The sequence below is a fragment of the Vipera ursinii genome, assembly GCF_947247035.1.
Source record: "Vipera ursinii genome assembly, chromosome: 8".
In the NCBI taxonomy this organism is placed as follows: Eukaryota; Metazoa; Chordata; class Lepidosauria; order Squamata; family Viperidae; genus Vipera; species Vipera ursinii.
In genome coordinates, this window is record NC_139519.1 from 12,674,467 (window position 1) to 12,746,555 (window position 72,089).

The window sequence follows — 72,089 nt, forward strand, 5'->3', positions numbered from 1 at the left end:
GAACATCGGCAAGACGAAAGAGATGGTGCTAGACTTCCGGAGAAAAAAGGAGGAACCTGCCCCACTTTACATCGGGGAGGACTGTGTGGAGAGAGTTTTCTCCTTTAAATTTCTGGGAGTCTACCTCTGCGAAGATCTGACCTGGAAAGTTAACACAACCCAGGTGGCCAGAAAGGCCCAACAGAGGCTTCATTTTCTCAGGGTCTTGCGGAAGAACAGGGTAGAACAATGGCTTATGAAAGTAGGGAAAAGCGCTTAGGCCAGTCAGGTATGAATTAAATCATATCCCTGTTCAATATACAGTAGAGGTGACAAATAGATTTAAGGAATTAGATCTGATAGACAGAGTGCCTGAAGAACTATGGACAGAGGTTCGCAACATTGTACAACAGGTAGCCATAAAGAATGGTGGCAGTCAATATGTGTAAGGCCATCTGGAAATAAACATGGCATTAGGAAGATTACATTTCCTTGTCTTTCCCTCTATCCCCTCCCCCCTTGCGCTCTCTCCCTCTTTTTCTCCTTCCTTCCTTCCTTCCTTCCTTCCTTCCTTCCTTCCTCCCTCCCTCCCTCCCTCCCTCCCTCCCTCCCTCCTATTCCTTTTCCATGCTTCGCATAATATTGCTCACTCCGTAAAGGAACAAAATGAGGGTTAAGTATGTATGTAGGTTCTCAATTTATTCTATTAATATATTTAATAAGCTATTAAAATTAAACATGAAGATTACAACTTTCAGAAATTAAAAGTCTGGGTTTATGAAGTGTTTTCAAGACCTTTTAAAATGCCAGCCAAAAGGTTAGTGCTATCAATTCAAGAGGGATTCTCTTTTGGGGACAAGAGGTTGTGCTTGAGAAGACCTGACAGTTGTTGCATGGTTAGTCTGGATGCTACTGCAACTGAATGTCCTCAGATGACCCCCCCCATTGTCTTCACTTTTGAGGGGGGAAACGTATAACATCTATAGTGTACATTTTAAAAAAGCAAAACCAGAGTTATTCCCAGATGGTATCTGTGTCAATTACAAAGAAAACAAGTTTAGCGATTCAGTAGGAACAAAGCCATTGTGTTTTGGTCTTCTGTCATGCATCAGATTCCCTCTTAGCATTTCCACAGAGATTTAGCTCTCTAAAGCCACATCTTTAGGATAGAAATTAAATTAAATATTCCATCCCTTTCTCACTGCCTGCAGATTTATGTTTTGTTGATAAGGAAAACTCTGGAGGAACCCTGAGTGCCAGACAGCAACTGTTGCCCTCATTATATTTCTGTTGGTTCAAAGCCTAATTTGGCAAAAAAAAAAATTGCCAGTCTAAATATTCAGGTCCAAAAACAGGAGTGGAAAGAACAAGGAGAATCAAGCAGAATGTTAATAAAGCAGGAAAGGACTTTAGAAGTAAGGCGACAGTTTCTGTTTGGTTAACTGTAAATATAATGTTGGAGATGCTACGCAACCTTGTTTTATGAAGGTACAAAAGAATGAAGTAGCAGCAAAGAGGAAAAAAAACAAGATGTTTTTAAAAGCATGAATATCTGGGAAATGTCTAACCAGCTTATTGTTAGGAAACACTAAAATGAAAACATAAAAATAAAATAGATTTAGATTTAGATTTAGATTTAGATTTAGATTTATATACCGCCCTGTTCCCGAGGGACTCAGGGCGGTTTACAGGGCAAATTAAAACAATACAATATATACAGGTTAGGCGAGTTAGTGAGAATAGTAAGACCACTGCATTTCTGATGTAAACTTTTCTAAGATTTACAAAGTGTTTTACTTCTGTTAGAAAATTTGATTTGGTTTTATAGATATTTCTTTACCGTTAAAGGAGAATATTTGTAGTTCAAGGTTGAAATGAAGGTTCCTTGGTGCTCTCTGAGCTTGGTTGTTTTCTTGCAGACATGTCATTACCGAAACTGGGTAACTTTATCAGTGCTATATATTTCTTTTATTTAGACACCAAGGAGATATACCAGTTCAGTACAGATGTGAAAATCTCATGTGCGGATCTGATCTGAATGAGTGATTCAGCTAAGAACATTGATTTGAATAGGTACATTGAGTCAACTTCAGAAAAAAAAAAACTGTTAAGGTATGTACATGGCCCAAAGTTCAACAAATTTTCATATGAATTGGAGGCATGCAATAAAATTGGCATGCCAAGGTGATTCAGGACCTGGATTGAGTTTGAAGGGATAATTTTATGAAATTACCTTCTGACTAACAGAAGCCCTGAGCCAAAGCTTTCTATAGTCCTCTGTATAGACTAGTTCTACTTTTGAGACACTGGATGTATTTCAAAGTTTATTGGCTTATGTTGATACAGCAACTCCATATTTGATAAGATTAATATATCTCACTATGAATTTCTTGTGTGAAATTTTAAAAAAGGAGGGGTAGGACCTCTATCCTCTGTTCTTTGATAGGAAGACAACCTAGAACCGTAATACAAATGTGTTGCACAACGTGTCTCTGTTGCTTTCTGATTTTTAATGTTGCACGTTGATTCCAGAATGAAGCAAATCACATTACAATGATCAGCAAGATATGTAAATGGCAGTAATGAACATAACTGGCTTTTATAACTATTATTATTATTATACTTTTGATCTCTGTTTCTTCAGATTCACACCCATTTCTCCTTCTCTCACTGTCTTGTTTTTCCAGAATGCTTTTTCTGTTATAAATAGTACAGGAAGAATTGCCCTCAATCTAAATTTGACCTGATTTATGACAGTATCTAGTTTGATAGCTTCCATAATTTTTTATTATAGCATCATAGCCAGGATGTAATCCCTGACCGGTATTCCAGAAAGATTAAAGCAAGGCGAATAGTGAAATAGAAACAGCAGAGAAAGAGATTGCAAATAAATGCTAATAGCTAGGGGGGAAAAACAAGGACTAGTTTAGCTTTACTAAAGGGGATTTCAAGCATCCCAATTCATGAATTAATATTAAACTTGATGACCAACATACAGTCTTTATATTTTATTTCTTTGGATATCCCTAAGAAATAAATCACAACAAAACCTAAATCAGTGTAAACTCTGTTACTCAAGTACTTTTCCCAAGCAATGACACCAGCTAGATGATCCTGCAGTTTATTTTCACTTGGCTTTGTCCCATTTGTCAAACATTAAAATGCAGAAGAATCATTGCATTCCAACATATATTATAAATTTTATGTATATTTCTCCCAGATATTATGACCTATTTATTAGGCTGAGCTGTTTTATTTACTCACTTTTGTCAGCACTCATTCCAAACTGCCTGAAGCAAAAGGGGGAAATGAGTAGATAATCCAAACACAGAATACTAAAAAGGTCATGGTTGTACCTGTGTGCTTAGAATTTGCAAGTTGTTTAAAAATTCATCTTTGGCATTTCTCAGAGAGAGAGAGAGAGAGAGAGAGAGAGAGAGAGAGAGAATAAGAGTGAGAGACAGATAAATGAACATCAGGAATTAGAAGAAGAAGCATGAAAATGACTCCTCTTTAATTGGAATAGTTACAATTGCAATTTCCCATCATTAATTGGGAGGGGAAGACAGACTATCTGCAATGAATGTTCACCCTCATAATTATATATTCAAGGTCATAGTTAATGAGAAACATTATTTTCTGTATTTTTGAATTCTATTCCCTTTTTCATGTTGTTTTATTAGAAAAGTTTGGTTTGTTAGCATGTTGACACAACATGAAGTTTGTTAAGACCCTCATTATGGCCCAATGTTCTGAGTACATGATCCCCTGTAAAGCAGCTTTGATATCTTTCCAACCTTAAAGCTAGAAAGAATTTTCAAGTAGTAAGAATATGAACTAAGGTAAATGGATAGTGAGAATGTATTAACTTTCCCTGCTTATTCCCATGGCAAGCTTTTATACCTGGATCACCCTTCTTGAATGATCAATTTAGAGTGCTGTCAACATCCAACTTGAGAATCCAAATAAAACTCCAGCGATAATTCTGTTTCTGAAAATCTTACGTTTTATTGAATATACTGTGTGGTTAAGTCAAAGTAAAACTAACTCTGACTTCCCACACCAATTAATAGACTTAAACAATAATTTTCCCAGCCAAACCCTCAACATCTTACATAATCCATATCAAAAAATCCATTTTGTTATGGGAACCGTCTGCTTCAAATTCACACCGGTTCTGGTGTCCTTGACATGGATCCCATGGTCTGCAGCTGAACTGAAGAAGTTTCATTTCTCCACATATCCACTTGAGAGTAATACCTCCCCTTGTCAAGTTTCATCCTTGACAAGTACATTGTTGGAAGGTTTCTTTCACATGAGTCATGATGCGTTACTCTTGTTGTAAGACATAAAAATTCAAACAAATATGATTTACTGTCTTGTACAAGCCAATTTCTCTGCTCAAATTTGTTTGAATGATTCAAGGCAATCCTGAGATCCTACATTTGGTCTTTACATTAACATTTTACTCACAAAGGATTATATGATTTTCATTTTCAATGAAAATGAAAATGGCCTAGCCCTAGCCAATAGCAAGTGATTGTAAGATACTGGGCTATAATATCTATAGGGTGCCAAGTTGCCTACCTGATAGAATTTTAAGTCAATGCAATATAGTGCATATGCACACAACACTTAGCAAAGAAGGTATGAATTCAGCTTGGATTACAAAACTAAGAAAATAAATAGCATCAGTTGCTGCATAGGAATTTTTGCTCATGTTCTTAAACCACCACCTTGTCCATTCCTGTTTTAAGAATAGGCTGCAAAATAGTGAAATTCTTATTTTTATTCTCTGTCTTTCCTTTTCCCTCCAAGGAATCATAGTAAATTTATCAAAAGGATATAGTGTACTCAGCTTTTATCTTTCAATTTATGGGAGATATTACATCAGCAGAACTGAACTGGGAAACACAGCAAGAATACTTATGAATTAAAAAAATGACGTTGCAGGCATGTTCACCCTTCCAATTTTGAAATGGATCATTAGAAAATACCTCCCTTCCTTCCTTCCTTCCTTCCTTCCTTCCTTCCTTCCTTCCTTCCTGCCTGCCTGCCTGCCTGCCTGCCTGCCAGCCAGCCATTTAAGTATCATACATCTCTTCCATTAAGTTCTGAACAGGAATGTTATTTTCATCCAATACCATAAATACTATACAGATGGTTTCAGAGATCTGTATGCAATAACTCTAAGGCACAATTATTATAGTATCAGTCTTGTTCAGGTGGGATGAAGGTGATGTCCTTTAATAGTCAACAACCTAAAAATTCATTTATTTATTGTATGCCAATCCTATTTACACTGGATCTAGGTGAGTGATTACTTGACTAGCACTCAAGGGCTGTCCTGCAGAGTAAGAACTAAAGAATAATTCTAGAGGTAATTCTTGAGCAGGTGTCGGGAACTTATACTCCTCCCAATATCATTGAACCACATCTTCTTGTAAGCATCTTTCACAGTGTCATGTTTAAAATGCTGCTGGGATACAAATTCAGCAAAGTTTCCCGTCTCATATTTAAGCTGCAGAAAAATGGTCCCTGGGAATGGGGAATGAGCATCTACAGTAAGCAAAGAGCTGTTATAACAGCACCAGAGCAAAATCATTCACTCACCCAATGAGATAGGAAAATGCCAGTAGAATTTAATAACTGTATTTATCAGCATAAGCACTGCATATTCACTTTGTGAATCACTCATATTCTTCCATAACTGCCCCATCCCTCAAAACCCAACACAATCTTTTGTGCTGACCAGGCAATGAAAGGGTGTGGGATGTCCCTTTGAACTTTCTTTGAGGTGAACCTTGATGGAGTGGAAGATGGAATTTAAGGCTTCTTTTCACTCTAGCTGTCTTTTATAGGTAATATTGGGCTACCTCAGTGTTACAGATCTTGTCACAATCATTCATCAAAAATGATATTTGATTTGACCAAGATGCTCTTTTCTATGACTCTCCCATGACGTTTCTTCTTCAACTCCACTTTTTAACTCTTTGTCTGGCTATTAACGCATCCTATAACAAAACCTCAACTTTTTTTTTAACCTTCCTTGTGTTTTCTTCAGGAGAAAGGCAGCAAACATAGGCCCTCTGCTCCATGATCCTCACCTTCAAAACTGACTTCTGATGTTCCTCCATGTATTTGTTTTTTCAGCTCAGCAAGTTAGTGTATGGGCAAAGAAAAATGACTGTTTATATAAGCTACTATCTTCCAAATTCGAGACATGAAAACATCTGCTAAACCACTTCATCCAGATGTCTATAGGAATTCTCAGTCATCCAGTTCATGGTTGTCCCAATGGTGCTTTTTCAGAAGGCAACTGGACTTTGTTTTTTTTTCCCTTTAAGACATTTTGCTTCTCATCTGAGATACTTCTTCTGACTGAATGGTGGAGAATGGAAGGATTTATATTCCGTTCCGTCATCTGGCTGTTAGAACTCTTTCTGAGAATTGTTGAGGCCACTTGGAGGTTTATCTGGACCCTAAGGGTCACCTGAATAGTGCAAATGGGTGTGGAACCTTCTTGGGAGTGAAAGGACTGTACTGTAAACAGGAGATAGTGTTGTATCCCTCCCCTTCTCTTCAGAGCAGGCTGCTCAATTTTAATTTAGATGGCTTCTTTGAACTGAATTGAATTGAATTTATTAAATTTATGTGCCGCCCTTCTCCCTAAGGACTCAGGGCGGCTCACAACAATAAAAAGTTAAAAAACATGAAATACAAAATTTAAAAAAGAATTAAACCATAAATGTAATAAATACATAACAATTAGTTTTAAACCAAATTTAAAACTATAGTCAGTCCAGGCCCGATTGTTGGAACATCTATGTCTTCAGGTCACAGCGGAAGGACCGAAGGTCAGGGGCCGTCCGCAGCTCCAGAGGCAACTCGTTCCAGAGGGTCGGTGCGCCCACAGAGAAGGCTCTCCCCCTGGGGGTCGCCAGCCGGCATTGCTTAGCCGATGGAACCCTGAGGAGGCCGACTCTGTGGGAGTGAACCGGGTGATGGGAGGTTGACATTGGCAGCAGGTGGTCTCGCAAGTACCCCAGGCCTAAGCCATGTAGGGCTTTAAAGGTAATTACCAGCACCTTGAATATAAATACCTCCATTCCCCATCTTTCAGTTAGAACTGAAGAAGGTTCTTGGAGGAGAAGCGAAATGTCTTCAAAGAGAAAAAAGGAAGTCCAGTTGCTTCTTGAAAAAGTACCTTTGGGACACTTCTTCCAGAGGTCAGAAACGGTGAAGAAATCACAATCGTCTATTAAATAGGCTATGAAGAGCAGGAAATCTTATATGTCCGTATGTATTCCTCCAAAAGGTTTTGCATTACTTCCCTTAAAATAAGAAATTTCATAGGCAGATGTAGTTTTTGCAGCAATGCTATATATTTATTATTTTGGCCACTGTAAAATCAGTTATACGTAGAATCAGCATATGATGACTAAATGATTGTTAATAGTTGTCCAGTTCCTCAGAAATGAGTCACAATAAAAATTGCTTTCAATCAATAGCTGATGGATCAATTAATAGATAGAAGGAGGAGCTACAGTAACTACAGGAGTTGATAAGGAACATTCTTATCCCCTATAATGAACTGATTTTTGTGACTGCTCATGGCAATGAGGAAAGTCGTTTGACTAATGTGGGAACTCCACAACCCTCCAAGTAGAGCTTTTTTTCTTTTAGAAGAACCTAAACTCAGATATATACTACATCTTCCAAAAGGTTAATTAGACCTGAAGATTACTAGTCCCTTTTTTCTAATTTCTTTTTCTTTTTTCTTTTGTCTATCTTGCACTTTTCTTATTTTCTCTTAACTCTGTTTTTTTAATGTTTCTTCTGCTCATATAAAAAATAGGACTGAAAAATAAAAAGAACCTTGTTTATTACAGTTTATTACTGCAAAGATGATGCCAGGTTTTTTTTCAAATATCTTGTTTTTCTTTTCTTTTCTTTTCTTTGTTGTTTCCTGCACTTTTTCTTTCATCCTTTCATTCTTTCTTAATTCTCTCTTAAGAAAGCTACTTTGACATCTTTAGTAAATAACTTTTTTTTCATGTTTCTTATTTGCACATGTATATGCCCAAAAATTAAGGAGCCCTTTAGCAAGAAGTCGAGAAACCTTTTTAATGATAAAGTCACTGACAGTTGAACAAAGTATTTGGCCTGTAATGGACTCTTCATCACTAAAAATATTTAAGAAAAGGCTAGACTGACATTTTTCAGGAAATTACAAATTACAGGAAAGAAATGAGCATGTTGTTCAACTAGCCTTTCGCCCAAAGGAGCCTTTTCAAATTTTAAGTTTCGCCGAAGGAGATTCATTCTCTGAACCTGAACAGACAACTTCTAGAGAGATTAAACTAGCACATCTTTTTCCCCCACCGGAATTTTATAAAATTCACGTTAAAATGTCTTTCAGTCACAAATATCATTGATTGGTTCTAAGCTGATGGCAAGTTAGGAAAGAATGACTCCTGAGACTCAGAAGTCTCTCCAAAGCCCAGCTTATATCATTTGTGGTTTGAAACTTTGAACCACCTGTCATCTTTCAGTAGAAGATTTAGATGACTTCTCCGCAATTTATTGCCACCTTTTCCTCCCTCTTGCTCTTGAAAATACAATTATTTCAGAAGCATTTCAGAGTTTTGGACAGATCCATTTCTTTTCTGAAGAAGGAAAGGAAAGGAGAGGAGAGGAGAGGAGAGGAGAGGAGAGGAGAGGAGAGGAGAGGAGAGGAGAGGAGAGGAGAGGAGAGGAGAGGAGAGGAGAGGAGAGAAAAGGAAAGGAAAGGAAAAGAAAGGAAAGGAAAGGAAAGGAGAGGAGAGGAGAGGAGAGGAGAGGAGAGGAGAGGAGAGGAAAGGAAAGGAAAGGAAAGGAAAGGAAAGGAAAGGAAAGGAAAGGAAAGGAAAGGAAAGGAAAGGAAAGGAAAGGAAAGGAAAGGAAAGGAAAGGAAAGGAAAGGGCGGAGAGGAGAGGAGAGGAGAGGAGAGGAGAGGAGAGGAGAGGAGAGGAGAGGAGAGGAGAGGAGAGGAGAGGAGAGGAGAGGAGAGGAGAGGAAAGGGAAGGAAAGGAACGGAAAGGAAAGGAAAGGAAAGGGAAGGGAAGGGAAGGGAAGGGAAGGGAAGGGAAGGGAAGGGAAGGGAAGGGAAGGGAAGGGAAGGGAAGGGAAGGGGGAAGGGAAGAGAAAAGGGAAGGGAATGAGAAAGGGAAGGGAAGGGAGGGAGAAAGGAAAGGAGAGGAGAGTAGGAGAGGAGAGGAGAGGAAAGGTAGTAGGAAGGGAAGGTAATAGGGAAAGGAAAAGAAGGGAAGAGAAAGGAAAGAGAAGAAAGAAAGAAAATAAAGGTCTACAATTATTTTATGTGAAGAGTGGGGGAATGCTTTCTATATTTTCAATATGAAAAAACTAATATCAGATAATATTGTACAGTTATGTGGTAAGGAAAATATTATTTATTTATAATACAATAAAGATAAAACCATAAATATTAGGCGGGATTCATCCTAAGAAAATTATGAATTGACAGAGACAATTGAAAGAAAGACCTTTTGTCTTGCTTTTATTTTGCAGGCAGCAGCATTTGTGTGCTTTAAACTGTACAAACAGATGCTCAGTACAAATATGCATTTCCGTCTTGGGCAAATGGATCAGGTCTGTGGAAATGTTTGCACAGTGTTCTTTCAAGTGACATTAACTAAGGCATTTTGGTACCAATAACAATGCTTTTTATAGCAGCCTTTTCTGTTTGGGTCTCCTAGATGTTACAAAACTATAACTTTCAGAATAAGCAGTCTGTTCAGAAACAGGGCACCCAACATCATTAACTTTACGGAACAGTAATTTTATAAAGGATAATTCCATTATTCAAATTAATTTAGTTTGCTTGCTTGTTTAGGTATTTAAGTTATTTTAGACAGAGATATCTAAGTAGCTTAGGACAGGGAAAGGGAAGTATTATCATCATTATGACATTACAATAAAGATTTATGACTGGATGGATCTGTGAGTGGAATGAAACAGCAGTATGATTTACTGATTCCTTGACACTATAAATATTTATTTGTATGTAGCTCCCACTGCAATCTCTAGAATTTACTCACACATACCTGCGGTTTTTCAAGTTGGTTTACTTAATATAGTGCTGAACAGGTTTTTAAAAATTAATAAGGGAAGATATGGATGTAGGATAATTGTTTAGGATTAAAATGCGAGCATGCATTTTGAAAGTGGGCAAAGCTAATGAATTTTGCGATAAGAATCTGGGGAGATTGCACAGTTACATCTACATTGAAATGGAGCCCTTGATAGTGTATTAGGGTGAAGGACTGATAAAGTAACAGATAATGAAAATTAAATGCAAGGGAACAACCTTGCAACAAATCTGATGCCATGCAGTTTTCTGAGAAACACCAAGGATTACAATCCAAAACTGTAACAGTGCATTTGGCACTGGCAATTTCCAATTCTGGGTGAAGATGTTTGCACTCAGATGTTTGGAAAACAGAACAATTGTTCTTCCCACTATTTTATATTCTTGGTAAGGATGATAAATACATCTATATCTAGGGGGAGGCATGGGTAAATATGAAGAAAGCAAGAAAGGGTATAGAAATGGAGTACGTTGTAAAAGCATTAATTCATTTTCTGCAAAAGAGGATCTTGGTAATAAAGGAGGATTAGTAGCTAACTAATCAAAATTATTTACACTGGCCAATTCAAACGGTGTGATATACCTCTGTCTCTGTTTGCAACAAGCTGCCATTCCCCCCCCCTGTATTCTCTTATTCATGGAAACTCACCAAACAAAATTATTATTTTTTTCTCTTCCAAGTGTTCCTTCTCATTTCTCTCAATCTGTTCTTACAACTGTCAGAGGGTGGTTTAGAAAGATTATGAATCTATAAAATTAATGAGGAGTCATAAATAAGTTAAAATGGTACATATTCACTCGGCCTCCCCTTCGCATAAAGCATCCCAAGACAACAAAGTTTGTTTATGATTTATTTATTTTTATTTATTTCTTAAATTTGTTTGCTGCCCATCTCGCCATCATGTAACTCTGCAGGAGAAACAGGGAAAGGAAAATGGGATCTGCCAAGCCAAAAGCTTTGCAAGTGCATTTTTAAAAACTAGTTTCAGATACTTAACAAAGTAATTCTGAGCACCATAAAAGCGTTTTTTCCCCTTAAAATCCTTTTACTGTTTGTCTCAGCTCTATTTCTGTGCCAGTAAGTTATTATAATTAATTATCACTCTATTTTATTGTTACTGTCTTAATTTTAGACTTTAAATACTCTAAAACATAAACAATCAATTTAATTATGTAGCTAAAGCTGGTAGAATTTGCATAGGAAGTAGACACCATTAATATAGTTTACAGAAAGAGAACCCTGTAAACTTATATTAGCAATTAACTTGGATTTTTCTATTGTATTTCTGATATACTGAAATTTCTCTGAATTATTCAGACTGGGAAACTATCCAAGGAAATTACAAAAAAATAATAATATTGGATTGTGGAAGTACCATTGCCATGGTTTGTTGCTTATCTAACATAGAGACATGAATCGGAGATTTCTGATTGTGACAAAAATTTTATTTCTGTCTATAGATAATCGTTCAAGTGAATTTGTGTTTCTTCCTTCCATCCCCATCCTTTAAGGACAAAGGAAGACTAGTGAAATTCATGAGTGTGGTGCTTTTGTACCCATCAGTCAATGGGCATGTATAATTATCCTATTTTTCATTGTTCCTTATTCCATGTTTTAATTAAATCCCCCAGGGAAGCATAAGAATAGAGGCTTGTTGTTGTTTTTCTTAGATTGGGAACAATTGGGAACTGCAGGGAGCCTTTAGTGCAAAGACATGCCATAGAAAATAATATCAGTTGGAACTACATCCCCACCATCAGCAACACATAAGCCCAAAACTTCCAACAAAAAGAATTAGAAAGAAATTCTCAAGCATCCTGAGATTATGTTAGAAAGAAAGGAAGGAAGGAAGCGTATTTCACAGGAATGAAATTCTATGCCAAGTGGAAATGAAAATTATATATATATAACTCTAAGTTAGATTCAGAGCTCTCTGCTTTCTGGGAGTGTGAATTTCACAAGGAAATCTTCCTCTGGCCTTAGAACTTCTCTTAGATACAGAATTTACTCAGATCCAATAGTTGCATTCCTATGAGTGAGCAAAAACTATAAGGTGTATGTTTGACTGGAGTGTCTTGTAGTCAGGTTCTAGCATCTCGCCTTTTGAAGGCTGATTTTCAATTACTCCATAAGAATAATTGTTTTATCATTACTCCATAAGACAGAAGTAAGTCAGCAGACATCAAGAACCCAAGAGCTCAAAGTCAGCTCCTACGAAAGAAAGGAGTGGGAGATGTAACCATTTGCAAAGGTAAAGGTAAAGGTTCCCCCGCACATGCGTGCTAGTCATATCTGACTCTAGGGGCCAGTGCTCATCTCCGTTTCAAAGCCAAAGAGCCAGCGTTTGTCCGAGGACGTCTCCGTGGTCATGTGGCCGGTATGACTAAACACCAAAGGTGCACGGAGCGCTGTTACCTTCCCACTGTAGTGGTCCCTATTTTTCTACTTGCATTTTTACGTGCTTTCGAACTACTAGGTTGGCAGGAGCTGGGACGAGTAACAGGTGCTCACTCTGTTACGCAGCACTCGGGATTCGACCCGCCAAACTGCCGACCTTCCGATCGACAAGCTCAGCGTCCTAACCCACTAAGCCACCACATCCCTATAACCATTTGCAAAACATGGAACCAATTCTTCAACATTACTTGGTCTAAATTTCCGATGGCTGTAGGCGTTAGACTATAAGAAAGGCTGAGTGCCGAAGAATTGATGCTTTTGAATTGTATTGTTGGAGACGACTATTGAGATTCCCTTGGACTGCATGGAGAGCAAATCAGCTGCTAGGATCAGCTGCTTCTTTAATTCATAAATCCCTTTATAAATTGTATCCAAGATAATAAAATGCTTTCAAAGGAAAGGAAATGGAGAAAGCAGTGGCTGAGAGGCAGCCAAGTGGATATTGTGTGTCTAAGAATTGTAATTACGTATTTCTTCCTAAAAACTATATATACCCTTAGGCTACAAGGACAGCTTTAGAAACTTGCAGGGGCAAAAAAATAGTGATGTGTAGATTATCCAATCAGAAATTGTCAGTGCATCCACTTCCTTAAATTCTGTTCTTTTTTTCTCTCTCTAGCAATGAATCTATTCTGATTGTCTGTAATATCACAACTGTAAAAATGGTTGGTCACTAACATTGTTTGCTAGATTTATTTTTCCCTATAGTAACTCTGGTAAATTACAAGAAAGATCTTTCTCTCTCTATCATGCTCATATCAGCAATGTAAGATAAATTCCCCCAAAGACTCAGTTAGTGTCATAACATAATGAGGGTAAAAGTCATCCTCCCCCTTCAAGGCTTAATCCACTTTAACCATTACAATATACTGGTTCCTTTATCTCTTTTTACAGGCACTGTCTGTTTCTCTTGTCCCTGTTCTTTGCTGTTAGGGTTTTTGGATGAAAAATATGGATGTTTTCCCTCTGAGGAAAAAGAATAATACAGATATGAAGAAGTTCCTAGCTCCAAAACATCCTACAGTGAAGAGAGAGTGCTGTGTAAAATCAAAGATCCTTCAAATACTTTACAAAAGCACACAGGGGGAGACAATTTTAATGTTAAAACATTTTGGTGATCACAATTTCATGGCAATTCTCCACATCATTATAAATCTCTCCTTGGGCTTCAGTGTTTTGCTTCTCTCTGCCAAGAAACAGGGGGAAATAATCAAAGCACATTCCCTGTTTCTCAAAATGCAGAGGTGATTTTAGCTGACAGTTTGTACAATGGTTCTGCAGAAAGTTTGTTGATTCTTTCATCCACTGAAAGACATGATTAAGAGAACAGAGCTGTGCAATTTATACTCACTTCTCAGAGTCTACTGATTGGACTGGCCTTCATGCCGTGAGTGAATGTCATCTTCAACTTAGCTGAGAAAAAAAATATATTTTCATAAGGCATCCAGTGTCCAATTTTGAAAAATCAGCAGTTCTTGATTTAATTAGCTTATGTTCTTGTGTTCCTTAGTACGCTAAGCCAGGAGTCTCCAAACCTGGCAACTTTAAGACTTGTGGACTTCAACTCCCAGAACTCCTCACCCAGCTTGGCTGGCTGAGGAATTCTGAGAGTCGAAGTACACAAGTGTTAAAGTTGCCAAGTTTGGGGACCTCTGCACTAAGCAACACATTATAATGCTTAATGGAAACAGCAATAAAACCGAAGCAGTTTCAGACCTGGGTGGAACTAGGATGGGAGCCTGCCACTAAAACCCAGGGGGGTTGATTAGATTGGAACATTAGAAAAAAAATTCTGAGAAGGGATCAGTGGCAAACCATTATTATTGCCTAGAAAACTGCATAGCATAATCTAAATAATCAGGGTCTTTTGTTGTTTTTCTTGGTCTAAGAATGCTATTCATGGATGTTGTGCCTTTTTGTCATCTAAAACCCTGTGCAATAATCTGCAGACTTCTGATATCCAAAGGTTAGTGAAATCCTAAAACAGAAAGGAACTTTTTCTATAAAGCTTTTTTCTCTTTCTTTCTTTCTTTCTTTCTTTCTTTCTTTCTTTCTTTCTTTTTCTTTCTTTCTTTCTTTCTTTCTTTCTTTCTTTCTTTCTTTCTTTCTTTCTTTCTTCTTTCTCTCTCTCTCTTTCTTTGCAACAGGAAGGTTGAGCAGTAAGAGAGGTTGCTGATGGATGGATGGAAGGAAGGAAGGAAGGATTAGAATCTTATTTGAAATGTTTCTGATATTTATTTCATTGTTAGGTCTTCCTTCCTTCCTCCCTACCTCCCCAAACCTTGAAAGTATTTTGACACACTGTTACTAGCATTAAAAATGAAAATCTTCTATGTATTTAATTCCAAAGAATATGAACAATCTGTCTCACTTCACGTGTGATTGATCCTTTGCAATAATACAAGACAGTATGCAAATCACATTGATTTACAACCCAACTCTTGGAATAAATGTTGCTTCTTTCATCTAGCAGTAAGTGGGCCTTTTTCTGATGCCTGACTTCCTTTGGAACCCTTGTTTCACAGACACAGTTTAGCTTTCTGTGTCTCTCACACTCATGCAGCTGTAAACAGAGCAGCGGGCCCATAAAGATTATTTTTAATTTAATTTAATTTTAATTTTAATTTTAATCCCATTTATATCCCGCCCTTCTCCGAAGACTCAGGGCGGCTTACAATTTAAAGCACAAATCAATGTGCTTAGCAATAGCCTTCATTTTATGTATATGCCTGCTTATTAGGGCTTTCGGCCCTATCTCAGGCGGCATTATTACAACAATCTGGGTCCTCATTTTACCTATCTCGGAAGGATGGAAGGCTGAGTCAACCTTGAGCCTGGTGGGATGCGAACCTGCACTAATTGCAGGCAGCTGGTGTTACTTAAGGAGGCATTAGCCCACTGCACCAGGGACTTCCAATGAAGTTTATATCATAATACTCCTGCCTCTTATCTTGTGCATTTCCTATTACTGAGAATTGAAAACTGGATAGGTCAATAGTTTCTGATAATGAAGACTGAAGGATGATGGCTACATAGATGAATTACTTTTATCTGGTCCTTGTTTCCATCATTTACAGATATCTTAAACTCTTAAAGATTTATTAGTCTTAACATGCATATTTTAACATAATTCAAAATGTGCACTCGTAAACATATTTTAATCTCAAAACTGCTAAGCTTGTAAGCCGCCCTGAGTCTTCGGAGAAGGGCGGGATATAAATGGAATTAAAATAAAATAAATAAATAAATAAATAAATAAATAAAATAGCAATGTATTTTTAAAGTGGAATAAGAACTTGTATCCTAATATTCCTAATGAGGGAGGGAGGGAGGGAGGGAGGGAGGGAGGGAGGAAGGAAGGAAGGAAGGAAGGAAGGAAGGAAGGAAGGAAGGAAGGAAGGAAGGAAGGAGTAAATAAGTTATCAAACATATGTGTCTGGATGTGGTAGAGTCATATTTTGGAGATTAGTTATTGGTCAAGGGCTAAAGAAAGGCACCCAGAGATTGGACAAGAATAGAGTTGCCCTCGGAAATATGAAATGATTCATGTATGCCTTCAAGCCTCTATGCAAACAAGGTTATAATGGAAAACTCTGGCTAGTAATTGCTGTGGAAGTCATATTTTCCATGGCTTAGAATATGCATTTGTGATGCTCATAAGCTTTCCCTCTCTGTATTTCATTCAAAGCTTTTCTACATGCTCAAACAGAAACTCAGTTTCCTGCTGCACATGAATGTATTTATTTTACTGGGCTTTATAACCAGCTCTAATCAGACTTGACACTAAGTTGTTTACATACTTCTCCAAACAGTAATAAGATTAAAACTAAATCACAATAGTATAAACATCACAGCCTAATAAAATAAATATCGCAATAAGTAGGTATTTCATGCACCAAGGAAGAACATTAACATCACCCTCACCAGGCAAATCTGGAAAGGTCTGTTGAAATAGCCAGATCTTAGTTCCTTCATGAAAAGGGCTGAGGAGGTCAAGAACATTCAGATAGAGAGGAATGTTTGTATATTCTCTGGGTTGAAATGAAGGGTGCTCTCTGAGCTTGGCTTTGTTTTCTTGTGGGCATTTGATTATCCAAACTAGGTAACATCATTGTGTACTGTTGATGTTACCCATTCATTGGGTAATGAAACGTCTGCAAGAAAACAACCAAACTCAGAAAGTCCCAAGGTTACATCCCATAAATAGTGGACCCGGTGGGAAGTTTTGCTTCCAGATCTCAGCAAGTGGGCAGAGACTATAAGAAGAAAATGGTCCTGCAGAAATCCAGATCTTTTGCCATTAGGGCAGGGGTCTTCAAACTTGGCCCTTTGTTGACTTGTGGACTTTTGAAGACCCCTGAATTAGGGCTTTAAACCAGCAGCTTGATTTGCACCAAGGAACAAACTAGCAAACAGCCCAGCCCTCTGATAACTTCTCAAGGTATGGCATTGTGAACCAGCTGCAGTTTATAGGTGATCTTCAAAGGCAACCTCACTGAGAGTTCACCATAATAATCAAAATTGCAAATAACCAAGCCCTGAGTGACAGAGGGCAAAATCTCTCCATTAAAGAAAGACTTATATTAGTGCACAAGGTCCTACCTTAGCCATGAAAACCAGCTGGGTGACCTTGGATTAGTCACTCTCCTTGAGCTACACTCACCTCACAGTGTTGTTGTTGTTGTTGTGGGGAAAAGAGGAGGAGGAAAGTGTGTTGGATATGTTGCCGCCTTGAATTATTTGTAAAAATAATAAAGATGGGATACAAATAAAGAAATAAATCAGGATGGAACTGCTGAAAGAGACAACGTTAAAGTTCACTGCCACTTTAGTTCTGCACAGAATTCTTTTACAACAACAACAACAACAACAACAACAACAATAATAATAATAATAATAATGATGATAATAATAATAATAATAATGTTGGAAGGGACCTTGGAGGTCATCTAGTCCAACCCCCTGCTCAGGTAGGAAACCCTATACCATTTCAGACAAATGGCTGTCCAGTCTCTTGTTAAAAATGCTTCTGGAGGCAGGTTATTCCACTGATTAATTGTTCTACTTGTCAGAAAATTTCTCCTTAGTTCTAGGTTGCTTCTCTCTTTGGTTAGTTTCCATCCGTTGCTTCTTGTTCTGCCTTCACGTGCTTTGGAGAATAGCTTGACTCCCTCTTCTTTGTGGTGGCCCCTGAGATATTGGAACACTGCTATCATGTCACCCCTCATCCTTCTCTTCAGTAGACTAGACATTCCCAATTCTGGCAGCCGTTACTCATATGTTTTAGCCTCCTGTCCCCTAATCATCTTTGTTGCTCTTCTCTGTATTCTTTCTAGAGTCTCAACATCTTTTTTACATCGTGGTGGTGACCAAAACTGGATGTAGTACTCCAAGTGTGGCCTTACCAAGGCATTGTACAATGGTATTAACACTTCATGTGATCTTGATTTTGATATCATAATATGCAGCATGAGCATTTCAGCCCTGTACCTATGTAAATACACCTTTTGAAGCAGTTAAACAATGATAACTTTAGATAGATGGCTGATTTACAACCATGGAGACTATCCTAAAACCCTACGATTCATACATTTGTTGTAAAGATTAACAAAGTTCTACATATTTTCTATTGTTCAATCAGTGCTGGCTACCTATACTTTTTTTCTACTCTGTTTCTTGGCACAGAATTCCTTGCAGCTTTCCAAAGCCAGTTATGGATTTCAGTAAATAATATAAATAGGCTGGAGATCCAGTTTTCTTTCCGAGTTTTATTGGTTAGAATGATGAGCCCCATATTCAAGCACAGTTGTTCTAGGGGAAAAATAAATAAAAACTGTTCCATAATTCTTTCATGTTGTTTTCTAATGAGGATTTTAAAAGATTTACTTCTGTCTGCAGCAAATGCCATTCCCCTGTCAATGCAAATAGAGAGAGAAGCAAATGAATACTAAAATCAAACCCCAAAGTTCAGGCTATCTGTAGAAAATTCAGAATTGCTCTAAAATTTCTATCTGCAATTTTTCATTGACAGAATCCAATGTTAAAGTGTGTCTGAAATTTACAATTGCTGCCAGATAAAGAGCTAATTAATTGATTTCTTACATCCTGCTATTCCAAGTCTTTTCTCTTTTCCTGCCCCGTTTTCTGAAGGCTATTTTTTAACAACAACAACAAAACCCTTTAAAACTGCTTTTTTTATAAGGTGTTTTTGTAAGAAATCAAAGGAAATTATTTCTAACTATACGCTGGAAGAAAAACATTACATTGTCTTAGGAGCATACCAAAGAAAGACACTTAAGCAGAAAAAGATTTTTTTTTCTTAAGAGAAGAGGTGCAAGTTTACATATTACTTTATTCCATTAAATATATCGTGAAAATATTTAAATATGTCTGGAAATCTTACATTTAACAGCATGCAAAATTAAATGCTCATCAAGTTTAAAAAGCATCCTTTTAATATGCAGGATTTATATGCAACATTTCCTAATGTAGGATAGTTTTTTTTAAAAAAAAGCTATATATTTTGAAGAATGAAGAATACAAATACTTAATAGGGTGTGCTTTTTTTCCCCAATCAGTGAATTGATAAGAATTTTTGAAGAAAGAATTAGAGACATAGATGGGTGCCAGATTATGCCTCAGTATACCCCCACTCCTTTGAAACCTATAGCAAACCTCTATAGCAGACCAAGCATTTTTGAACTCATATATAGAGCCTCATATCCCTCATATTAATTTTGGGATCAAACAATGAAAGCCCCAAACTGCCGGCCTGCAGGCCAGATGCATCAAAGAAAAACTGTGCCCACTCCATTGCCAGCAATGGCAAAAAAAAGTCATGATATGTCGTGACACATCACATGACGTTGCGAGTTTGACACCCCTGCTAATGTGACCACCAAATCATGAATAAGGGTGCTGGATGGTAGAAGAAGAAGAGATTTCTTACTATTACTTTCTCATTTTTTTTTAATCAATGGCTTGCCGCAAGACAATAGAAGTTAGCTGGCTATCTTAAATTTGCTTGTGTATCCAGCTCTTATATGCAATCTTCTATAACTCAGACCTCCCAGTCTCTGCTTTATTTATAAAAACAATTCTTTTCCATACTTTTTCTATCCAAAACAGCCCAATATCTACATGAAATGAAAGATGTTTCACAGCTACTTTACATCTGTGTAAATATCTAAATGGGGAGGTGGAACCAAGATATTTACCTGCAGCAAAATCTCACTTAATTAACAGAACATGAAGTTGTTGTTTTTCACTGAATGCCTAAGGAGAAGGTCTTATTTCCCATTAAGACCTAAGACACCTAAAGTATGGTAAGAGAATAATATCTCAAAAATGTTTTCTTTATCTTGCATTTTGTAGAATTGCATACGTATATAAATTCTATCCCAGAGGAATAAAACATTTATTGGTAGCATCAGGACTAGCAAAATTCAGATATCATTCCAATTGTTGGTTTTTGTTGGCTCTCGTTGATGACTAAGATCAGAAAAAGTTGGATTTATTTATTTATATTCAGAAACAACTGCTGTGACTGAAGTTCAGATCTTGGAATTGTGTAAATATGAGCACACTAAGATTCACTAGAAGTACGGTCCTGTATGCAACTCTAATTGTGATCTACAATCATTAGCTCAAAAGCCACTCAAATGTGTTAGTTTGAAAAATGTAGCATTTGATACCATTTTCTATCCACAACTACAAAACATCAATGTTAATCCTGAAAAGGCTCTAATAACCTGGTGCAGGAAAGCTTTCAGCTATCACAACAAGCATTAAAATGCATTTTATTTTGAAGAGACCAGTATCAAACATTTAAGTAGCACTTTGGATGTTTGAAATATGAAGAATATTCTATTATTAATACCTGGCAACTGCACTGCAAAGAAACCAAGACTTATCAATGGGAATGTCTGATTTTGTCTTGTTATAGTTGACTGCACAGTCAGTTGGCCAGATGTTTAGACTGGATCTGGCATTTTTATCCATCGATCAAGTCATTCCCCAGGATCAGGATAGACAGATGTTGTTGTTCAATAGTGTTGGAGGTGTCACTTGATGATGTAATCTGTTCCAAGTAAAACTTTCTTTTGAATTGACTAGTGGTGATTTTGTCAAGGTCTATGGTGTGGTACTCCACATGTTTTGGGATTGTACCCAAGGTGCCCATTATTACTTACCTGGTTCTTTTCCCTTTGCCACAGTTGTTCTACTTCTATTTATAGGTCTTTGTATAGTTATTATTTTTATTAGCACGGGGGGGGGGGAAATCCCAAATTTTGGAAAGTCAAGAGCATATCACATGCTTGCCATAGACCAAAGGAGGTAATAAGCCAGTGACAGTTGCCAGGAATGTGTTCTGCAAAGCATAAATCTTAATACACCCCATTTCAGGGAGTGAGTGAGTGAGTGAGTGAGGGAAGGAAGGAAGGAAGGAAGGAAGGAAGGAAGGAAGGAAAATCAGAGTAAAATGTTCCCTAATTGCTCTGATTGTCTACAACATAGTTCATTTATCCCTATCCTTCTAACCTATTAAAAATGAGGAAAAATGAAAATTTTGACATGGACAGGGTTATTATTGTTATTAGATATTTATCCCACTTTTTTCCTTCGGGAAAGGGCGGTATATAAATGTAATAAAAATTAATAAATAAATAAAATAATATATAATTAAGGGGAGTTAACATTCTTAATGTACCTGCCTCCTTTTTTCTCCATAACAGCCATCTGTAATTTGCCCAAAGTCACCCAACCATCTTTCATATCCTGAGGTGGGACTGGAGGACACACTTGCCTGGACAATTTGCACTACAGCAAATTGTCTTTCGAATGTGTTGTGTTGATGTTGTTTGGAAACTCTATATGAAATCTTCAGAGCTTTTAGGTTTTTTTGTTAGTTTTTTTAGAAAGCTATATGTAGTTTATTTTCTGTTATGGGACATCTGTTCAATTGAAACTTTCAGTTCTAACCTTAGCTGATATACCACAGGAAAGAAAACCTTTCCGACAATTTGCTTTGTGGTGTCCTCTGCAAAATTTCTCTAGTGATGGAAAATCAATAACTATTGAGCATTTCAAACGGACATCATGAGCTCTTTGGGATAAAGAAGAGAGCAAACATTGTTCAATTGCCTTTCTACATATTTCAAAAAATGCTTATTGTGGAGTGATTCCTTTTCTAACAACACACATGGGACCTTTTTGGAGTAAATTGTTTGAATTTTAGAGACAGAAAAATAATGCTTGAATATAAGATAGTTCTGAATCTAACTTTTAGTTTTGCATCAAATCCTGCATTCCATTTTCATTTTCTGGCTGATACTGTATATATATATATCTTTATACATTTTTCAGAATATCAAAAGAGCTTTTCCAAATCAGGTGAATATCTATTTTGTCTAGCATTCTATTTTCCTAAATGGACACCTATATATCTTTAGGAAGCTTGGCAGGAATGGTGGCTCAGTGGGTTAGGACGCTGAGCTTGTCGATCAGAAGGTCGGCAGTTTGGCAGGTCAAATCCCAAGTGCCGCGGAACAGAGTGAGCGCCTGTTACTCATCCCAGCTTCTGCCCACCTAGCAGTACAAAAGCACGTAAAAATGCAAGTAATAGGTACCACTACAGTGGGAAGGTAACAGCGTTCCGTGTGCATTTGGCGTCTAGTCATGCCGGCCACATGACCACGGAGACGTCCTCGGACAAGCGCTGGCTCTTCGGCTTTGAAACGGAGATGAGCACCGGCCCCTAGAGTTGGAAACGACTAGCATGCATGTGCAGGGGAACCTTTACCTTTACAGATAGATAGATAGATAGATAGATAGATAGATAGATAGATAGATAGATAGATAGATAGATAGATAGATAGATAGATAGATATAGAGATAGAGATAGAGATAGAGATAGAGAGATAGAGAGATAGAGAGATAGAGAGATATTTTTTAAAAAGCACAAAAGCTTTCTGTTTAGCAATCACAGCAAACAGCCTTTGATACCTATGGAATATTTTCCTTTAATTTCTGTGCCCCTCCACCCAAAGAAACCCCCCCCCAAAAAAAACAATCAGTTTGTGTTATAACTAAGAATTGTAGTAGATTTATGATATTGGGAATTTTCTTGTTTCCTTCCAGACAGATTGGAATTTGTCCTTTTTTCACCTCCTGATTGTCCCTCACAAACTTATTTCCTGCCAATTACAGACTGACTAATTGAAGGATAAATCAAGAAGTCTCCCAATTAGTTCATCTAATTCAGCATCCAAATAAGAAACTGGCAAAAGAAAAACTTTAGAAATTAAGATCACGGAATCATTCCATATGGAGGATGATATCTGAAGATAACAATGTTGCTGAAATGGGAATATTTTTTTCCATATTTCTTTAGAGGATAGGCAGGGGGAACCCTTCCCTTGTTTTCTTATTTTTGACCTCTTGAATCTTTCTCACCCCTTAGACCAATTTTCAGTGGCAATTTGTTCCTGTCTTTTTTAAAAATGATTGATTGATTGATTGATTGAATGAATGAATGAACAGATTTCAATCTACATCATGGGTGTCAAACTGCCAGCCTATGGGCTGGATGCGTCAAGCGGAAGCCGCACCCACCCCATTGCCAGCGATGGCAAAACAGTCCCGATACATTGCACGACGTCACACGACATCATAAGTTTGACATGTCTGATCTAAATAGAGCTACTGTAAGATTACCAATTGTCTGAAATGGTACAGGGTTTCCTATAAGAGCAGAGGATTTGACTAGAACAGGGGTGTCAAACTCAATTTCATTGAGGGCCGCATCAGCATTGCGGTTGCCCTCAGGGGGCCGGGTGGGTGTGGCCAGGGTGGGCGTGGCCTACTGGGTGGGCGTGGCTAGAGTGCGTATGGCCTACTGGGTGGGCGTGGCCAGCTCTACATCATTTGCATCAAGGGTGCCTATGGGGGCCTGGGCAGGAGTGGGACAGATCTGAGGGTCTCTGGCAGAAGGAGGGTCTCTGGGCCAGGGCCAAGGCAGTGGGGGCCGTTCCCTCACTGTTTCCAGGATGCCTTCGCAGGCTGCATGAAACCACTTCGCGGGCCGCATCTGGCCCCCGGGCCTTGTGTTTGACATGTCTGGACTAGAAGATCTTCAAGGTTCCTTCCAGCTCTGTTATTCTATTATTCATTTGGGATTCCTTTCTTTCTGTCTTCCCTCCCTCCCTCCTTCCTTCCTTCCTTCCTTCCTTCCTTCCTTCCTTCCTTCCTTCCTTCCTTCCTTCCAAAGTGTAAGAAGCTAGGGAGAATGCAAAATGCTAAACAATTCATTGTAGTGTGAAATTCAGGGCACTAATGAATACCCATTCTCAAAAAAAAAAATTGCCTAATTACAGAGATTCACCCTTGAAAATTTCACCAAAGCTCTCTTCTATTTTGAAATAACATTTGACAATAAATTCTTTCATCAGATTTTGAGAAAAAATGCAAAATCTTTCCTCTATGAAGTTTAGCATATGACTCCACACTTTGTCTAAACCTTAGATAAGCTCTGAATCCATTTTTACCCATTTTCTTTCCATCTTGTCTTTTTTTTACATTTGTAAGCCTTAAGGTGGGGTTTTTCATATTTTAGATTGATTGGTGGAGCAGTGGGCTAATGCCTCTTTAAGTAACACCAGCTGCCTGCAATTAGTGCAGGTTCGCATCCCACCAGGCTCAAGGTTGACTCAGCCTTCCATCCTTCCGAGGTAGGTAAAATGAGGACCCAGATTGTTGGGGGCAATTAAGCTGACTTTGTAATAATGCCGCTTGGGGGGGGGGCGAAAGCCCTAATAAGCAGGCATATACATAGAATGAAGGCTACTGCTAAGCACATTGGTTTGTGCTTCTTAGATTGTAAGCCGCCCTGAGTCTTTGGAGAAGGGCGGGATATAAATGGGATTAAAATAAAATAATAAAATAAATTGGAACAGCTTTGTGAGAAAACAAGATACAAAGTCAACAAAGAAGAAGAAAAACCAAACATTACAGCACCAAAATAGAAGATCAAGCTGGAATATAAGATCAGCATGCTAAGATTGGATGCAAGCAAGTTAGAAAAGATGAAATAAAAGATGCCAAAGTACAAGAAGACCAAAGAATACTTGATCAAGAAATATCACCTAGAAACAAGTAAGACCAAGCAAACACTGGGAATAATAAAGCCACAAATAACAGGTCAGTAGAAACAAGGCTCAAATTTCACACTATAGGCAGGATCTCAGAATGACTATGAACAACTGTGGCAAAAATAAGCAAAGATACTCCTAATAGTAATAGGCATCTTGGGTGCAATCCCAAAACAACTGGAGAACCACTGAACATCTTCAGCGTTGACAAAGTCATTGTCAAGTCAATTGCAAAAGGCAGGTTTACTTAGAACAGCTTACATCCTGCAATGACACCTTCAACACCTTCAGCCAACAACATCTGTCTATCCCAGGACCTTGGGAAGGACTGAATATGGATAAAAAATGCCCAGTCTAGTCTAAACATCTGGCTGATTGTGCGATCAACCATAATAGTTATGTTACAACAGGGATCTATTCACCAAATTTAATGGAGTTTATTCACAGTAAATATGCATAGGATTTCAGTCTTAATATTCATTGTTATTGATGTAGGATAACTTTCTCCCATGTCCTTGTCAAACAGGAGAGCTTTCAAGAAATAAAAAATAGATGCATATATTCACTTTATTTTCTCCTTAGAGGATGAATGTACTGTTATGGTTCATTTATTTTCTACTTTTTTTCCCCCAACAGAACATCAATATGAAGTTCAATCAGTAAGGGCTAAGGAAAACCATATTTTGCTTAGCAAGATTAAGCTTTCCTCCATCCTCTCCATCCTCTCAAATTTCAGTGGGTTCTTCCTCAGGAGAACAAAAGAAGATATGGGGGGATGACAACAAGGAGTTTAGTTACCAGGCCAGAGAATGGACCATCCTCTGAACCAACCTCTCTACATCTTCACAGTCTGGATTCGCAGGCTCCGAGTATCAGCTGCTGGACCACTGGTACCAAATGGTAGAATAGAAGAATTGGTATAGAGGAAGTGCCAAATTCTTGGATCTCCTTGGAATCAGGCTGAGTACCAACTGATCCTGGGATGTTCTGGATGCTGAAAACTTTATAAGACAGTATTAGAGACCAAGATAGGCTTTCTTCATTTCAGCTAATCTTATATTACAATATTTGGAAAACTTTCAATTAGAATACAGCTGGAAGAGAGCTTGGAGGTCTTCTAGTCCAACTCCTTGCTACCATTTCAGACAAGTGGCTGTCCAGTCTCTTCTTAAAACTCCTTGTGATAAAGCATTCTCAGTTTCTGAAGGCAAGTTGTTCCACTGGTTAATTGTTCTCACCGTTAGGAAGTTTCTCTTTAATTCCAGATTGCTTCTGTCCTTGATTAGCTTCCATCCGTTGTTTCTTGTCTTGCCTTCTGGTGCTTTGGAAAATAAGATGAACCCCTCAAAAACTGGAATATTGCTATCATGTCACCCCATTCCTTCTTTTTTCTAGAGTATCCACACCCAATTCCTGCAACTGCTCTTCATATGTTTTAGTCTCCAGACCTTTAATCATCTTAGTTGCTCTTCTCTGCACTTTTTCCCAAGTATCAATATCTTTTTTGTAACGTGACCAAAACTGGATGCAGTATTCCAGGGGTGGTCTTACTAAGGCTTTATAAAGTGGTACTAAGGCTTCAAGTGGTTTTGATTCTATGCCTCTGTTTGTACAACCAAGGATTGTATTAGCTTTTTTGGCTGCTGCCGTATACTAGTGGCTTATGTTTAAGTGATTGTCCATTAGAACTCCAAGGTCCCTCTCACATCTTTAGCTGTGAACTGTTTTCTTTAGAGAGATCTCTCTTTTGGTTCCTGTGACAGAGTATATCTTAAGTTGCCAGCAAATATAGAACAGATGCCTGGATAATGTACATATGTCTTTGCAATTGTAGTCCCTTCTCTAACCAGAGTATCCTAAGTCAATAGTTATCAAGCCTTACTTCCAAGCCAACAAAGCTTTTAGCAGAACACGAGAGGTAGACTATGCCTGTGAGACCTCTTCTTTCATTAACTCATTTTAATACCAACACAAGGAAGTCATTTCTATTCTGCCCATTTCTTTAGAAGCTGAAAAACTAGAATGATGATACAATTTTTCCATCATTCTGAAAGATTATTATCCAGATATTTCTTTGTGGCAGTTCGCTCCTTTTTAGGTCCTTTCAGAAGTAAAGAGCCTAAACCACTATTTCATGTTTTCGTCTGTGTGTGTTTTTCCCCCCTTTTTGACAGAATAGAATGAACTGTAAAAATGAAAGAAAGTGTGCAAGCATGAATGTTACCATAATTATCCTTTCCTAATACAACTTTGTAAAGGGTTTTTTTCTTAACCCATGCTGCTCTTAATGCAATTATTCATCATATGTTCTTTTTTTTTTGCACGTGTATAAACTTCAGCAGCAATGTGGTCTCTGAAAATATCTCTGCTTTCAATTATTTGCCAAAACTTAGCTGGCATGAGCTTCAAAGTTTCAGGAAGTTAATATATCGAACACGTTACAGGTCTGTCCGCCCACCGCCCGCCTATGATTGGCTGTATCATTCCTAATTTGGTTGTGTTGGCCGATATCTGCCTCAATCTTACTGCTCTGCCTCCCCCCACCTGCCCCACCCGCTGAACATGCTTCTCTTGTAACACCTGGCTGTCTGACATTCCCGCCTGATCACTCCCCCCACCCCCAATATATATCCTATTGGCCATTAGTTGACTGTTTCTGTATTAAAACGTGACATTAGAATGTTTTTATAACAAAGTACAATAATGGGGTGCCAAACATTTGTGTAATAATTATTTTGTATGTACAGCACTTTAACTATTCCAAGCGCATTACCATCTCCTTAAGGTAAAGTTTAGGGTAATTTTAAAGAAAGAAAAGAAAGAGCAACATTTTGAATATATACAGCCCATAGTATATTACTTTCACTGTCAAAAGGGAGGAAGTACAATTAATCAGCAAGAAGGAAATGCTAGAGAATTGTACGATCATGCAACTCATTAATTCCTCATTATATTTGGGAAACCAACCTTTAAAATTATAATTCAGCAACATGGGGTGGGGTGGTCTGGGGGAGAAATTTCACAAAATCTGTCTGTCAAGGACGGAGCCTTTTCAAAAGACACTGAAATGTGTTCGGTCTGCTTGCTAATGGATTAATAATTAGATGGTTTGCTTAATAGGATTGTGCTAATTAATAGAATGACTCACAGAACATGATGTTGAAGAGAAAAAGGCAGTTAATGATGTGCTCCTTTTTTTTACACATAGAGTAATTGTATTAAACATTGCAATTTGAAAGATAAAAACTAACACAAATCATGAAAAAGGGGAAAAAAGGGAAGTGCAGAGAATGAAACAGAAAGAAAAACAGCCAACAAAAAGAAAATAAGAACGTAGTAAAGAAAAAGAAAAGGACTTCCGGATGGCAAGGCGTCGCCGGAGGCAGCCATTTCTTGGCTGTTAGCCTCGCGGCTCCGTAGAGCCGCCGAAAACAGCACCAATCAGCTGTTTTGGCGGCTCGGAAGCCCCCACCTCGGGAGAAGAGGAGGGGGTGAGCGTCCAGGTAGGGGTAGAGCTCTCCGGGGCCGCAAGAACTTAGAGTTTTTGCGGCGGAAGTATTGAGCCCCCCCGAAGCCTGGGCATGCTCCGGACTGCGAGGCGTCTCTGCTCCGGGTTTTTTGGAGCAGAACAGGGCGTTCGCAACCATCCCTGCTAGCAAGGAAGAGCCTTTGAGAACGAGGACGCAGGCAGAGTGATGCAGGAGATTTTGGTGAAGATGATGTTTTGATCTTTAACTCAATGGTCTTTGCTGAACTTGTAAGTGAAAGTGCGTAGCCATCCTGAAAGTCTGCCAATACAGAGGGTGGTTTTAATTTTTGGTAATGCTTCCCAGTGCACCATTATCCCCCCAAAAAGGGTATTGGGGAAATTGTAAGATGTGCTACAATCAGAATTGCAGTCATGGAGTAAGTTACCTATGGAGGCAAACCGGAGCCTTGATGCCAGATGTTTCAATTAATCTTGTTTTGAACATGAGAAAAGGCATATATTCAGGAAAATGTTTCTTTTAGATGAAAAGAATTCTTGTAGCTTGCAAGGATCATCTCAGAAGATGTGGGGTGAGTTCATCCACAGATCTTTTACAGACTCCACCATTTTTTTTTCTGCCTTCCCTTTGGGGTATCAGAACTACACTAAACATACATTGTCTGATGCATGATGAAATCAATATAAGAAAGAATAAATATGGTGGTGGGGGGGAGCCCATACAGAAGGTTGCTCTTTGGCTGGCCACTCAGTTGAACTGAAGGCTTCAAAAGGAAATAGTCCATGAAAATAGTCCATGGTATCTGATATTTAAAAAGCAGTAACAGCTGCTAATTAAGACTGAACATTCTGAGAGAGAGAAAAAAAGTAAATTGGAGCAAGATTTCAAAGCAAGGCTGATTCTGAGTTTTTCTTACTTGTATTCTACAGTACATCAAAATGTTCATTGAGTTATTAAGGCCAAATCAAGTAGAAAGCATCTCTGGTTCTCTTAAGTTCTTTAAGTCTACAACATTGTGCAGAGCTTCAAAGTCCAAGAAAATTCCCTCCATCATTTACAAAACACAAGGCTGGATGGGTAGGGGGAGAGCTAGAGGTGGATAAATTGATTTATCCAAAAAGCCTGCTGGCCCATGCTGGCTTGCCAGGAAGTATTGGGCAGCGAGCCATAGACAACCCTTTCTCCTGCCTTCCTTCCTTCCTTCCTTCCTTCCTTCCTTCCTTCCTTCCTTCCTTCCTTCCTTTCTTTCTTTCTTTCTTTCTTTCTTTCTTTCTTTCTTTCTTTCTCCCTTTCTCCTCTCATTTCCTTTTTCTTCTCCCTCCTTCCCTCCCTCCTCCTCCTCCTTCCCTTCCTTCCTTCCTTCCTTCCTTCCTTCCTTCCTTCCTTCCTTCCTTCCTTCCTTCCTTCCTTCCTCTGAAATAAGAAGATATTTATTCAATCAAGCTAGAGGCTTGGCAGATATTTTCTCCTCATTTGAAGGGCATATCTTGGAACAGAAAGGGCTTGTGAGCTATCATTCGCCTCCTGATTTTCTCTCCCTTCCATTCCCCCTTTATTAAGAATGAATTTGTGATCCCAGACAAACAGAGGTTTGTGCAAATTCCACAAGGACATCATCCCAGCAGCCATAGAATCATAAAATAATCTTCTGTGTACTTTAATTACTCATTAAAATTGTGATTTCCATATAAAGGGAGTTAGAGATGGAGAATAGAAATAGAATAGAATAGAATAGAATAGAATAGAATAGAATAGAATAGAATAGAATAGAATAGAATAGAATAGAATAGAATAGAATAGAATAGAATAGAATAGAATAGAATAGAATAGAATAGAAAGGAAACCCTATACCATTTCAGACAAATGGCTGTCCAGGCTCTTCTTAAAAAGCAGACACAACTTCTGGAGGAAAGTTGTTCCACTGGTTAATTGTTCTCACTATCAGGAAATTTCTTCTTAATTCTAGATTGCTTCTCTCTTTGATTAGTTTCCATCCATTGCTTCTTGTCCTGCCCTCAGGTACTTTGGAGAATAGCTTGACTCCCTCTTCTTTGTGGCAACCCTTGATATTGGAACACTGCCATCATGTGCCCCCTTGTCCTTCTCTTCATTAGATTAGACATACCCAGTTCCAGCAACCATTCCTGTATATGTTTTAGCGTTCAGTCTCCTGATCATTTCTGCATTCTTTCTAGAGTCTCAACATCTTTTTTACATTGTAGTGACCAAAACTGGATGCAGTATTCCAAGTGTGGACTTACCAAGGTATTGTGAAGTGGTATTAACACTTTATTCTTGATTCTATCCCTCTGTTACTGCAGCCTAGCACTGTGTTGGCTTTTTTGTAAGCTGCAGCACACTGCTGAATAGCAGGGCTTTTTGGCTAGTTAGGATATGAGGTTGACACTTAGCTGATTTTCAAGAAATATCTGATTTATTTTCTAGATAACCAGGAGTTGACCTTTCAAACCTAAAGAAATATCCTCCCAAAGGTTATGTGCCATCTCTTATCATACTAGCCTGCTTACACTCTAAGACCTCAACAGTGATGAGATGGAAATAGAATACTGAACTTACTGAAAACCCTTTGATGCCACTTCATGACACAAGGTATGCAAATCTTAAATACCTTCTGCATCAGCCCAAATGTCTTATTTCAGTTTCAATATATACTTAGGTAGCCAAATGAAACGAACAAAGAGAGGCTCTTAAAAAAGGAAATGGAACCAATTACATAATTATCATTTTTCAGTCAAATCTATTTCCCAATGATAATCTATCTTTTTTTTAAAAAAAAATGTTAGTAAATGTTAGTAAACACTATGTAGAATAAAACTCAAATATAAAGTCTCTCTCTCTCTCTCTCTCTCTCTCTCTCTCTCTCTCTCTCTCTCTCTCTCTCTCTCTCTCTCTCTTGTGTACACATATATACACACATGTTATTTGAACTCAGTAAGCATTACTGAATGACTTTTGTTTGATTGTTTCACTTTCTAGGACAGATAGAAAGTGGCCTTGTGTTTATTGCTATTATTGGAGTAACAAGAGGATGCCATTTTTCATGCTGAGCTGAAAAGTAGCAATTTTGCAAGCTTATCTTTGGGTTCCAAAATGATTATCATCCCAGTGTAATAAGGAAGACATCAAGCTAAGTTGCTTGGCAAAAGGCCAGTTACTTTAACTATTAGGCTAAAGAATCTGAAACCAAGAACAATATGGATGAAATTCTTTTAATTTGGAACTTCAAGTTGTTACTCTGATCCACTTTGTTGATCCCAGTGAGAATCAGAATCAGAATAGATTTGGAAGGGACCTTGGAGGTTTTCTAGTCATCCCCCTGCTCAAGCAGGAGATCCTGTACCATTTCAGACAAGTGACTGTCCAGTCTTTTCTTAAAAACCTCCAGTGATGAAACACCCACGTTTGAAGGCAAGCTGTTTCCCTGGTTAATTGTTCCCACTGTTAGGAAATTACTCCTTAATTCCAGGTTGTTTTTGTCTTTGATCAGTTTCCATCCATTATTTCCTGTCCTGCCCTCTGGTACTTTGGAAAATAATTTGATCCCCACTTCTTTGTGATGGCTTCTCAAATACTGCAATACTGCTATCATGTCCCCACTAGACCTTCTTTTCTCTAGACTAGCCAAACCCAAATCCTGCATCTGTTCTTCTTATGTTTTAGTCTCCAGGCCTTTAATCCTCTTAGTTGCTCTTCTTTGCACTTTTCCAAAGTCTCAACATCTTTTTTTTTTGTAATATGGTGACCAAAACGTCTGATTTAAAGTTCCAGTTTAACTAAAATGTCTCTCACCACCAATCAAGTTGGGCTGTGAATGCCTTCAACTGCTCCACCATTCCTGCTGGTTTAGCATCCAATGACTGAGATCAAAGAATTATTCCCAGAACAATGCAAAGTAGAATGAATCAATAACTCTTACATCTTATGGTGCTTTAGAATACTCAGGATGGTAGGCTTGTAAGCATTCCGAATGCTATGTTATCAATCACATCGTGACTTATAAGAATGCATAAAGTGAGGTGAATATGAATTGCTCACAGAGGCCAACAAGAGGCCACAATGATACCACCATTGCTGCTGAACTTTGTTTGCCACCACTGCATCAGCACCAAACCCATTTTGCCTCCAGATGGACAGAATGATGCTCCAAAGGAGAAAAAGCATGTGACCAAGTGACTAATTATATAGAGAAGTCACCTCGCTTCTCAAACTCCATATCAGTGACTGGGAGACTCCTGAAGACATTCCTCAAATAGAAGAGGCAGCCCTCTTCTGTCATCTGACCAATTCCTGATCCTTACAGAAATTAGTAGTAGCTACCAAAAGTATGAATCCAGCTGAGAACAGGAATCCAACTAAAATACCCTCAACCATCAACTTCTGCTTGACCATATCTAGTACTGGGAAATTCACCCCCACTTTCAGTAAATGGGGGTGAACTCTTCTTCCTCTTAAGAAGCTTTTCTAAGATTCATCTGAGATTTCCTTTCAGTAATTTGAATGGATTATTCTGTGCACCGTCCTGTAAAATGACAGAAAGCAATCCTTGTCTTTTCAGTTACTTGAACAGATTATTTATTTATTTATTTATTTATTTATTTATTTATTTATTTATTTATTTATTTATTTATTCATTTATTTATTCATTTATTCATTTATTAAATTTGTATACCGCCCTTCTCCCGAAGGACTCAGGGCGGTCCTATCTTACTATCCTATCCTACCTTACTCTGTCTTCTCATCTCAAGATTAACTATTCCCAGGTCCTTCAAATTTTGTTTCTAGTCCCTTGATCAGCCTACTTGCCCTTCTCTGACCTAGATCCAATTTCTCTGAATCTTAAAGAATGAGGTCCAGAACTGGGCATAGTTCATTAAACTAGACATAGCCAAGGTCTTAGGATTCATGCTGAGCCACGCCTCTGTGCAATGGTGACTTCTCATCTTTCTACTCTGATTGTTCATTTGAAATATAGCATGCTACTCAACGTGAGGACAGCTGGGTGAGTTGGGGGCCAGTCTTTGTTTCTTGGCCCCAGGAAAGAGACTATAGCAAACCACATTTGGACTAGAAGACCTCCAAGGTCCCTTTCCAGCTCTATTCTGATTGATTTCTGAAATCTTGCAAAGTTAAACTCCAAGGAATTGTCACCATGAGTCGAGACTGACTTGAACATTATATACATCTTATAATTGCTGCTTATAAATATCAGTATTAAGTAATAGCATCAGGAATAATTAGTGCTATTAAATATTAACACATTTAGCTGAAAGTGAACTACATGAATGGAAGAATGCTAGACTCTCCCACTGAGAATTTACCTGAAGTTCTTTTCTCCTTTTGAAAGGATTCAACTTTTGAATTATTGATTTGAAATTCCATTAGACTGACTGAGAACTGGTAAGTTAATAAGGATAATTGTTCTAATAATATTAAGGATAATTCTTCTGCCCACACTAGTTTCATACTGTGACAAGCCTTAACCCCCCACTTCTCTCTCTCTCTCTCTCTCTCTCTCTCTCTCTCTCTCTCTCTCTCTCTCTCTCTCTCTCTCTCTTTGTCCCCCCTTCAATATATTTAGTTACATACTGTGTTTTCAGTGAATGATGCTCACATTTACCCATTATAGATAACAGGTGATAAACCTATCCTTTTTCAAGGTGTGAGATTTCCTTTTATGATGCAGAATATGGGATCCTCCGTGCAATAATGGATTTAAAATGCAATACATGGATATAAAATTTTCATAAAAAAGCATGTCAACATTGCAGGCAAAGGAGCATTAGTTGATATCCTCTTTGCCAAGAACACGATTGCTACCATCTAATGGCTTTTTTCCTACTGCTGATAATAATAGCACCACATTTAATTCAAACAAATTAACTGCTAGGTAGCTCAGCCTATTTCTTTTAAAGGGAATATTGAATTCTGCATTTTTCAGTTTTATTAATGAGTAGTCTGGCCTGCATCATACCCTAGTTTGTTTTCTAATCAGAAATCTTGCCAAATAACTAGTATTTTAGAAGCAATGGGGAGAGGAATAGAATTATTAACATCTCTTTAAAACTATCAATAGATCCTTGGAGAAAATTGATACTTTGCAGGTCATATTTCCTCCTGTGTGAGGACTATTACTCCTGGGCAAAAAAGAAAAAAGCAAAAAGAAGGAAAGGAGAAGCCTTTTGAATTTCGGTGATTAATGACAATTCTTAGAAGGGCTAGAGGGCTCTCTTTGCTTGTTACTCTTTTAACATCTCCTATTCATTAAATAATATTGTGATGTGCTTAACTTTAGTCATATATTAAAGGACTTTAAAGTGAGGTTTCTGCAGGTATTAAAAGATCAGAACATTCTTATTAGTGGAAATTTAAATAGTACTTCCATCAAGTAATTTCAAGGCTTCTCAGATTGAGAGGCACATGTAGAGAGCGCTGAGCGCTCACAATGACAGCCAAGGAAAAGATTTTCCATCAGGTACCCTACAGAAGGAGATGGATTTAATGTAAGAAAAAGGTTCTTGATGCATTTCTTTCACTCTCCATTACATGGAGATGGAATCAACCAAAATGGACTCTAGCGTCGTATGTAATAGAGACAGGGAGTCCTTTGCAATTTGTCATCTGCAGCTACTAAAGGGTAAGAAAATTGGCACACATCGGGATAAAATGCACAAAAAAATCAATGGTTTGGGGGCAGATTGCATTAAAACAATAGGTCAGGATTAAATTACATTTAAATAGAAATTCATATTAAGGCAAGTAATGTGGGAAACTGAGCTTATATAATTGGGAAGCTTTTATTTTAAAAATCCCATGGAATAATTGGGGGGAAAAGTTATGGGTTTCAATATCCATAGAAAAATATAAAGGGGGAAAAATGTGCAGCATACTTTTCATATCAAATAGCCTTTTAATTCGACCTCTTCTCCCTTTCTCTGTCATTGGAGAGTAAGCGGACGGAGAGGGAGAGAGTGAAGGAATAGTGTTGGAGTATTCAAGGAACTGCCAAACAAGCTAATAATAAACAGCCCAACCAAATAACCTGCAAAACCATGCCCACCAACACTGACTGGACAACTCCCACTAGAATATAAATTGAGAACAATCTACATTCCTTACTAGAACTTATGATGTTACCTAGTTTGGAAATGAGATGTCTCCAAGAAATCAGCCAAGCTCAGGAAGGACCAAACACTACACAGTTCAAATTTGAGCTACAAATATTCTACTTTATTGGCACCTGATGTTGTGAAGTTAAAGATATTAAATGCCATGATTGGTTCAAGAGCTGTCACTCATCTGGTTTGTTTGTTGGTTTAATTTCTATAGGAGTCCAAATCTACCAAATGATTCTTTGATAATCGTTTATTACTATATTCTAAAGGTTTCAGTAAGGTGGGGGAAATACAGAATATATATAGCATGCATAGCCTAAAATAAACATAAGGTTTCTGTCTCAGTGATCAATAATAATAATAATAATAATAATAATAATAATAATAATAATAATAATAATAATAATAATAATAGAGTTGGAAGGGACCTTGGAGGTCTTCTAGTCCAAATCCCTGTTCAGGCAGGAAACCCTATACCAGGGGTAGGCAACCTCGGCTCTTTTATGACTCATAGCTGGCTCAGGAATTCTGGGAGTTGAAGTCCATGAGTCATAAAAGAGCCAAGGTTGTCTACCCCTGCCCTATACCATTTCAGATAAATGGTTGTTAAGAAGAGACTGGACAACCATTTGTCTGAAATGGTATAGGGCAGGGGTAGGCAACCTTGGCTCTTTTATGACTCGTGGACTTCAACTCCCAATTCTGGGAGTTGAAATCCATGAGTCATAAAAGAGCCAAGGTTGCCTACCCCTGGTAGAGTTTCCTGCCTGAGCAGGGAATTGGACTAGAAGACCAATTATTACAATTATTATTAGTATTAAGCAGGGAATTGGACTAGAAGAACATTATTATTATTATTATTATTATTATTATTATTATTATTATTATTATTATTATTATTATTATTATTTTGTTGCTGTTGTTGTTTACTGAGACAGAAACCTTATGTTTATTTTAGGCTGTGTACTGTATGTACTCTGTAAAGTTTCTATTGAAATTCCCTTAGAGATAATTAAAGCAAGATACCACTGTAATTAAATCTGAAACAAAGGAAAACTAGGGCACCTTTTTGATTTAAAATAACTAACATGGCACTTGTGCTTTGCAATGAATAGAATAATAACAATAAAGGCAACTTGAAGTTAATGCAATTTATAGTTTCCTTCATTTTTCTTTTCTTTATTTTTGAATCCAAGTTCCAAAGGAGATCTAAAATGATAAAAAGAATCATCTTTATTCTCTTATCTTCTTTATTAAAGCAAATAAAAGTGTGGCATGCAAACACTGAACAGCCAAAAGAAAATCAGGATTCAAAGCACCAGTTAGTAAGTGCTTTGCTTTTATTTTACATTATATGCAACAGAAATAGTAAAATTTATAAACAGAATTGTGCAACCTTAAAGCAATGCACTGGTTGTCAGTGAGATCCTAGACCCAATGAACCATAGTATTCAAAAGAATATTTGCTTTTGGATGACTGAAATGCCACCAGGCACAGGCACAGGCCCATAAAATCATTCGTGTGTGTGTGTGTGTGTGTGTGTGTGTGTGTGTGTGTGTGTATGTGTATGTGTATGTGTATGTGTATGTGTATGTGTATATATATACTGTATTTATATGACTTTATACAGATAAATTATAACTGCAGGATTTAAAAACAGAGTGTTTCAACTGGGTTTTGTGTCTGTTGATGTCTTTGCGCAATATAGCAGAAATCTGAAATCATGGAAGGATTTAATCCATTCTGCTTCAGCTTTCGGAAAAGATGCACCTTCTTGTTTTATTTTGTTCATATGTATGTCAAACAAAACTCTGCATTTAGGCAATATATCTTGAATCTTGTTCACAGATCAACAATAAGTTTGCCGTCCTTGGCTGTTTTGATTTGGAATTCTTGTCATAATATATTTCAGAACTGGTCAGCAGTGTGCGCTGCCTGCTGTTTTTCCTTTGTGGATTTTTCTTATATAAATCAGCAAAGCATTAGTTCAGCTTTATCAGTCTTCGTGTGTATTTTCTTTTCCCTACTGAACAAACAAGATTGAAAACCACTGTGTCCATTGCCTTCACAGTCGGTGGTGAGGTGAAGATGGCACATCGGAAGGCGTACGTGTGGGGAAAGGAGAGACTATAGTAAAGAAAACTGCTCAAAAGTTTTAAAATGTGCATTTATAGCTCTGCTAGATGAAGGAAAATAGCCAAGGTCAAAAAAAAAAGATGAGATACTATCAGCCTATGCCACAATACACTACAAGGCAAGGTTCAGAGGATTCTAATCTTAAAATCAGTTTGCGAGAAGATTACTACCTACCGCTTAGCAGAGGTAGTCTTACAAAATTCCCAGGGGAAGGAGTTGGCTAAAGGATGACAAGCTCTTGATTTTCTAAAATAGTCTTACTTTCAGGAAATGACAAAATGAGAAATTGCTCCTTTATATAACCAGCAGCACACTAAAGAAGAGAGACCAAATGTTGCAGAAGAACACGCAACTGGCCTTTATTAGATAAAGCATCCTCTGAAGTGTCAATTCCTGGTCACCACATGAAAATATCCAGGCTGGGGTTTTTTTCCCCAGCAACAGTACAGGAGTAATTTGTCATTGCCTTTTTCTGGGATTTTTTTTCTAATTTCCCAATCTAATCTACAGACTTGGAAGATGAAAAAATGATGCTTTGCTCAAACCTTCATTTGAGTTAAAGCACTTCTATGAAACTTTGCATGATCATTGCCAACACTAAAAAAAAATCATGCAAGCTCAATATGTAAATAAATGGACTGTTTGTGTATTTCCAGATCAAAGCTCTATAGCATTTGCATAGCATTATCCAAGTATTAAATTCCAGTGTTATAAAAACTGTCCATATTATTGGTATTTAGCCACCATAATAGTTGAATGACTCTGAAAGATAAACTAAACCATTAGTACAGAAATGTCTTTAACCAAGTTTTCATGTCAACCACAGGCATCAAACTCTTCTATTATCCCATTCGGGAATGGATTGGACATAGGCTTATTTTCAACAAAGCCATTCTCTTCGATTTGTAGTCTGTACTTACAAGTGGGACTTAGTTAATTACAAAAAGCAACGCAAATTCAAATCTGTTTACTCAATCGGCTTTTAAATGTATTGCAATGCAGCCTTTTAAAAGAAAAATGAGCATAATGGCAAAAAAAAATCTATTGAGAAGGGTTGGGAAGAGGGCACAAGTTAGGAACAATTCCTCTATTTATTAAACATTAGAATAAATTCAAATTTTAGCCATGGGGATAGGTATGAATTATTTTTGGTTTGTGGTCATGGTCTATAACGCAACAAAATAAGCACCAGAAATGACAGTCACTGAAAATTACTAACCATCTGTTGGTGGAATTTACTCACAATATAACAAATGTTGCAACATTTATGGAAATAACATTATTTTTATTGTCTACTAAACAGTGCAAATAAAACATAGCAAGATCTTGAATATTCCAATAAAAGAGGACTGATCAGCTGAAGGTAGATTTCCCTGTAGCACTGGCAATGAGAACATGGGATATGTTTCCTATGCAGTCACATAATGTCAGCCCTTTGAGGTAGTCTAGGAAAGAAGATAAAATTATGAGTATTAACATGACCTTTAGTTACAGCAACAAAATCTTGCAAGTATTAAAACACTTCTCCTCTCCCCTGTACATTTCCCTGGGGTCATTCTTCTGTGAGCTGAGTTATATCTTGTCTATTAGGCCAGGCAACTTTAAGACTTGTGGACTTCAACTCCCAGGATTCCCCAGACAGCATGAAATCTCGCCAAACTAAAACACCTGCTTGCATCTTTAATGATACACACTGAGAATCAAGAAGGAGGAAATGTCCTAGGTCCAACCAAATTCTTTCTCCCAACCATGTGCTGATATTGCTTTGACAAGAGGAAAAAGGACAATATGAGATAAATCATATTGTTTTATGATAATATAGAGAGAGTGGGAAAGACATATAACCCTTAACATCTGTCTAAGAAATCTAAACCCTTCAGGAAGAGATGACATTTACTGAAACTAGCACATATGTTTTTCCTAAGAGGAGCATTCGGCTGGATCCAACTGCATAGTGTTAAATATCTGCATAGTGTTAAATGTCAGGCATTTGGGGGCTCCAAAAAACAAGACACATTGAGTTTCATCTAAGCAATTCCTTTATTGTTCCTCATGTAAAGCCAGACATCCTGTCCAATTAAAGCAAGTCACCTGCATCATTAAAGATATATCTTGAGAATTGCTAGGGAGGAGCCTTCTTAACTCTCTTCCTCCCAACCAAAGCAACTAAACTTTATGGCCTCTTGGTCCTCTGTAATGCAGCCCTTTCCTCCTGGATGACATTCCCCACAACCACCCACATTTTTATGCAAGGCACTTTCAAAAGAGTTGGGGGATCACATTAAAGTCAGCCAGCATTAGAGATCTAAAATTCTAAATTTAGGAACTGAGAATTGACCAGACACAGGGCTGGTCTGAAATCTGAAAATTGATTATTTACACATATATTGATGAGACAAAGAATATCTTCTCATTAACCTTTTGTTTCTGAAGTCCTTTGTTTTAAGTTTAGTTCAGTTTGATCTAGTTCCAGCAACAAGATAAGGTATCAGGAAATGCCACGGCAATTCAATTTCCTTAGGGTAGTTATGCATAAACAAAACATCTTTCCAGCACCATCTATCTTTTCTTCATCTGTTCCAAGAACAACACAGTAAACATGCACAGATCAGCACATTTTCTCCCCCTTTAAAATGCAAAGCAGACAATAGATTTTGTTATTGCTGTCAACATCTTTACTTTTGATCTTCACAGAAAACAAGACAAGTTCGGTTTTGCCAATAATAGTGACAACCTTATCACATTAGGACCAGAAATATTAGCATTGCTGTGACTATTCTAAGAATATTTTATTTCAGCAACAATAAGACCTTTTTAGCATTAACATCATGTCATGGACACATTCTTAGCAAGCTGAAATGGAATTCATTCTTGATCATAGCTAAAGGGAAACTCAAGCCAAAATGAAGCAGGTTTGTTTTTTCTTTTCTTTTTTTTAAATGATTTCTGAATAAAAAAACCTATCACAGTGACTATCACATTCAAAAGATGATTCCAATGGTGTTCTTACCCAGAGCAGTTGAGACTCAGCAGCTGTCTGAAGATACCAGCTGTTAAACCAGATCTAGACATCAGGGCTAGATGAATCAAAAGTTGGAATTAAGATTCCCGGGAGAAATATCAACAACCTAAGATACACAGATGATACCACTCTAATGGCAGAAAGTGAAGAGGAACTAAAGAGCCTCTTGTTGTGGGTGAAGAAGGAGAGTGCAAAAGTTGGCTTGAAACTCAACATTAAGAAAACCACAGGATTCATGGCATCTGGCCCTCTCAATTCCTGGCAAATAGATGGGGAAGAAACTGAGGTAGTGACAGATTTTATTTTCCTGGACTCCAAGATCACTGCAGATGGGGACTGCAGCCAAGAAATTAAAAGACGCTTGCTCCTGGGGAGGGAAAGCTATGGCAAATCTAGACAACATACTAAAAAGCAGAGACATCACCCTGTCAACAAAAGTGCGTATAGTCAAGGCCATGGTTTTCCCAGTTGCAATGTATGGCTGTAAAAGTTGGACCATAAGAAAGGCTGAGCGCCAAAGAATTGAGGCCTTTGAACTATGGTGCTGGAGAAGACTCCTGCGAGTCCCTTGGACTGCAGGGCAATCAAACTGGTCAGTCCTAGAGGAGATCAACCCTGACTGCTCTTTAGAAGGCCAGATCCTGAAGTTGAAACTCAAATACTTTGGCCACCTAATGAGAAGGAAGGACTCACTGGAGAAGAGCCTAATGCTGGGAAAGGTTGAGGGCAAGAGAAGAAGGGGGCGACAGAGAATGAGGTGGCTGGATGGAGTCACTGAAGCAGTAGGCGTGAGCTTAAATGGACGGCAGAAGATGGTAGAGGACAGGAAGGCCTGGAGGAACGTTGTCCATGGGGTCGCGATGGGTCATATGAAATTAATTTGATTTAAATTTAAAATGAAAAGAGAGTGCCATGTTCTCTCAACAAGTGGAAATACATTTTCAGTGTAAGAAAAAAAGATGGTTTGAAAAAAAACCTCAATTGTCTTGGAGAAGGGCACTTGATATCAGAATACAGATCATAATTTATAGAAGTGTGATATTTTAATTGCGAAATGTCTTGTAGCAAAAACTGTGAAAGCATAGCTTCAGGGCAGCACTTTTATGCAGAGAAACAAACAAAATGATTTTATCAATAAAAACTCATTGAAATCAGACATTTATATTATAATAAACCAGGCAGCTTTCTATTTTTTAAAAAAGTTGCACAGACGCAGCTTAATTAATGCAGTTTAATTATGCCATTGTATAGGAAATAAAAGAGAGCTCCTTGATGTAAATTATTCTTCTATGAAATAATCCATGTTAAGACTCTCAGATGGTTAATTATGAAATCTCTACTTTAATATTTATATATGGGAAATCTCTACTTTAATATTTATTTATATATTTATATAATTCCCATCCCTTGATTTAAAAAGGACAGAATTCAAAACTTTCTTTTACATTTATATTGAAAGAATAAATGCAATTCATTTTATTTATCTTGAATTTAAAATTGTCTCTGATTTTACAAATGTTTTCCAATTTTATATATGTATAATGTATAAAAATAATTTAAATTCAATAATGGACCAACAGAATATGCCAAATCTTTTTATTGTTGATTGAATTATTTTCTCTAGCAATTCTTGAAATATTTATTTTATTTTATTTTTAAAAGAAATGCTTCTTTTTGATTGTCCAAGAAGTAGAATTTAGGAGGCATTACTACCAACTTATTGATGTTAGGAGAAAACATCTTAGCACAGCCTTTAAATTATATGAATAAAGCTGAAACACATAACATTTTGTTTCATATTTAGAATACTTAAAATAGCGGATCTGGGTCACAGTTCAGATGTAATAAATTTCTCATCTGTCTTTAATATTGTACTGAGTATCCAAAAGGTTGCATATGATAAAGATGGACCATATGGTTTTGAAATAATAAAAAAAATATCTCAGTGAAGTTTATTTCCTTGCTGCTATCCTAATATTCTACTAACTTAAACCATTTCTTTCATAGTAAAGTTATTTGTTTTCATTTAATTAATTAATTAATTACTCTGGCCAACCATCTCACCCAAATGGTTACAATTTGGCAAATCAAAATCAACCAGAAATCAAAATTGTTGGGTTTGGCTTGGGTTGTGTTTCCTGGATCAAGGAAAGCCTTCCTCAAACATAGTTTGACAAAAGAGCATGAAAAAGTTCTAACAAGGATTTCAGAATTCATGACACACCATTTAGTTCAGGCCCTTTGAAAAATTCATAATATGGCAGACATGTGCGCTTCCGTCTGAGATGCAGACAACACAGACTCATGCCCAACAGGAATATGTGTTCAACAGGGAAGGAATGCTGGGCAGAAAAACATCCTGCATGAAGCACAGCTCCACAACACAGTACTTCCAGCAGTTCAAAGAAGACTCCACACCCATTTCACTACTCAGGTGACCCTGAGGACACAGACAAACCTCCAGGTGGCCTCAATGACTCCCTAAAGAATGCAAATGACCAGCTGTCTGCAAGGAATATAAATCCTTCCATTCCCCACCATCCAGTTAGAGCTGAAGAAGCTTCTTGGATGAGAAGTGAAGCATCTTCAAGGAAAAACAAAGAAAGTCCAGTTGCCTCTTGAAAAAGCACCTTTGGGACAACCATGATCTGGATGACTAAGAACCTCCACAGACATATTGACAGAGACTTTTTAGGTGAATAGTGCCAAACAAAGATAGCATTCAAAAATGAAAAACAGGCATCTAATCTTTACTGGCAGAAGCATAGAGAAAGATGACCTTAAAGATCTTCTGGATTAATTTCATTGCATTTCCCATTTAAGTAAGTGCAGTGAATTAAAAGGAAAAGGAGTTTCCGATGAGACAATATATTAATCAGTGATTCTAATTAATGCTTGACATAATGATTTTGATTAAGTGGCATCTTACTACACATCTTTGAAGGATAAAAAATGTTTCCTTTAATGTTCTAAAAGGAGTTGATGATGAACATTTTGGCTTAGATGTGGAAAACCTTTTCTACACTTCATTTCTGTAAATCATTAAATGTTCTTCCAATGGCATCATGAAATAAGAAGTGGACAGGAAGGATTGTTGGGTTGCATGTCCATAAGGTCTAATCCACATTATTAACCATAGACATATATTGTACTTGGAAATGAGTCCCATAGTACATCATGAGTTCTGTTTCTTACTATATTTTAAGTACCATACCATACCATTCTTGATTTGACTTGAATTGTCTATAGATACATTTTTTTCCTATGAGAGCAGCTGACCACATAGATTTATGTATGTTTGTACAATCAGTAAGTTGTGTCCAATTCTTCACAACCTCATCGACCACAGAACACCAGGCCCCCTTGTCCTTGTACCAAGTGACAGCCTTTTGGTACTTGTTCATGGGGAATTCTTGGCAAGGATACTGGAGTGGATTTCTTCTCCGTGAACCATGTTTTGTCAGAACTCTCCATTATGACCTGTCCATCTTGGGTGGCCCTGCAGTTTCTTTGAACTGTGCAAGCTCCTTCACCACAACAAGGCAGTGATCCATGAAGGGAACATAGAAGGATAATTGACTAAGTTTTCAATACAGAGAAATGAAAGTGGCAGGGAATGGATGTTGGTCCTTCCCAATTGCCACTCCTGAACGGGGTTCTTCTTGCTTCTCCTGGAACACCAGATTCAGAAGATCTCCCAAATGTTCCTGCTGAGAATTGGTTCTCAATTCCCAGCATGTAACTGATAACTAAATGATTAACCTTGCATGAAGGTTTGAAAGGCTGGGGATTGAGCCTTCTAGGTATCATAGAAAAACCATTACTTTGAAATGAAATAGGCATTTTTCAGGTCTTTGATGTTCTTTGGAGCATTTGGAGAAGACACACAAGTGTCAAAGAAAAGAGCCAGGCATAATGTTACATCTGAACTCTTTAATGGAACATCTCCATTTTTTATTTCACAATCCACCTTCATGCCAGGGATCAGACATTAGGCTGCCTCTGCAAAATGAAATATCAGAGCCATGCTTTGCACAACTCTTAAGTGGCTCTTCATGTGAAATTATGCTTTTCTGATGTTCCAAACATCAGAGAATCTTTTTCTGTCTTAAAATCTTTCTCAAGACCATTTCCCTTCAATTACAGATTGAGAGACTAACCTCAAGGAGCGTTGGTATTTTTAATAGGGCTTCTTTCAAAGGAGGCATGCTTAGGACTGCTTAAAACATATCACTGACCTAAGTTGTACTGATATCTGCATTTCAGCCTCATGTATTATCTATATGTGCACTGCATTTAAACATGGTGGGTGAAGATTTTTTCTGGAGAAGAGTCTGCACTCAAAAATGAGTGGGGTCATTAAAGTAGATAGTCCAAAAAAGCAAAGAGAACAGAAACAGAAAATGGGTATGCAGGAGAAGAGCAGGCAGAGCTGAGGGCAGCATTAAATATGTCATCAGCCTAGAGTCCTTTGTTGTTGTTAGTTGCGAAGTCATGTCTGACCCATCGCGACTCTATGGACAACGTTCCTCCAGGCCTTCCTGTCCTCTACCATCTTCTGGAGTCCATTTCAGCTCATGCCTACTGCTTCAGTGACTCCATCCAGCCACCTCATTCTCTGTCGTCCCCTTCTTCTATTGCCCTCAATCTTTCCCAGCATTAGGCTCTTCTCCAGTGAGTCCTTCCTTCTCATTAGGTGGCCAAAGTATTTGAGTTTTAGCTTCAGGATCTGGCCTTCTAAAGAGCAGTCAGGGTTGATCTGGTTGATCTCCTGACTGGTTTGATCGCCTTGCAGTCCAAGGGACTCACAGGAGTCTTCTCCAGCACCATAGTCCTTATATTGCCACAAATGATCCAATCCAACCCCTCTTGAATTCTATTGGACCTTTTTCTAGCACCAATTTAGCACTGAACTTCAGTTGACTAGATTCTTGCATAGTGGCTTGCATTAATCTTCTGTGCTGCAACTTAATGTATGGTCCTGATGCTTTGCGCTTGACAGAGAACTTTCAGCTGGAGGCATAATATGTTATCCAAATTTGTCACACTTTTGCTCTGCATATAAAACAAAACAAATGTATTCAGCATTGTCTTCAAGAGAGGCAAAAAAGAAGATTCTACAGTTTAATCTTATCTTGTACATCCAGAGACAGAGAGATTCCATTGTGTGATTTCAGATCATTGGAACTATTTCCACACTTTTGACTGCTAAACCTCACTAGCAAGTCACACAACTGGATTGTGGAAGCAAAACTAGAGTTGCGAGTTCCAGGAGCACCATCAAGGCATAAAAAGGACCTGATTATCATCAATTTTTAAAATTTGTGCTCCAATATTTGACTTGAAAGCATACTAAAGCCTCAAGTTATTTGTAATCAAATACTTTAAGAGGTCCTCAAATGATCAAGCAATCAAAAGCAACTTTATAACAAATCAGACCAAGGATTCAGAATAAGCATCCATAGTTTAGAGAGGATTGATTCTTTTCTAGCCCTACTAGGAGCTTTGACTGTCCTTGTGCAAACCAACTGACCAGACTTGCAATCATATATTAATCTTATTTGACAAGTCTTTGCTTGTAGTTCCAACCACAGTCCAATGTGTAGTGATTGCAAAAGGTCTTTCATCTGATGCATGACATATTGACTTCTGGAGCAGAATGAAAGCAGCCTGCATATTTTCAGTGTTCACAGAATCTTTGTAAGATACCACTGTCCTGTGACCAAAATGTTCCCTGATATAAAGATGTTATAATTCTCCTTTGATATAGATGCATACACTCACATTGGATGTCTCAACTGCTCTGGAGGGCTGTAATGTTTGCATACTTCTGAGCATCCCTCTGGGCTCGTGGTAGAAGAACAGTGATGGTTTAAAAACCAATTCCTCAATCTTAAATCTATTACATAGTATTGTGAGGCTGCTCCACCTTGAAGCACGGTAAGAATACTTGCGAATATGAAAAAGCGGCACCTGGAAATTATTCCAACAAAAGAATCTAAAGACTTTTTTTAGTTATTAGTTTAGTTTAATGATGTTTCATTTTTGCTTTGGCCTTTCAGAGTCATGCTGACAATCTGTTTCCCTATATTTTTTATACTATTTGCATTCCAATGTGGCTTTTTGCACCTGAAGAATTCAAAGGTAACAAAATGCCAGCCAGGAATTGCTAAACTTGCCTGAACAGATGTTAAAATCTGCAGTCAAACATGCCCTCATTTTTTTCCCCTTTCACTCACTCTCCTAAAGGTCAAACTAAAGTTTTATTTTAAAAAAAAAATTATGTTGATTTACATTTTGGCCTCTAGATGATGATGGGATATAAGCATGTTTTCTAATATGCAAAGGATTTAACCTTCGGTGCCCAATCATTTATTCTTTTTTTTTACTTCTAGTTACTGTTCCAATGAGAGTTTGGGAGTGGGAGAGGATCTTGTCTGGTAATAAAGAATAAAAGAACATGAATTTTCAATCGGAGATTATGTGTGAATATATATTACAGATTTAACTCATCTTCCTGATTCAGTGGTATCAGCTGATATCTGGGGGGGGGGAACAGCAAGACTTTTTCTTCCTTTCATTGTAAGAAGGGTGATCTTTGTAAACAGCACTACAATTGAAGCATTTGACGCTGATTTCCTAATATGAAATATTTATAGGGTGATGTAGTAACTCTCTCCTTTTCCATTTCCTTTTGTATGGAGAAGTTATTCACATATTGATGGTAACAACACTATTTAAATACTTTCTAATTATAATTGTCTCTCCATAAGCATGAGTAGAATGATAGAATGGATTTTTCCATGTTCTGATCCCACTCCCAGTTCAGCATAGGAATTAAGCTAATCTTGACAAATAGTGGTCCACGCTGTGCTATAAAAATCTCGTCATCTCTTTAAATTGGGGTGACCAAGCTTGGCAACTTTAAGACCTGTGGATTTCAACTCCCAGAATTCTGTAGCCAGCCTTGAATTCTGGGAGTTGGGACGCCATAGGTCTTAAAGTTGCCAAGATTGGACACGCCTGCTTTAAACGATTGTTTGTGCTGTCATAATGTTTGAAAATGAGTATGTGCTTGTGTGGTTATTTAATCTGGCCTTATATAACACACACAATCGTGCACACATTTCAAGGACCAGAATATATCATGATCACCAGTTTGCAACTGAATCAGTCTGCTGCTAGACTGGTAGTCATCAGTGAAATTAATCTACTGTGAGTTCTTCTCATCGGTTCCCATGTACTTCATGGAATTTTCTTGTACTTTGGAAGCATAAGAAATGATTTAAGGGTGAGACACGCTTTAAGGTGTAGTCCCACAGCATAAGCTGAAGTCCACCAACATAAATATTTTATATGATTTGATTTAATATCTCAGATAATTGATAGACCATTATTACTGAAAGCCATAAAAGCAACAATTGTGCAGCATATTTATAAATAATTCGCTCGAGAAAGCCATGAGAATCTAACAACCTTTTGGGCACCAGGGACCAGTTCCGTGGAGAGAGGTTGTTTGTGTGGACCGGTTGCTGGCATGCCGCGGCCTGCTACCGGTCCATGGACCGAGGAATTCAGACCCCTGCTCTAAGCATATTAAAGGCACTTAGGTTTATGCCAATTGCCAAATATTGCGTATATTTATCCTAGGAATTAGTGGTTATTGTAGAGCTTTTCTGGACAATAGTGATTTGCCAGTATTCGCCTTTCCTGATTTTGGGCAGGAACCTCAATAGCTTTTCTGCTTCTTTCTGGCCTGAGATGAGATTTATTGCCATGATCTCTTCTGCAGCTCATAATATGAGGCAGCTTTCCCTTCTCGTTATGGTGACTGATACAGGAAGTTTCCTGCATCACATCAGATCAGATCATGCATTAGATCAGTTCTGCTAGAGTAAGCATTTAGAAATAGTGTAAGATACAAATTGCACATCTGTCATTCTTTTTTTGAGTCTTTTTACAAATTCCAGCTCCTATCTTTCTTTCCCAGAGGGTTTTTTTTTCCTCACAAAAGGAAAATTAAAATCCATCTTGAAATTCATTGAATGGTTTTAATTACTCCGACCCACCTATTCCATAGTACTGTATTTTATTTTAAAAAGGGCACCAAGGAGTGCGGTGTATGCTTTCAGTTCATGAAGACAAGGCAGAACACTGCTCTAAAAATACAATTTATATTTAAATTATTGTATAAACTTTGGGGGAGCAAGGAGAATTATCCTATGCCAGAGAACTAGCATAAATTATACCCTTCAAGGGTGATTTTTTTAAAAATCCAGGAAAAATATTTTGAAAGCCTTGTATAAAAGCAAGAAACAGGGTTTCTAATCTTCTGGTCAAAACATAACTGTGAATATAATTAATAAAATAACTTTTTTTTGTATTCCTGTAGTGTTCTTTATTACCAGCAAATTTCTGATACAGCATCCACATATGGCAAAACAGGATTTTTTTAAAAAAAAATGTATAAAGCTGCTTAAAAGATAATGTAAGCAGGATTCTCCTTCCTCCCTGTGTCTCTGATTCACTCCATGCGATATCGTAATCGAACAGAATATATTAGGAAGAAAATAGGGAAAACTGGGGGAAAAGACCTGCTCTTCTACCAAATTCTATTCTGCAGCAGCCAGCTGCTGCTGGATTAATTCCATATTATAATAATAAGTTGGAAGGGACCTTGGAGGTCATCTAGTCCAACCCCCTGCTCAGGCAGGAAACCCTATACCATTTCAGACAAATGTGGCTGTCCAGTCTCTTCTTAAAAACCTCCAGTGTTGGAGCATTCACCACCTCTGGAGGCAGGTTGTTCCACTGGTTAATTCTTCTCACTGTCAGGAAGTTTCTCCTTAGTTCCAGGTTGCTTCTCTCCTTGACTAGTTTCCATCCGTTGCTTCTTGTCCTGCTTTCAGGCGCTTTGGAGAACAGCTTGACCCCCTCTTCTTTGGGGCAGCCCCTGAGATATTGGAACACGGCTATCATGTCACCCCTCACCCTTCTCTTCGTTAAACTACACATACCCAATTCCAGCAACCGTTCCCTATATGTTGTAGCCTCCAGTCCCCCAATCATCTTTGTTGCTCTTCTCTGTACCCTTTCTAGAGTCTCGACATCTTTTTTACATCGTGGTGACCAAAACTGGATGCAGTATTCCAGGTGTGGCCTTACCAAGGCATTGTAAAGTGCAAGTCTCTTGCAGAATATTTACTCTTTCCTTCCTGACTATGCTAAGGCTTTGCAATTTGCATGCAAATTGCTAATGTATAACAAATGTATAAGGAATCAAGCTGGAAAGGGAGGAACCTATAGTATAAAGAGTAGAATAAATGTACAAAGCTAACAACAGTCAGGTGTATCAAGACCCTCAAGGTCAGTGCAACAAGATCAGGTGCTTTTAGACCATCAAGATCAGGTATATAAAGATAATCTAGAGAATGGCTAAGTAACTCAGAAAAATGGGAAGAAGAAAAAATATCATTCTATTTAAACCTATAAAGACAAAGATTTATTTGCACTGCAGGAGGCAAACTTTCTTTGTGTAGATGGGTTGATTCTTGATTATTATAAAGTTCCTAATCTAGTTGTACCATATTTCACAAGTAAGGTAAAGGTAAAGGTAAAGGTTCCCCCGCACATGCGTGCTAGTCATTTCCGACTCTAGGGGCCGGTGCTCATCTCCGTTTCAAAGCCGAAGAGCCAGCGCTTGTCCGAGGACGTCTCCATGGTCATGTGGCCGGCATGACTAGACGCCAAAGGTGCATGGAACGCTGTTACCTTCCCACCGTAGTGGTCCCTATTTTTCTACTTGCATTTTTATGTGCTTTCGAACTGCTAGGTTGGCAGAAGCTGGGACGCGTAACAGGCACTCACTCTGTTACACGGCACTCAGGATTCGACCCGCCAAACTGCCGACCTTCTGATCGACAAGCTCAGTGTCCTAACCCACTGAGCCACACCGTGTCCCTTTTTCACAAGTAAACTTACTGCTAAATAGGAATTTTAGTGGCAAGAGAGATGAGACATACTACCAAACTCAGTAATTCTGTTAACAGAATAACAGAGTTGAAAAAGACCTCGGAGGTCTTCTAGTCCAACCCAGTGCTCAAGCAGGAAACCCTATAACATTTCAAGCAAATGGTTGTCCAATCTCTTCTTAGAAATCTCCAATTTCCATCCGTGGCTTCTTGTCCTGTCTTCAGGCGCTTTGGAGAATCGCTTGACTCCCTCTTCTTTGTGGTAGCCCATCAAATATTGGAACACTGCTATCATGTCACCCCTAGTCCTTCTTTTCATTTAATTAGATATACCCAATTCCTGCAACTGTCCTTCCTATGTTGTAGCCCAGAGGTCCCCAACTTTTTGGACACCAGGGACTGGTTCTGCGGAGAAAGGTTTTTCCATGGACCAGAGGGTGCGTGGTTTTGTGTGATGCCTGCACCCCACGGATGGGGCTTTGCTTTATTTATTTATTTTATTTTTATTTTTTATTTTAATTCCATTTATATCCCGCCCTTCTCCGAAGACTCAGGGTGGCTTACAAGCTTAGCAGTAGCCTTCATTCTATGTATATGCCTGCTTATTAGGGCTTTCACACACACCCCAAGTGGCATTATTACGAAGTCAGCTTAATTGCCCCCAACAATCTGGGTCCTCATTTTACCTACCTTGGAAGGATGGAAGACTGAGTCAACCTTGAGCCTGGTGGGATGCGAACCTGTGCTAATGGCAGGCAGCTGGTGTTACTTAAGGAGGCATTAGCCCACTGCTCCACCAAGGCTCTTGCTTGTGCAGACCGGTTGCTGGCATGTCATGGCCCGGTACCGGTCCATGGACCAGAGGTTGGGGACCCCTGTTGTAGCCAGTCCCCTAATCATCTTGTTGCTCTTTTCTTCACTCTTTCTAGAGTCTCAGCATCTTTTTTAAAGGAAGTTCCAAAATGAGAATCTCTTCCATGAAGCTGAGTTTTTCTTCTCTGGTTCTTCTCAAACAGCACAGACAGTAATACAAAATCACTCTTTATGTGTACACTTTAGACAACCCTTGAAAAATAAGCAGAAAGGAACACAGGGTGGTTTTGTTTGTTTATTTCTTTGTTTGGATACTGAATTAACTACTTTTTTTTTCACTCTCCAGGATCGCACTGGAGTTCTTCTACCAAGCTGGAAAGCAGATGGGTCCAACATTAACAAATCATCTCAAGTTTTACTTCATCCATTACAAAGAAGGCCTTGAAAGCAGGAAGTTCTTGTCCCTTGTACTTCCTATCCTACATGCCTTGGCTAAGTCCAATAAATGTAAAGCCTCAACAAGAATGTCTCCATTCAGTTCAGTTAGAAAAGAAGAATGCTTTGGAAACAGATAAGGGTTACATCCTTCATTCAGTAGCTCCTTTCAAGGGATAATTAAGGATTTCAAAATAACCATTGTAACAGGAGCAAAATGGCAAGCATATACATCCACTTGTAACAATAATAATCAAGACACAATTGTCTTTGAATGCCACTCCATTCCTGCACGTCTTGTGCAAGAGTACCCTCTGATTATATCTGCCTTGAAACTAGTTCTGATTTAGTGGGATTAATATTAGCATTGACGTTTTAGTTCTTTCTGCTACCACCCCTTTTCTGCTCAATATGAAACGTTTTGCAATCTTGGAGACAAAATGTCAGAACCATCACGAATTGAAAACAACAATGTGCAAGATGGTCATATTGCCAATCTACTTTGGATGATGACAAAGCAAAGGAATACCAAAAAGACCTCTACATGTGCTTTATTGATTACATAAAGGCCTTTGACTGTGTTCACCATGACAAGCTCTGGAACTGCCCTGAAGAACTGGGAATGTCACCATACCACATCCCAATTCTTTCAATTATTGTCCTCTGATCAGGCAGCCACTGTAAGAACAGAATGCAGAGACACAAAATTGGAAAAGGTGTTTGGCAAGGTTGCATCCTGTCACCTAAACTATTCACCATGTACACAGAAATGGATATGAGAAATGCACACTTGGAGGAATCTACCAGTGGTAGGAATATCAACAACCTCTGATATGTGGATGAGACAACATTGGTTGCAGAAAGCAAGGAGGATCTGGAGTGGCCAATCCTGACTGTCAAAGATGAAAGTGAAAAACACACTTCATCAAGAAAACAAAGATAACAAAGACAGCTGCAGAGAACACATAGGTCAGAGTGCAGATTGTCAAGGTGGCCATCAATGAGACCATCAAAATAGTTAAGGATTTCATCTTCCTGGGTTCTAAAGTTGACCAATGTGCTGACTGCAGCCCTGAGATCAGAAGGCGCTTGAAAGAATTTCAATGTCCAGCATGAATAACATCTGAAAGAGTAAAGACATCAGCCTCCCAACCAAAAGCAGATTTATTAACACAATAATTTTTCCAGTTGCGACTTATGTGGACTATGGAAAAGGAAGATAAGAATGGAGGCCTTTGAACTGTGATGCTGAAGATGACTATTATGCATCCCCTGGACTGCTAAAATAACAAAAAAGTCCTAGACAAATCTCACCAAAAATATCACTTGAAGCCAAGATTTCCAAACAAAGGTTGTCATACTTTGGTCATACAAGCTGATTCACTTGAAAAGTCAGTCAGGCTGGGAGGGATCTCTGGAAAAAGGAGAAGGGGCCACCTTAGTACCCATTGGCTGGACACTATAAAGGATGACCCCAGGATGACCATGGCTGATCTTAAGGAGGTGGTGGGAAACAGAGGGACATGGAGAGTCCTGATCCATAGAGTGGCCAAGGGTCAGACACAACTGAATGATTGATGACAATGATATACAAGATGGAGTTCTGGGGAAGATATCTTGGGTGAGTAACAGAACATTTTATTTCATCAGGTCTTTTTCTGATTTAATTACAAAAGCCTGCAACCATCCTCTCCTCTCTACCTTATGAGGAATGTGTGTATATATACACTTCAAAGTTATTTTTCTCTCTCAAAATATTTATGCATAAAGGAGAGAATGGTCCTATTTCTCCCAGTGTACTTTGGATATTGATATTTAATGAAAATTCTTTAATTTTCACTTCCTCCCTGCATAAATTTTGATCTTTGAGACAAGAATGAGGAAGTGAAGAATACCCTATTTTAAAATAATACCACTTATTCTTTTGTAGATATTCATATTATGTCTTTTCGTCTGGTGTGTTGAGTGGCAACTTGGCTTGATGTGTTGAGAGGTGTTAAGATGGCAACTTAATGGGTTTTGTAGTTTCAGCACAGCTATTCATGATCATACCACTTCCTCCGCTTCCTGATCTTGATGTGTGTGTGTTTGTATGTATCTACAAACTCCAGATGTGTGTGTGTTTGTGTGTGTGTGTGTGTGTAAACATTGAGATAATGATACGCAGCTTTCAAGTGACTGAGAAGGAAGCTAAATCTAATTGGGAAGGAAGAAATAATAGAATTCCTTCATTTGGTACCTGTGTTGAAGAGGAATATTATTTTATGAAAATATTGATTAATTGGATCATACTCAAGCTACAGTTACTTCATGTTTATTTTAGGCATACAGGAAGGATTAATGAATATCTTAGTAGCATATACTAGTGCTAGCTGAAGATATTTCTGTAATATTAAGGAAAGGAGGTGGGCTAATGGATGTTCTTCAGATCTTCACACATACTGTAGATGTAGATGACTCATGTTTTTTCTCTTGGGCTGCTGAGTCTTTTGGTTTACTTAGAATGATTTGGAGAGCTTTAATTGGTTTGTGTGCTACAGTAATGGTGTGTAGTTGTAAAGTTCGTTGGTTGTTTCTGAGATGTTTGTGTTTGTGTTCATTGTGCTATAGTGGGTTGAGTGTCTGGCATTTTTGCTGACTTGTGGGGTGTCCTTTTCATCAGAAGATGTTATATAGATGATCTGTTTCCTTTTTCTGGTGTTCTGGATGCTGCAGTACATTGTTCTCATCTGAATAATGCTCTTACACAACTCTACTTGTGGGAGATTGCATTGTTACTTTGATAATAGAGCACTTAGTACGGATTGCTTTTCAATAGATTTGCATTTCTAATTTGCCATTGTTTCCTCTGCTGATGGAGATATCCAGGAAGGATATCATGTTGTGTGTTTTTTTTTCTTGTCCTCTAAATTTTATTCCTTTGAAGAAGTTGTTCATGGTTTCATGTGTCTTCTCTAGTTATGATACTGTCATCTACAAACCAGATCCATACTTTGCATTTTACCTGTGGGATAGCATAATTTGTAGATGCTTTATTATTTATGATATAAATAATAAAATTAATTATTTTAGCAGAGTACTCTGTCACATTAGAATTTATACTTTACAAGGTTTGAAGTGCCTCCCATTAAAATAAAGTTTACCAAAAGTGACTGTTCCGTTTTGCAGGTGCTTGATGCTGGAAATTGGAAATAACCCCACACACAAACACCTTTCCAGCAGAAAAATCATAAATTGCAGATATGTGACCATAGGGTACTGCAAATGGCTATACATGTGGTCTGGTTGCCGAGTGCAGTCAAGTGGTTGCCAGGAGGGGTGGATGTCAGAACTTCAAATCTGGGTTATAAGGAGCTTTTCTTTGGAGTTCATTTGTAACTTTGATCACTGTTATTTTCAATTTATAAGATATACAGTATATGAAAACCTTGTGCTTGTGCTTGTTATAGAGAAGAAATATGTAAACAATAGTACATATTTCCCAGAATAAAGATACAGTGGAATAATATGTGGACATGGAGGAGATGACGCAACTAAATCTGAGAGCGGAGTCAAATGTGTCATCAGCTTGAAGTCACTACACTCCCATGAGAGACCTACGTCTAGTCTCCCCCACCCCCATGAATTCCATTGATTCTTACTAAGCACCAATTTGCCTTGATCATTAGTAGATCTCATTCTTGTGCTTAGGAGCATGCAATAAACTCACTGTATTTTTGAATTCTATCTTGGCGCCTGCTTTTGTGCACTTGGCATTATATCTTGATATGAGCTAGATTTATATCAGGGAAATAAGTGCAAAAAATACCTTATTCTCTTTTCTTTTTTATTTTCTTTTAATCCCACAATAATAAAATTTGATGACACGGAGGTGATAGAAATGTACTGTAAGCAAATGGATTAGATAGAGACTAATTTGTATATCCCTTATGTCTGCTATCTCACTGTTTCTCCTTCTTCCAACTTTAGCTCCCTGCAAGTGACAGCTGTTGGAAAGAGACACCCAACAACATTTAAACATTGTCTTGCTTTTTCGCTACCATCCTTGAAATGTATCAGTAGGTAGTTACCCCGCATTTAAGTGATGCTTTTACCCGATGGGAATAGACAAGCAATTAACCAGAACAAATTGTGTCGATAGCAGTGAGGAACATATTATTATTGCCTGAAGGGGTTTTGAAGCTTTCTCTTATGAAACTGACTTGTAAATAATGCAACGGAAAGTGAATTACTTTAGTGGAGAGACTTCTAACGGAAAGGCATTAAAAGTTAACCTGTCAAAAGTTTTCTTTAAAATAATAATAATAATAATAATAATTTCACTCTAAATCCCAAACAAATTGAACTAGATTAACTTTCGGTACCCATTAGCAAAGGGCCATTTCTTTTGAAGTAAATGTATTAGCCATATGAGGCAGAAAAAATGCCTCATATGGCTAATACATTTAATGCCATTTGCATTATCCTTGCCCTAGACCACACTACAGCAGGACCCAAACCTCTGATCAGGTTGACAGGAGGGAAAGAAAAAAAACTTGTATAGAGTTTGAATTAATGGTTTAAGGGTAGCAGAAGCCTTCTTCTATCTTAATTGCATTGCCTTTTTAAACCATGTTAATCCCAGCACAGCAGGCTGCTGTAGTGTTGGCAAGGTTGCTAAATATATTTGCACTTGAAAGACAAGATCACAGCAACACAGGTCTCCTGAATAGATGAATGCATTCCTAAATGCTTAGTTTAAACGCAAGCAGAAGAAAGTTAAGAACTAACATTATAAAGCTGTGATGGAAATCTAAGATATCCACAGAAATATCTGCTACAGTATGCGGGGTACTTGCAGAGAATATATAATTTTAATTTGATTGACTGCTCCTCTGTACATCATATTGTCATATTGCCAATCAAACTAAAACACTTCAAACATGAGTCATGGAGCAACATCTGGCAACTGAAACTGCCCAATTTTTTAGAATTTTTAAAAAATGTAACAAACAAACACACACACACACACACACACACACACACACGGGGGAATGTAAACACACACACACACGGGGGAATGTAAACACACACACACATACAAAAGCTTTTTTTTCTAGAATCAACTGTGTGATGTATCAAACACACTTACTTACTGTAATAATTCATCTTCTGGAATGAGAGCTTTAGACCCCAAATGGCAACACAAGAAACTGTATCACAAACAGCTTGCATATCACATTTCTGATGGGCCACTTTTATAATCCATTTTTTAATAACTTTGAAATACTGACATGGCTGTTTAGAAAATTGCACTGTTCTACTAATCTTAATCATTCAGTAGGATTATATGACAAATTTCTATATTACAGTAACAGGAGTAAAACTTGGGGTAGCCCTCTACATTAATCATTTATCAGCAATGTCCTAAATTCATATTTTATGAAGCTTTCAGTTACTCTTATAATGCAGTGTTTATTAATTTAAAAGCAAAAGTTCTTGTCAGTTTTTTGGATCAAGGCAGATGTCATTCTTAATAATGGTAACATATTTGGTTCATTCCATAGAAGAAATATCAGATCTGTTTGATACCATCTTGGGCACTGACTCCAATTCTTTCAACCCAACTTCAAACATTCTCACTACATGTGGTCTTTGAGTTATGATCACAAACCCAGATTTTCTTTGGCTAGGCAATGAGTCACACCCAAGTTGTTGACCATTTTTGCTGCGGTCATTAAGCATGCTGTCCAGAATGACTTAGGTGAGATGGGCAGATCAATCCGTGATTGTCCTAAACATGCTTTTTCAAAAGGCAACTGGACTTTCTTGTTTTTTTTTCCTTGAAGACGTTTCTCTTCTCATCCAGGAAGCTTCTTTAGTTTTGACTGATTGATGGAGAATGGAAGGATTTATATTCCTTGCAGTCATCTGGTTGTTAGCACTCCCTCTGAGTCTAAAATTGAACAGCCTTCTCTCCACAGGGGGGGAGGGGGGATATGACAGCACCTATCTTCTGTTTACAACACAGTCCTTTCAGCAGTTCCCAAAAGGTTCCGCATCCATTTGCACTCTGATTCAGGTAACTTTGAGGGTACAGAGTCCTCTAGCAAGATCTACATATTCCAAATGGCCTCAATGAATCTCAGGAAGAGCGCTAATAACCAGATGACTGCAAGGAATATAAATTCTTTCATCCTCCACCATTCAGTCAAAACTGAAGAAGCTTCTTGGATGAGAAGCTAAACAGCTTCAAGGAAAAACAAAGTCCAGTTGCCTTTTGAAAACACCTATGGGACAACCCTGACCTGGATGACTGAGAATCTCCGCTGACATAAATGTGTGATTGTTAAGCAAATGTATCTTCCCCCATTGACTTTGCTTTTCAGAAGCCCCTCAAATTGTGATTACATAAACCCAGGACACTGCACCCATCATAAAGATATGCCAATTTCCAGGCACCCAAGTCACTGCAGGAATGGTGTGATTGTCGTAAGTGTGGGAACTGGACATGAGTCATTTTTCTCAATGCTGTTGTAAGTCAATCTGTCGTTAAGCAGATGGCCATACGTTGGGACTACTTGCAGATATAACCAAATTCTTTCACTTTCACAGTTACTACTCAGTCATAAGTCTGATCGCTGATATTTGTAATTATTTAAAACTTTGGGATTTTTTAAATGTTTTTTCTACCATACACGCAAACCCAGTTTCTCAGCTGAGAAAAATCCAAAGGACAAATATTTTTTTTCTTTGCATAGGAACCTGGAAAATGTGAATTGTTTGAGTTCATTTCAAAATGTTATCCCTTGCATATTTACTAAATGCAAGGTGGGCTGTACTCATACATGATCAAAGAGGTTTTTGCTCTTCAAAGAGCAAATAGGTGTCTAAGGAGAAAGAATTTTCTGCAAACCAAATAATATAAGTAAAGGAGCACAAGATGTGCTCTGTTAGGTCACCAGACTCTGAACTGGCTTTGGAAAAGGATCCAAAAGGTTTTACGAAAATATCTGATGGTGGTTGTGTCATTGCATGTCATTAAACTCCATGTTATAAGATCCAGATAAGTCTTCCAAGGTGTATCTACATAGAACATGGATTACTAAGAGTCACTTTTCAATATATGGAGTATTAAGAGTTACTTTTCAATATTCTTCTCAAAAATAAAGCTGGATCTGTGACTTCTGAATGGCAAATAGTATCTATATAATGATGGAATAGAATAGAATAGAATAGAATAGAATAGAATAGAATAGAATAGAATAGAATAGAATAGAATAGAATAGAATAGAATAGAATAGAATAGAATAGAATAGAATAGAATAGAATAGAATAGAATAGAATAGAATAGAATAGAATAGAAACTTCACTTTAAATTCACATTAATCAGCATCCATTAAAATGAAATGGATGGCAGAAACAAAACTGTTACAGAATCTGCTATAAATCTGCTATACTGTTATACTCTGAAACCTTCTCCCAGAAGGGAGCAACAAGAACAGACTGTGAAGTGGGTGTGTGGGATCACTAACAATGCTTCGAGCTCTAAGCACATAGCACTTATAAGCAGTATCCTATAATCTTCTCAACTGTCCTTACCACTCTCTGTATGGACCTTCTATCTGAGGCACTACATGCAGTTTGCTAAAATGCTCTCAATCGTGTCTGTGTAAAAAGTGGCCAGGACAGAAGGAGAAAGATGTGCTCCCCTCATCCGATGCAAGAAATGCAAATGCTGGTTTGCACACTTCACTAAAGATAATGCATGAAGAGACCAAGTCAGATTGTTAGTTATCTGAACCTCCAGTTACTTAATACTATTGACCACCTCCACAGCTGCAGCCTTGATACAAACTGGAGTACAACTATGCCCACTCTTTCTAAAATCAACAACGATCTTCTTTGTTTTTTTAGCATTCAAAACCAGGTTATTTTTATTTTACCAGTCCACCAAAGCCTCCACCTCCTCCCTATAAAAATCTTTGTTATCATCCCGGATAAGACCCACCACTGCCATGTCATTTGCATACTTCACAATATGATTTGTAGCAGACTTAGCACAACAGTCGTGGACCATCAAAATGAACAGTAACAGATTCAAAACACAGCTCTGTGGGGAACCTCTACTCAGCTGGTTCGCACCACTTTGGCAGAACTGGTAGCTAATTTTTTGTTGCCCAGGCCCAGATATGGACTTCCAGAAGTAGCATCCACACAAAGAAGTGGTTGTTCACATATTTGAATCTCACCACTGCTCCTACTCAAAAAAATGAGTTGGAAATTTTTCTGCCAACCCACACAAACTGGGGCCTATCAATAACGAAGTCAGGTATCCAGTTGGAAGTTAATACTTTCTCTTCCTCACAGAGTATATGTATTTGTGATTATTATTATTCAGGAAAACAGAGAGAGAGAGAGAGAGAGACTCATACACACCTTGGAATAGGGAGACAGTAGCTGTAAATTATACCAGATCAAATAAAACGGAAATTTTTGTTCCATTTCTGGGCTTAAGATGGAACACTGAAGGTTCATTAATCAGCTGCCCCTGGAGATTCTTAAACCAAGGCATTGAACAGAGAAAGCAAAACAAAGGAAGATGAAAAAGTGCCAGGGTAAGCCATGCAAGGTTAATGCCTGCTTTAGAAAATAACAAAGAGAAGGCCAGTCAGTCATTAGCAACAGCCACGAATGAGAAATAGCTTCCTCATTTCCTACATTCCAGATAAGCCTCTTTTTATATCCTATAAAAAGTAGCAGGGTTTTCTAACATTTTTCCTCTTACCAAAAGCAGAAAAAGGCAGCCCCCAAGACTCATTGCATATGAACCCAAGGTGCATAATAGTCAAAGCCAGATGAATTAATCTGTCATACAAGGTTTGTGTGGGGGGAGGGAAACACACACATCTTGGAAGGACTCTCTCCTCCCTCATTTCTGTAAAGATGATGAGGGAGAAATATCCTTCCAGATTTGTAAAACTGATGTCAGTCTTGGAAGGTAATCCAGACAGGAAGTACATCCAGATGAACTAATTCAAAGTAACTGCAAAGTTACATTAACAGAATCTTGCAAAGGAAATACTGGTCATTCATAGAGATTGCTTGGTCATTTCATAAGTAAGTAATGGAAGAACATTGTATTCTACCCATGTTATTCTACTCATGATCTATCGTCTCCATTAAAATAAAAGAAAATTCTCTTTCCCTGGATTGAATAAGAATTGGTGGGAAAAGCTGCCATAGAATTTTTCTACCAAAACTGAGAAGTCAACAAATCAATGTTATTATTTATACAGAAATAAATAGGAAAAGGGAAGGAACTCCTAAAGCAACAGCTAAATGTTTGAAATACGGACTGTATAATTCAGACATCCAAAACTTAGAAGTATGTTTAGATAAGGAATACAGAAGAATGTAAAAAGGTATACCCCAGACAAAATCAATACAGTCCAAAAAAAAAGGTTTAATATCTCTCTTAGTAATCCTAAATGTGCTTTTTTTTCCAAAAGACAACTTGACTTTCTTGTTTTTCTTCTTTGAAAATGTTTCACTTCTCATCCAACTGAAGCTTCTTCAGTTCTTACTCTAACTTTTTCAGTTAGATCTGAAAAATCTTCTTGGGTGAGAAGTGAAATGTTTTCAAAGAAAAAACCCCAAGAAATTCCAGTTGCCTTTTGGAAAAAGCAATTTTGGCATGATTGAGAATCTCCATAGATGCTCTCTTAGTAAGGCATTACATTGCTAGCCTAATGTTCAGGATGCTGTGCTGTAGCTTCTATTCCCATAAAGACAAGGACCAATTTTCACTCCCCCTTCAGGCCTTTGGACCATATTTTAGCTTATTACTAAGATCCAAACTTCCATGAATTGTCTTAGAGTTGTTGTTTTTTCCATTAATGGATGAAAAGCTTGCATCCAAGCCTAGGGCTGAGTTGCTTAGTAAATAAATAAAGGTCATTTCAGGCTCTCTGGAATACAAATTTAATTTGGGGAAAAAGATGATATAAATAGATATCAATGAGTTCATAAATTAAAAATAAATCTTGTCTGAAAAACTTATTAAGAGTAATTTGTTTTGATTTCTTCTCTAATTAACTGGATTAATAGCAATAACATCTACAGCAGGCAGAAAATTTCTTCTTCCATGCATATATGTTTCAGCATAAAAGCTACTGATCTAAGTCTAAATTTGATTTTGAAACTAAGCCTTAATTTAATTTACAGTTTCAGATGGACCTGTTTACTAAATGGCTCTATTTAATCCCCTCCACAATATGGCAATTTGTAGTGGGTGACATATTTTACTAAGACAAAAATTATATATATAATATAATCACATATCTCTGCTCTTAGTACAAACCTAGTAAGATAATTCTCTCTCTCTCTCTCTCTCCTGTTGCTTTCTCAGCTGACATATTGTTATATTTGAATATCCTATATTATTAATATTATTAAATTTATTTGCTGCCCATCTTGCAGTTCAAGGCAACTCTGGGTAGCTATATGAAGATCACACCATTAAATACATGGGGAGCATTTGTATTTTTCCTAGCTCTTTTTATACTGTCCTTCACTCCTCAGCAATCCATTTAAAAGTCATGGGTAACCCTGAGCTTGGAAAAGTGCTGTAGCAGTTCAAATGTGCCGTTGTATCAATTCTTCTGCAAATTTGTTTGGGACTTTTGTTCTTGGAGTATGGAAATACTGTAGTCCATTCAATATTTTAATTCATAGGCAAGTCAATCAAATCTCCCAGTTTATTTTCTGAATTAAAATAGCAATTTGTTTCAAGTTGTCAAACCAAGTTGGACACTTCTGAATTGATCTGATGCAATTTAAACTAATACGACTGCCTTTTTGTTATGCATAGTTCCATATTTAGCTTTTGAAATTATCATATAATTACAAAGTTCCTTTATTTTTATTTTTATAAATTTTGTGGGGCTGTATTAATAGCTGTCCAGGCTTGCATTGGGTTGGGTTTACTGAGACTGCATATATGATAATGCATGTATGTCATGCATGTATGTCATGACCATTCCTTTCTTTTGACACTCATATTTCTTCATTTCTTTAGATTTGTTTGATTTGATCTGTGCAAAAATATGTTTTCATGCAAATATATATTTAATATAGTTTGTTTTGCTTTATGAATGATTACAAGTAAGAACAATTAATTATATCAATATTTTCTCCATTTCTATCACTAGTTTTCTGAATAAAATTAGAAACTAAACACTAAACAGGCCAGAAAAGAAATCTGCAATAAAACTATTATGTAAATACTTACTATAAAGTCATTTACATAAAAAAACTCAGAATAAAGCAACTGTTATTATTATTATAGGTTACCAGAACAAATGTTGGCACAACAGTAATCATGTAATTAAATTAACAGACATTTTATTTTTTTAATTCATTAGTTTAACCACCTGTTGCAGAAAATATGGAATTAATAAAGAATGGCTCTTGGAATTTACATATCAGTTAATTAAGAATAATAAGGAATGCAGTACAGGGAGTTGTGTTTGGTCTCAGTTTTTCAAACAATTTCTAGAAATTCAGCAGATTATTTTCAGTTCCTTAGCTTATTTATTACTGCTACAAGAAATACAGGAAAGGAATTTATTTATTTATTTTTAATATGAGAGATTATATTAAGAACACAGTTATATTTAATCATTAGTTTGCAACTTCTTTTCCTTTATGATGACCCTTTGATATTTGTGTACTAATACTGACAGTCCTTCTGGAACTTATTTCAGATAAATCATATTTGGGCAGTTGGGATTTCACTAGAGTTAAATTGGGTGACAATTTTGATCCCATATGCTAGAGCAGGGGTGTCAAACTGCCATCCCGTGGGCTGGATGCGTCACGCGGAAGCCGCACCCACCCCATTGCTGGCAATGGCAAAACTGTCCCTATAAGTTGCACAACATCACGTGATGTCCCGAGTTTGACATGTCTGTACTAGAGGTATCTATAATGCACATAAATACATGAAAAACCCTACATTCGCAAGTACTTGCTTTCTATTGTGCTCTGGAAATAACATTCATTATTCTTCCATCTTGGGCTAATTTATTGGCAACTGACTACAATTTAAACTAATGAACCATTGCTTCTCATTAAAGAAGCACACTAACTGCTGTCTTTCTATTAACCATTTAAGTAATTAATAAGGGTAAAAAAAAATCAACCCTCATCTTCCTAATAGGAGTTTGCTCAAGTACTCACATTTTCATTTATCAAGCTGATACTGTGGACATATGGTTACATGGTCTCAAAAAGAAAATCAGAATATGAAATTGACTTTGTGAATGGAAGAGAGAGTCATTGACTCCAGAAGTGTTGGTTTTCTTGACTTCTCAATATATGTGGTGCTTCTGCTTAGATAATTGGATTGACTAGATAATTACCCTCGTTAAAGTCTAATGGGTTAGAAACATTAATGAGTTGGAGAAATGCTCTGGTTCAGCTAACAATTTGCTTTAGGGTGATTTTAAACTTGACCATGGCCTCTTGAAGTTATGTGTCATTCTCGAAGAAATAGGGAATTGCACATACATTTTCATTTTCATCTAGATATGTGTGATGAAGGTTAATGTCTCAAGAAATCTGCAGGAATCACTTCAGCTGCAAGCTGTAGCAACCACTGCCTAGGCAAAGAGAAATGTTAGAGATACTGTAGATATTAGTACATTGTCCATAATTTTATATGCGGAAAAGTAGATCGTATTAGTGACATATTGTCTATGGAGATTCTCAGTCATCCAGGTCATGATTGTCCCAAAGGTGCTTTTTCAAGAGGCACCTTTGCTTTCTTTGTTTTCTCTGTAAGACATTTCGCTTCTCATCCATTCAGTTGTGAAGAAGCTTCTTGCATGAGAAGTGAAACATCATTGAAGAAAAACAAAGAAACTCCAGATGCCTCTTGAAAAAGTATTGTGGGATATTAGTGACCTTGTTGTTCTTGGATCAAAGATCACTGTCTAGACTGCCACATCAATTCCTCTGTTGTATGCTTGTCCTTTCCTAATTTAAGATACAGCTGTTCTTTTGGCTTAGAGACATACTAATTTAATAATAAATGTCAAATATTTATTTATTTATTGTTTTTATATACCGCCCTATTCCCGAAGGACTCAGGGCAGTTTACAGGGCAAAGTTAAAAACAATATAAGTTAAAATAGAGTTAAAATAAAATTAAATATGTAGATCTTGCTAGAGGAGTCAAAAACCTTTATACCCCATGTTTAACTGGACTGTAGGAGGAGAATTTTGTCTGTAATAGAAGCTCCAAAACCAGTCTGTTTGACCCAGCAAACAATGTGTAACATGATTAGATTTAGTTTTAAACAGAACCAATTTTACACACGGATAAACTAATTTTTTTCTGTTTAATTACTGTCATGGTTCCGACAGACAGAGACAAATAAAGCAGAACTCCGAGGCTTGAAAATTCCTCAAAGAACATGTTTATTAGTTACAAAGTATTGGCATGCTCAAAAGTGATACCAAGTCTGAATACACAGGTAACAATTGCTTAATTACAAAGTTTAATGTCCCATCCACAAAACTATGCAAGCAACTATGTTCCCCAATATAATCATTTGGCGGGCTTTTTTGTGCAATGCCCAATCCCTGATCATGGGAGCAGTAGATGACCTTGGTTCTCACTGGACCAAAAATTATTTTGACTAATGAAGCACCTGGGCAACCCCCTTCCCTCCGTTTGATGTGGCAACCTAGAACGAGAAGAAAAAATGGCTGCAGCCATGCTCATTGTAGAGTTGACAATTACACTGTGAGAACTGCAGACTTTGGAGCTAACAAAGATTAGTCTAATGATAATCTGGAAGTTTGCAATCTAGATTTAGTTGCCCTAGGGCAGGGGTACCGAACCAGGGACTGGTTCTGTGGAAAGCAATTTTTCCCTGGTCTGAGGGGGTGGTTCCACATGCTACCTAGATCCCACACATGTGCAGATGAAATTTTATTTGCTTGCATGGACTTGCACCAATACACAGCCCAGGGATTGGGAACCCCTGCCCTAGAGTAACCTATCCACTAAATCTTCCAAAATTGAGATAAAAGCCTTAGAAAACAGTTGTGATAGTAGGATCTCCACAGAGATCCTCTTTTCTTGGACAAACCAATGTTCTTTTTAATCTTTCTGTAAGGGATTCAAAATAGCTACAACACAATGACCTTGCTCATTTCTTTCCTTCTGCCCTAAATTAAAATAGTGGAATCTAGAAAGCCCAGAGCCAAAATGCATTTTTTTTGTGTATGTGCCTTGATAAATACATACACATTCATACAAACGTAGTTAGAAAAAAAACACATCAGTAATATATTTTAAATGCAATAGTTCTTCAATGTTTTCAATTTTATGTTGATTTTTTTTTAAAAAATTGCATTTTTAAAGCTAATTACTAAATAAACAAGGCAGGCAAACTATGAATGAATATATGGGTTGACTTGAAACAATCTGATCCTCCCATGTTTTTATATGCATAAAAGCATGCAGCAAGAAAAGAGACATTTGAGAGCATTGCAAGTGAACATGTTTGCAGGCATTGGAAGGAAAAGATGCTTGATATATTGATTGCTCCTGTCAAGGGCAGAACATGCAATGAACTGGACAGGGAATGCTGGCAGACAAAATCCCAGAAGCTGTGCCATTCTGCTATTTATTGGGTGCATTTCTGGTGACGCTTTTACAAGATGTTTTCTTCTTCATCCTTATCCTGGCATTTCCTCGCCTCTGCAGGGTCCGCTTTTACAAGATGTTACAGCTAGCAGAATTCTGTCAATAGGTTTTAGAAAAGCCAAGTGTTGAAACAACATGAATTGTAGCTTTCTCAATGTCTTTTATGCTAAAGTATCAGATCATTGAATAACTGCCACCATTCAGAAGCATATATTTCTTAGAAGTACTTACTATGAAGTGCTTTGTGCCTATGAAACTTTGGGCAAAGTGCTCCCTCCTAGCTGCTTCATGGGGCAATGCAACCATCTCACTTCTAACAATGAAGCGAATTGATCATGTTGCTTTGCTTTGTTCCGCCCCACAATCTCTTGTGGTTTATCAGGTAGCACTGACCAAGCTTTGGTGAGAGAAGGTGGTCCTTATTCCCCTCTAGGCCTCTTGTGAAAAGTTTTAGAACTCATCATTCTTATGCGCACCACTCATGCCAGATCTCTTTTTCCAAGAATACCCCAAAATCCATTGCTACTTCTTGTCATTCTGATCACTCAAAGATACATCAAGTGCTGCAGAAAAGGTGCAGACACCCAAGACACCCACAGTTTAAGAAATGCTGAAGAACGGGTGCCACTTGCTTTTTTTGTCATTGCTTGCTCAAAGTTAGGGTAAACCATGTCAAAATGGGAAGTCCTTCATTTAAACAAACGGTATTGTCTCTTTACTTTGACAAAGAGATTGATGTCATCTCTGTGACAAAAATGTATTTGTCAAGGTCAGTCTCTGTAATCTTATACAAGCCTTGTCTACCTCCTTTGTGAATTCATTATCCTTCCTCCAAAAATGAACATTGATTTTGCATCTCCTTTTCTCCTGTCTACTTTTTGGGGGAATCATCTTTTGACATTTAATGTATTTCCACTGAAGTTCAATTTCTGATTCTTTTGCCCGATCACCTTAGAAAACGTAACAGAATAACAGAATTGGAAGGAACCTTGGTGGTCTTCTAATCCAACCTCCAATTCAAGTAAGAGACCCCACACCACTTCAGAAAAATTGTTATCCAATCTCTTCTTAAACACCTCCAGTGGTGGAGAACCCACAACTTCTGAAGGCAAGCCATTCTACTCTTCTATTATTCTAACTGTCAGGAAATTTCTCCTTATTTCTAGGTTGCTTCTCTCCTTGATTAGTTTCCATCCATTGCTTCTTGTTCTGCCTTCAAGTGCTTTGGAGAATAGGTTGACCCTCTCTTCTTTCTGGCAACCCCTCATATATTGGAAGACTGCTATCATATCATTCCTAGCCCTTCTTTTTATTGGTCTAGATATACCCAATTCCTGCAACCATTCTTTGTATGTTTTAAGCCTCCAATCCCGTCTTCTCTGCACTCTTTTTAGAGTCTCAAGATTTTTCTTCATATTGTGGTGACTGAATTGACTTCCTCTATCATGAGAGGGACAGAATTTCAACTTGGAAGGTTTGTTGAACACACACACACATATATATATATATATATATATATATATATATATATATATATATATATATATATATATATATATATATATATATATATATATATATATATATATATATATATAAAGCTAAAGGTTCCTCCGCACATGTGTGCTAGTCGTTTCCGACTCTAGGGGCCGGTGCTCATCTCCGTTTCAAAGCCGAAGACCCAGCGCTTGTCCGAGGACGTCTCCGTGGTCATGTGGCCGGCATGACTAGACGCCAAAGGCGCACGGAATGCTGTTACCTTCCTACCGTAGTGGTCCTTATTTTTCTACTTGCATTTTTACGTGCTTTCGAACTGCTAGGTTGGCAGAAGCTGGGACGAGTAACAGGTGCTCACTCTGTTATGCGGCACTCGGGATTCGACCCGCCAAACTGCTGACCTTCTGATCGACAAGCTCAGGGTCGTAAACCACTGAGCCACCACATCCCATATATATATATATATATATATATATATATATATATATATATATATATATATATATATATATATATATATATATATATATATATATATATATATATATATTGGAAGAAGCTTTGAGAAAATGTCTCTGATTTTTTTCTCTTTTTCAATCCCCATTCCCCACTTCGCATCCCACAAAAAATGCCAGATTGAAAATATTTTTTGTCTGAGATAGATGCAATATTTTCTCCCAGAATTACAGCTAAATCCAAATATTATAGAAGATGAAAAATGGTGGATAGGCTGAAGTTGCTGTTCTTCCCATTAGCTTGCTGTTATGATCATTCTTCTGTCACTAAGTACAATGGCAAAATCTAATTCTAGAAAAATTGAATTCTACAGTTATCTGATTTGTTTTTGCTTCATATGGGTCAACTATCTTAGTTTATTTTTTTTCCAGAAAAGGTGGAATGTGAAACCATGGATCGGTTTTAGCTTCTGATTCTTAGTTCACAAAAACTAGTAAACCATGGGCAAAGCAACCTGAGTCTTGTACTTGTATGTGCTTGAAATAGGATCCAACTAAGAGTAGTCTCTTAGCTTGAAACAAGATGCTCATTTAACTTGCTTTGCTCTGCTCTGGATCCATTTTCAGCCCTTTCCATAAATCTCACTCAGTAGGATATGCCTGAAAGGAGCCTTTTCCTTTGGCATTGACCAAGGGATATCAGTGATTGGAGAGCTTTAGAGCTGGTTTTGTAAAAACAACAACAACAACAAAAAGGCACAGTATGGACTGAAGACAGGAAAATCATTTTCCCCCTCAAAGAACATGTTTCTTAGCTACAAAGAATCAGCATGTCAAAAGTGAAACCAAGTCTGAAGACACAAGTAACAATTCCCCAATACAAAGTTAAGAAACCCCAACTCTAAAGCAATGCAAGCAACTACATTCCCCAATACATCTTCTTGGCGGGCTTTTCATGAAATGCCCAGCCTGCAGTTTCGGGAGCAGCTGATGACCCTGATTCCCATGGGACAAAAGATTATTTTGTCTAGTGAAGCACCTGGAAATCCCCCCTCCTACTTTTTTATGTGTCAACCAAAAATGAATAGGGAACATTGCTGTCCACATCTGGACAACAACCAACTCAAGGAAGCTTATCTAAATAGAGTGTTGATGGTGAAAACGTACCCAACTGAGTATAGCTCACATCATAGAATACATTCTGTTCCATTACAATAATTGTCATGCAGAGAATCCCAAGTGTGCTCAATATCTTTAATCTTTGTAAACAACAACACAATTCAAATTTTGTTACATGCACAAGCTTTACCTCCTGCACCTCCAAATCTATATTATAAATGCATTAGTCAAAGATCTATCTAACAGGGAATGAAATGTCATTAAGAAGTGTTTAGGCTAAACAAAGGTCTACTAGCACACCATGTGTCAAAATGCATTAAGCAGCATGTGTCCAAAGAGCCCTCTGGAGTTGGGTGTTCTTTTTTTTTTCAAGAGCACTATGTCAAAATTAGAGATGGGAAAATTTCCCCAGTCAAAATCTGGATAGGAAACAGCTGTGCTTATTAAAAGAAGTGGAACAGATATGTAGCTGTATAATCAGTTGCATGTAATTAACAAAGAATAATCATAGTTGACTTAATGCAAGGTGCAGAATGCTTAATGGCAATGTGGTTGGGTAGCTTATAGGAAGTTTCCTTCTCTATTGCAGCAAAGGGCAAAATGCATGTTACACACACACACACACACACACACACACACAAACACACACACAAATCCAGAAGGAAGTTATTGCAGATTAAAACTCTTGAGAGCCCATTAAATTAGTCACTGCCACATATTATAATGATGTTGACTACATCAATAGCTTTTACAGCATGGTCAGATGGATTTCAGGGTTCAGTTAACACTGTGAGGCAAATTTGTACAATACAAGTTTCTGGCACTCATTATAAGGTGCCAGGTTGGTTATAAGGTACCTGAAGTCTCTTACAAAACCTATGTGCAAACATATGGTAGACATTGTCTAGAATTGCCTATGTATCCTTTGTCTTTCTCGTTTCTTTGGGACTACAATTTTGGGAATTCAAACCATTTGACTTTTTGCACATCTGGACAACAACCAACTCAATGAAGTTTATCTAGAGTGTCAATGATGAAAACATACCCAATTGAGTATACAGGTATCCATAAAACTAAGGAAATGATCTAAAAGGATAAGACTGAAAAAGGCCAGTTTTCAGATGTACTTTCATATTTTCATATCCACAGTAATAACTAAGGTTCTCCATAGATGGCAACAAAATAGCATCATTTATTGCTGCATATAATTTGGAATCTGTTTTTTTTCTGTTATGCATTTAGCTCAAGTAAGCACATTCTTCATCCAAAGCTTTCAACTGGAACTTTGTTGGGATATAAAACTGCCAAGTCCACAGATGTTTGAGACTCATTTAAATACAAAGTCACTGGAGACCACCTCTTTTTTGCTTTGTGAAATGGGATTCACATTGTCTCAAATGCTCATCTATAATGGAGTTCTATTATTTTTATTCAACATTATGTTTCCCACCATCTCTGAGCTTTTGGCTGGAATGGGGAAAAATTATCTTATCAATTCCTCAGAATCTTGATTTGGATATTTTGAGTACCGGGACTTCCTTAACGAATTCAGGGCTTGGAAAACCTAGAAATCTATTGTTCTTAATATTGACCCAAAAATGTAATAGCATGCTGGACCAATACAACACTTAACACACAGGTACATACACCGATAAGGTAACTTTTCAGCATCTACAATTTAGCAGTCTTGAAGCTGTATACCAATCTCATAAATAAACAGAAATGTTATATGTGGACCTTAAAGGTAAAAGTAAAGTTTCCCCCACACATGTGTTCTAGTCGTTTCCAACTCTAGGGGCCAGTGCTCATCTCCGTTTCAAAGCTGAAGAGCCAGCGCTTGTCCAAGGACGTCTCCATGGTCATGTGGCTGGCATGACTAGATGCCAGAGATGCACAGAACACCGTTACCTTACCACCGTATTGGTCCCTATTTTTCTACTTGCATTTTGATGTGCTTTCAAACTGCTAGGTTGGCAGAAGCTGGGACGAGTAACAGGTGCTCACTCTGTTATGTGGCAGTCGGGATTCGACCCGCCAAACTGCCAACCTTCTGATCAACAAGCTCAGCGTCCTAACCCACTGAGCCACCACATCCCATATGTGGACCTTAGGTGATAACAAATTTCTACTCTATGTTCACTTGAAAACATTCATAATGGAGAGCTGAATGTTGAATTTAGAGTCTGTTGCTATTCTGGCTGAGCATTTTTGAACTGACGGTTATTATAATTTTTCATTCCTAATAGAAATTCAGGTTACCTTCTATTTCACACAAAAGGTTAATGAAAAATTACTGAAGATTCTCATCCAGATGTGAGAATTTGAAGAAGCCAAGCTGTGAAGAAGGAATAATAAATGTTTGCCACAGGTCCCATCAAAACAGGATCAAAACAGGATAGTCATCACAAACATGGAGCTTGAGAGACTAAGAACTCTGATCAACGACTCATGTAGCTCACTAACTTACTTCCCAAGAAGGTTAACAAGGATTCACAAAGTCCATAAGCAAAATGTGAAAGTTATCACTCCTCTGATGCTGCTGGAGCTTTTTTGGGTGCTTTTGGGTTCAAAAGAATTATATA